The following is a 70,797-nucleotide window of genomic DNA, read 5'->3' on the forward strand; positions in this document are numbered from 1 at the left end:
TTTGGAGGTGGAGGACAAGATGAAAGAAGGCCTGAGGAAGAGCAGGAACAAGGCCAGGCTGGTGTTAATAAACTCTGCTGGACACAACCCCAGCTAGATAACCTCTACGATTCCAGTTCTAAGGTTCTAGGCTCTGGAAGGTGGCCTGGGTGGAAATGGAGGGAGAGAAAAGTCTCTGGTGGTAAAGGGCAAGTTCCTGGGATGAGGCATCGTAGTGGCAAGAGTCAGGGTCACTGCCTAGTCTTCCCCTGGAGATGGGCCCTTTAGGCTACAGAGGGGAGGGCTTAAGGGGAAGCTGTGGATAGACAGGCTAGAAAAAACCTGCATCCAAATGCCCAGATTTGTACACATGTGAGTGTGGACAACAGAATCCTGATCTGTTCACGGTAACGTGTGGGGAAGATGCAGAGACTCCAGTGTTCTCCCAGTCTTGTGCTGGGCAGAGAAAAGTGGAAGCAGTCGGTTGATATCCAGCCTTCTAGTTCTGAATCCTCTTTTGGGTGGCTGGTGAGGAGATGGAGGGAAGGGAGGGTGAGTAAGGGGAGTTTAGGGAAATCAACAGTGGCTGAGCAATGGGGCTAGGGGCTCTAGCCGTGGTCAGTGTTGTGCAGAAGTGGGATCTAGGAGTGGAATCTAGAGGCGGAACCTGGCTCGGTGACAAAGATGGAAATACAGCGAGGAAACTTTCTCTGCCAGATTGAAAAGGGCACATGGCCTTTATATCTAGGAACGAGGCGAGGTTAGAACTGTGTTTCCCTTACCGCTGGCTAGTCAGTGCCTGTGCAAACAGGACCTAACACATAGTAGGCACTCAATAAATAGCGCTCAACAAATGTTTCAGACCGTGCCTGCAGATGAGCTCCTCTTGGGGAGGCTGTGTATTTGCTGAATAAATGAATGAATGAATGAATGAGTGAATGAAAGATGAATGTGGGCAGAAGCCAAGAGAGAGGAAAACTGACCTCCATGGCATGAAAGAATGAGTGATTTCAGGAAGCGACAGGGTCTAAGGTGACCACGTGATTATGTCTTCAGGAGAGACAGCAGCAGTGAAACACCCCTGGTTGCCCTCAACCTCCCAACCATTTTCCACATACCCATTCTCTGTCCCTAATCTTGGAACCCAACCCGGCAAGCTCTGGGAAAGGTCGTGCTTGGAAACAATTAGAGATAAAGGTTGAACAGAGATAATCAGTTCTCTGGGCCCAGGGAGGATGTAGATCTTGGCAAACTATGGGTAGACATGGGTCAACAGGGAGACCAGGCCACTGCTCATTTCTTCCTGGATGAGACAATCAATTGGAAAAAAGATCAACGGGAGGGGTTGGTGGTATTTATCAGGCAATCGGGTAAGGAGCACGTACACAATTTAAGGAGTTCACCTCATTCTTTTTGAGAGCAGGGTAGAGAATAGGGCTAGGATTATTTGGGGCCAGAGCAGCTGTCTCCTGCTTAGTGCTTTGAAGTTGGTCCATTTCTAGAAAAAGTATGTGTGTGTGGGAGGGGAAGGGAGAGTGACATTTATCCCTCTGTTCAACCGAAAAGAAAAAAAGAAAACAAAGACAAACCCCCAAAACCAGAGCCCACTCACAGAGGCTGAGTTTGCTAAAGCTAAACCAAACGTCCCCAGATCCCAGATGGAAACCCCTGCCCCAATCCACTTCACCTGGAGGCACCCACCATGAAATTGCACTTGGTGATTGTCTCAAAAATCTACTTGTACTATTCATCTCAGTCCATCTGTCCTGCCTGAATTCTTGCTCTACAAACTTGGCTCAATGTATAAAAATTCCCATTGAAAATAATGAGAATTCGGTATCAAAGTGAAGTCCTAGAAAGAGGTGGGAGTGTCGAGTGGGGTGGGGTGGGGGAAGAGAAACCAAAAAAAATTTCACACAGAAAGTGCAGAGAGGTGGAGAGAAGGCTGAGTGACCAGGCTTAGTCCCCGACATCCGTGTCTCGGTCCCCAATGAGCCAGAGGACATGGAAGCTGAGTGCTAGGAGCCCAGTGCCGAGCAGGTCCCCCAGGGCTGTCAAGTACGGGATGGAGAAGTTGTCCGGGTCCAGGCCCCGGCCCCACATCCAGTGCACCATCCAGTCTGCGATGTACAGGAGAATCAGCACCTGGAGAAACAGAAGGGCCCAGCCTGCAGCCATCCCCTCTCTCCAGGGGGAGACAGAAGCCACGCGATCAACCCATTCATTGCATCACAAGGCTTGGCTATCCACAGTCCTTAAGCTGGGACAGCTCATCTCTCCGCCCCAGCAACCCCTCTATGTTCCTTCCCTCCACAGTGACCACCTTGAACAGATGACAGGAGTAATTCGAGTTCTTTGGGAAGGAAGATGCCCCTACTCCCTGGAGTCTCCCACATCAGCATTACATTCTGCTCCTAAATTTACCAAACAAGAGGCTTCCTAATCGACATCCTACTGCTTGCAGGAATTCAGCCCTCTTGCCTCTAATTCTGGGTCATCCTATCCTCAGGTCACTCCAGTTCTTGCCATGTTGGCCTCTTTGGGAGCCAGGCAGGGGGCTGGGGGTTGGAGTTTGATTTTCATACAGGGATTTGTCTTCAGAGCAGAGTGGAATAAGGACAGCGTTTGAGGCTGCTGCCGGCACAGCTGTCTGAGTAACAGTTGATTATCCCAAGCTGCCTTCCTCCTGACCCTTCCCATTCTGCTGTTGTGGGCTCAGAGAATGCAAGTTTATTTTAACATTAGTCCTAGCAAAACAGAATTAAGAATAAGTCGGCTAAATACAAAGCAGACAGTGCATACCAATTCAAAAGACGTTTTGGATTATCTGCTGCTTTGATTTATCTGTGCCCTTGCTTTTCTTCCATTACTACAGAAAATTAAGAATGATCTAGATTAGAATCTTGCTAGTGGGCCCAGGACCAGTAGCATCAACAACAGCTGGGAGCTTCTGAAAAATGCAGAATCTCAGGCCTCACGCTGGATCTCCTAAATCGGAATCTGCATTTTAACAAGATTCACACGCACTTTTAAGTTGGTGATGAACTCGGTCTAAAATATTCTGGTGGAGTGGGCTGGCCTGCATCTTTTATATAGTCTGCATGATTCCTGACATTTGGGGATCCCCAAATGACTGCATCTGTGTGAGAATGAAACGGTTTCTAATGGTAAAGCTCCAACACAGTCATTTGGGAGGTTTTACTCCTGACTGTACTTTGTAAATACTGTGGTATGCAAATTCTTCCCTGAGGGGCTCAGATGCTGGAACCAGGGCCACTGGGGGATCCAGAAGCCAGAAGTGATGCCTATTTTTAGGCAAACTTGGTTGCTCTCCTGTCTTCTCTCCAAGGAAGCCAGAGGTTACAGTTCCAGCACCTTCACGTTCCACCTTGCCCCACACACAGCTGCTTTGGACTCCTATGGCCCTGGCCCCAGCCCTGGGTGAGGGCCAGCCCCCCATAACTTCACACCCTTGCCAGCAGCTGCAGAAGCATCCCAAATAAAGAGCGTGGCCAGAAGGACTTCAGGACGTGTCCCACGAAGGGAATGGCAGCAGCTGTCCCCATATTCCAGCCTCCCGAGCAGGCCCTGGGACATATGGCTGGGAGGGGGCGGCGAGGGGATCAGGAAGAACCTTTAGAGGGGATCAAGTGCCATGCTCCCGCCCTGCACAGGCTAGAGAAGACAGCAGAGGTGAGAGTGTCCCCTAGCGTGTTCACAATGGGGAATGAAGCCGGGCTCATCCTTCCCGACGTGGCCAAGGGCTACCCTCCAGCCACAGACCCTCGGCACATACACCTTCCCTTTTCCCACCGAGTGTGCTTCACCCCAACTCACAATGGAACGTGGCAAGTTGGGTAACTGCTGCGGGGAAACTGCATGTGGCCCAGCCCTTGCTAAGATGTCCTAACACACAACATTTCTAAAGTTGGGGATGAGGGGTTGGAGTTATGGATAAGGGCTTACCAATAGGGGACCGGTTAAATGAAACTATGGCACGTCTATACAACAGAAGAGAATGCAGCCATAAAAATCAGGGTGTTCTGCTCTTCACATATGGGTGTGGAATGATCTCTAAGATAAATTGTTAAGTGAAAAAAGCAGGGTGTGGACAGCATGTATAGTGTGCTACATGTGTGTTAAAAAAAAAAGGAGGGAAATAAGAAAAATATGTATGTTTGCTTGCATAAATATAGAATAAACTTGAAGGATACATAAGAAACAGATATAGATAAACAACAAGGTCCTACTGTATAGCATAGGGAACTATATTCAATATCTTGTAATAAACCATAATGGAAAAGAATATATATATATATATATATATTCTTATATATATATATATATATATATATATATGTAAAACTGAGTCACTTTGCTGTACATCAGAAACTAACACAACACTGTAAATCAACTATACTTCAAAAAAAAAAAAAAGAAACAGATAACACCAATGGCCTGTGAGGAACAGAACTGGATGGCTGGAAAAAGGGGAGAAAAGACTTTTCACTGAGGTTTCACTATGAACCTTACACATTTTTTGAACTATGTGACTGTTATTACCTATTCGAAAAGCAAATCTGTAGAAATTGAAAATGTGATACTAAGGGTGAGTTTGGCTATAAAGGGGTTGCATGAGGGAGGCTTGTGGTGATGGAACTGTTCTGTATCTCGACTGTGGTGGTGGTTACATGAATGCACATGGGATAGAATTGCATAGAACCACACACACACACACACACACATACGAGTGCATGTAAAACTGGTGCAATCTGAATAGCTTTGTGCATTGTACCAACACTGATTTCCTGGTTTTGATGTTGTGCTATAATTATGCAAGATGTTACCACTGCAGGGAACTGGGTAGATCGGTACATGGGATCTCTCTACATTTCGGGGGGCAACTTCTTGAGAATATATAATTATTTCAAAACAAAAAGTTGAAAAAAAGGTAATACAAAGCCAGGGAGAAAGCATCCTAGTATTACAGAATGGCAAGGCTGGATGGGATCCAACAGATTATCTAGTGCAGTGGTTTTGACACGTTTTCAAGCTGTGAAACCCTTTATTCAAATGAAATCTCCCAAGGAACCCCAGCATGTGAACAGAGCCACATGGAGCTGTGTGGCCAGGCTAGTGGGGGTGGCACCTGCCTGAAGTCCACCACCTCCGGTCCACTCCTCTCAATTTACAAATGTATCATTGAGGCTCAGAGAAGTAAAACAACTGAGCAAAAGTCACACAGCATGGTAGTGACTTTGCTGGAACTACAGCCTGTTCTCCTGAGCCCCTGTCCAGTGTTTACTGGCCACACAGTCACAGACAAAGAGTTGGAAGACTCTTTCTGGGCCAAGCCTGGACCTCCCTTCCCATCCCTGCAGGGCAGCCCTGGCCCCCCGCCCCTGTGCCCCTGCCAGTCCGTACCTGGAGCAGTGCAGCTGTCATGTAGAAGATGATGAAGATGAGTGTGAGAGTGGTGTGCCCACCCTGCATACAGCTGATGGTGTAGAGGAACACCAGGTGTCCTGGGACCACGAGGAGAAAGAGGACCCGGGCCGAGCGAGAATTCACATCTGGGACCAGGGGAGAGATGGTGTGAGGAGGAGGAGGGGAGGAGGAGAACTGGCTCCAAGGGACCTTTCAAAGTCAGGAGGTGCCACACTACACTCCAGAGCAGCAGACAGCTGACTATCTCTCTGTCTCCATCCCATGGTCCCCATCCCTCAGGGTGTCCCAGGACAGGAGAGCCTTCCTGCCTGGGCTCTGCCCTCCAGAACAGCTGGTACATACAGCCCAACAGTGAAGGAGAACCTACATATGCAGGCCCCAGCTGTTTCTGAAGTGATGGAGTGAACCTAGGAGGTGGGGACTCTGGCATTACCGGGACTGAAGAAGGTGGTACAAGGGCTGGGGCAGCGGCGAGGGGCTTGCCCAGAGTTCTCGCCTGGCATCCCGTTCATGTGGAGGAAGGTGGAGATGCGGCTGGCCTGCACAGCCACCAGATTGCCCCCAACACCTGCGGAGACACATAAGACCTGAGACGTGGGGGTGGGGAGTGGGGAGGGCATGACCCATTCACCAGACCCCAGGAAAAGAGTGAGACGCTGAGAAGGAAGACAAAGACACCCTTCCTTCCAGGGAGTCTTCCAGGCTCCTCCCACCCTCCGTGCTATGGAGATGTGGCGGTCCCCCACACTCCTAACACGGCTGAGAGTGCAGGGGGGGACACAGGTGGATGTGCAGACTCAGGGAGCCTGCCTTCTCCATCAATGCAGAGTGTACACCTGCGGTCAGACATAGCCGAGGGGACAAGGCCCTGCCTGGCTCAGCCCCTCTCCAAAGCTCTGCGTGGTCCCAGGCATCCAATGCTCATGCGCTGGTTCCAGTAACCAGTTTCAAGTAGCAGTTCAAGTCGTGAACTATCCGAGCTGGACTCTCTTGCCTGCTAGAACCCTGACTGATACAAAGCCCCCCAAATCCTCTGATCCCGCCCTCTTCTTTCCCCTAGGCAGCTAATGCCGAGACCTCACCATTAATCACAGGTGTGAAGACAGCCATCCCTGCAAAGTTGGGGTCTGAGACAGTCTTGTCCAAGATGAGGCCTCCCACACTACACAGACACAAAGACAAGACACAAAGACCAGTGAAGGCTTCTGTTCCGGTCCCCGGGATGAGAGGTACAGGTCCATCTGGACGTGGGCAGCAAGGTGGCTCCCAGGAGCCCCTTGTCCTTCCAGTCCTCGCCTCCCCTTGCCAGACCAGCTGATGCTCCTGACATACACGCTGGCGCAGCACCCCGAGCAAGCTGGGGCAGGCAGCTGTCTCCTTTACCCACCTCCCAAGTTGGCTAGAGGAGCCGCCTGCTGTTCTGCCTGCTCAGTGTGATTTCCCCTCCTGGTAACAGTGCTGGGCTTTTCCTCAGGGAACCACCTCTCTCAAACTCAGTCACTGTGGTTCGAGTGACACTGCTCCAATGATGGCGAGGCCCCAGGCCCATCCAATCAGAGCAGCACATCCCTAAGGCCACAGTGACTGGTTCAGGGATAGCCACATGACTGGCTGACAGCCAATGACATTCTATAATGGGACTCTGCAGAATTGTTGACAGAAAGAATCCCTGCTGGAATTAGTAAGCGTAAGGAAGTGCAAACCTGAAGCTGCAGGCCAACACAGAGAAAAGCAGAGCTGAGACATGGAGAATACTGGGGCCCTAATGATATCATTTATGTCCCTGAATCCAGCTGTGCCTCTTTAGTTCTCTAAGCCAATGTGTTCTGCTTTCTAATGAAACCCAGTTCAGATGGCTTCTGTCACTTGCTACGGAAGGACATGTAACTGATCCACTGTTGAAGGCATTTCTAGGGTCTGTGCCACACTTCCTCTTTCCGGGGCTTAAAATCGAGTCTGTGGAAGGGAGGGGGGAGGGGGAGAGTGGGCATCAAGGGCCTGAGCCTACCTGCTGATGGCCATGGCAATGATGACAGGCTCCCAGCCTGAGTACAACACCTCCCTTGTGGCTGGGCTCCGTCGAGCCAGCACCACCCAGACAGGCAGCAGGGCCATGAAGAAGGCACACACCAGGGGGTAGATATATTGCCAGACATCTGAGAGAGGCAGAGATGGGAGGGAGGTGAGCAATGTAGCTCCCTGCTCCCAGCCTCCCCTTAGCTCAGCCTGCAAATGCCCCAACAGATCAACAGTAACACCACACTAAATGCCAGTAAATATATTACCTCATCTGATGCTCACTGTAAACCCGGGAGGGAGATGGGGCCAGCCTTTTCCATTTGTAGATAAGGAAACCAAGGTGAAACCTCCTCAGACATTGAACTTATTAGGGGCACAGACCAGATCTTAGGTTTCTTGCTTTGATTCCCCAGAAATCCCTATCTCCCCTCCTCTTCTTCATTTTGCAAGCAGATTCCAGCCTTCAGTTCCTTTCCTTTGCCCTTGCCCCCTTACCCCTCCAAGATAAGTAAGAATATACAGCACCAAGCATATTTCTCAAATACTTTCACCCCTGCTCCTGCTGCCTGCATGAATCTGAGATAAGTACTTAGCCTCATCTCTCTAAGGCAGGGAGTTATTACAAACTGTGCTCCAACCAAATAGTTAAGAACAAAGAAGAAATCCTTACACATGTGCAAACCCACTACCATCTCTCCCAATCCCACCCAGGAGTCCACCCTGGTCACACCCTTGATTGCCTCAGCCTCACCCTGCTCCAGGTAGAGTCCCCAGCTGATGCCTGAGAGCAGTGCCAAGGTGATGAGGTCTCCCAGGCTGGCAGCAATGGGCGTGGCCACATTGTCTGGGTTGATTCCAATCTTGCGAGAGCCAATGATGACTCCAATCATGATCATGCCTGGGGAGGAAGGAGAGGGGCCAGGCAGGGTAAGAAGAGATAATGGGGTATCAACCAACAAAAAGAGAGATTGAAGGTTTAGTTGACACCTCTGGGGCAGCCCTTCCTACTCCCCTGCCCCTCCCTTCCCTTCCTTACCCAGTACCAGGGAGGCAATGAAGGCCGTGGCCACGCTGCTGGCACAGAGCAGGAAGGCATGTGGGATACTGAAGTGGCCGTCAGGGATCCAGCCAAAGACGACGGCTGCGATGGACGCCAGGAAGCCCACCACCGTGGCCTGCACCTGAGGAGGGGAGTGGTAACTCGGAGAGCAGAGCGCGTCTTAGCTGAGGTCACTCAGCACTTAGCCAGACCTCTTCCTGCCCTCAGCAGCCCCAGGAGGCAGGCGGGGCTGGCCTGTCCAGTCCTCCCAGGCTGGAATGATGTCTTTGTTTATTTAGTTTCACACCAGACACCAGTACTGGGTAGTGCACCCTGCAGGAACCCAGGACATGTTACTGGCTGAATGAGTGTTCCTCTGGGGATTGGGGGAGGGTCAGTAGAGCCTGAGACTTCAGTCCAGACACAAGGCCTGGGACTCAATGGGGAAGACTCCCAGTTCGGAACCTGTGTGGCCTCATGGGGGGATGGGACAACAGCAGTCAAGGACCTTCAGCACTCCTGAGTCTCCTCCTGAGTCTGATCTGTGGGGACACAAGCCCTCTGCACCACTGGAAGCCAAGAACTGACACTGGAGATACTGGGGTTCCCCCCATTTTGGCTGTTTTCCTGGGAAACCTGGTTACCTCCTGGAGTCCCTTTGGGAGAAGCCAGCTCAGCAGGATGCTGGAGCTTTACTCAGGAGCCGGCAGGGGCTGACTTAAGCCTTTCAAATTCCTGACCAGGGAGGAAGCTTAGCCCCACCATCTCTGGTCCCTGCTCTCTTACCTGGATGAGGGCCATATTCCCAGTGATCATCCGCCAGAGCTCCTTGGGTGTGTCCATGTGCCCGATGTTGGCCTGGGAGAGGGAGGACAAGGGTCTGGAGCTCCAGGCTGGAAAAGGCCTGCAGCTCCATCCATTAGGACCTTGCCTGGATCAGCAGGCAGTGCATGTGACCTAAGACTCTGGGACCAGGACATGACCCCCAGGGAAAGTGAAGCAGGGTCGAGGGGCTGGGGTGAGAGGGAAGGAGCAGAAGAGCCTTGAGCTCCTGCCTCTGGCTGGGGATGGGAAGGGGGCTCCCAAGGCAGCCTCCTCTTCTCCCCTCCTCTCAGGACAGCCACTGAGCAGAGGCCGATTCCATGCTCTGCCCTGCTCACCTGGGCAGCTCATTCCCACATGGGTTAGAATGACCTGATCCTTCCCTGGCTCTGAAGCCAGCTTGCCATCTTAGGGAAGAAAGGTCAGCTGCTGGTGCAGGACGGAGGCCACGAGAGTGTCTGGGAAGGAGTGAGGTGGCATGGGAATAGGCCAGGAGGGCAAGTTGGGGAGGGCTAGGCTGGCTGCCACTTCTCTCTGCTGCCTTCTCCAGGCTCATGGCCATGCAGGGACACCGCTGCCACTTGGCTCCCCTGGCCTCCTGAGTTTTACTGCTTCCTGCCTCCCACCCCATGGGGCCTGTATCTGGTTCAGTCTCCGAACCATGACGGCCGATCTAAGAGTTTGGGGAGGTGGAAGTGATGAGCAGCCCCTCTTCATCTCTTCCCTTACAGAAGAGCAGCCTGCCATGGGGGAAGGGGAATGGGATGGGAGGGGGGCTGGGAAGGCCTGGCTCTGCTCCTGCCCAGCTGCAGAGTAGGGCTGGAGATCAGAGGAGGCCCCCATCTGTGCAGGTGGAGGGACCAGCATGATGCTCGCCTGTCAAAGCTGCACAAACAGTCACGAGGCGGGTTGCGAAGCAGGGGGTGGGGCAAGAGTCCAAGGATGGCTGGGACATCCAGAAACCGAGCCTGGGAACCACTCTGGGCAGGGAGCTCCTGCCCAGGAGCAGGACAACCAGCCTGGGGTCTCCCTACTCCTTTCCACCCCAGACCCACACTGCAGACCTGGGCAGTTAAGAAAGGCCTGTGGTGATCTCCTAGTCAGGCTCTGTGCTGCCCCAGACTCCTCTGTGTGCCCCATTCCTCCCAGCCAGGACACTCACTGCGGTGGAAAGCCTTGATGCCAGGGTCATTTCCAGGTTCCCCTTAAGCCCCAGCAGTGCAGGCACCAGGATGAAGACCTCTGTCACTTTCTGGAAGACTTCCCAGTGCTGCAAGGTGAAAACAGAACCCAGGCATTTCAGGGCCCCAAAGGGCTGGCTTCGAGGTTGAACGTGAAACTGAGTCCCCCTAAAAGCGAGTTCCTGTTCCAAGGTTATGATTAATGTCTTTATCCAAAACTTTAATCCCTTTCTTGTCCCTTCTGACCTCAATCCTGTGCTAAATGAACACCAATTAGCCAGAGTCAGATGACTAAGATTGCTGAGGTCAATCATAACGTAGTTAACGTACAGACTCAGGCTGTTTCTCTAGGTCAAAATGAGCCAACAGACCCTGGGTCATGGACCACCAGACCATAGACTCTTAAACAGTAGGCATCTTGAGTCCCAAAAGTACAGTTAAGAAATGTCACAAGATGATGATTAACCCCAGCTTCTTTGTTCTTCCCCTTTAAATCCCCCTCACTCAGAGACCAAGTGGGAGTGGATCTGAGGCTTTTCTCCCACTCCCTTGCTTGGTGCCCTGCAGTAAGCCTTTACTTTGCTGCAAACCTGCTGTCAGAGTTTGGCTTTTTGTGCCGTGGGCACACGAGCCCTTGTTCGGTTACAACTGGATAGTCTGGGAGCAGGGGCTTGAGGAGGAAATGGAATCAGCAGGGAGTGAGCACGTCAGACGCCTTTCCTCCAGGAACCCTGGAAGCAAACCAAGTCCATGGTACTCCAAACAACAAAGCCCCCGCTCCTGCCACCCAGAACAGGGGAGACGTAGAGGGTCCCTTCCAGTCAGGAGGCCCTAGCCCGTCTCTGCTTCTTCTGCCTGCTTTGTGGAGCTGGGGGAGAAGACGGCAGGGACCCACACAGCTGAGTCACCCTGGGGCTGGCTTACACCCCAGAACTCCTTTGCGATCTCCCTTCAAGTTGCCTTCAGTCTGGTTTCTCTGTGGCCTCAGCCTTGAGTGGTGTTGTCTCAGCTGTTGAGCACCGGGCTCCAGGGGGCTGGGGTTGAGGAGATTAGAGAGTTTGTTTGGTTTCTATCTATCTCCAAGGGCTCTGGGCCTCAGCCACAGCAGCTCTCCTTTAGAACAGGCTCTGAATTAAGACCGTGGCCCCCAAACCTCAGAGTGCTGGTCTGCAAGAGGTTTTTCATTCCTCCTCTGCATTCTCTCACCCTACAGACCTGCCCCAATCTCTCAGTTAGGAAAGGGAAGTGTACCCCTGCAAGGAAGAGCACTGGACTGGGAGGCAGGAGACACGGATTCCAGCCCTGAGACCATCAGGCCTGGCTCTCCTACCTATTTCTTCAGCTAACATCTTTTAAGTCTGCGCCATGTGCCAGGCTAAGGCTCTATGTGCATTTTCTCATTATATCCTATCAACAACCCAGTGAGGTAGGAGCTATTTTTATCCCACTTTGTAAATGAGGAAACTGAGGTTCAGAGAGCACTGCACTCCTTAGTGCTAAGAAGGAAAAATGTAGGAGCCAGGATTGGTTATTTGAAAGCTACTTTAGTTGCAGTTGAAAATGAGGCAAAGTGCTCTAATGAGCAAAGGCAGTGGACTGAGAGTCTTGGGTCTCCCACAAGAGACCACAAGGATGGGCCTCATGCTCTGTCCCCAGCATCCTCCCACAGAGACCAGCAGGGGGTACCTTAGACAAGTTATAAGGGCCTTGAGCTCTTGACTATAAAAGGTACACTTCAGGGACCAGATCAGATGGTCCCTAAAGGCAATTCCAGCACTGACAACTCTATAGTTAATGATGAGCAAGGCTGCAAATCAAACCCACAATAAGATATCACCTCATACTCATTAGGATGGCAGCTATTAAAAAACAAAACAAAATAGAAAATAACAAGTGTTGGTGAGGATGTGGAGAAACTGGAACACTTGTGCACTGTTGATGGAATGTAAAATCGTACAACCACTATGGAAAACAATATGGCAGTTCCTTAAAAAATTAAGAAGAGAACTACTATATGATCCAGCAATCTCACGTCTGGTATATACCCAAAATAACTTAAAGCAGGGTCTCAAAGAGATATCTGCACATCCATGTTCATAGCAACATTATTCACAATAGCCAAGAGGTAGAAGCAACCCAAGTGTCCACTGACAGATGAATGAATAAACAAAACATGGTCTATAACAAGGGAATATTATTCAGCCCTAAAAGGAAGGAAATCCTGTTACATGCAACAACATGGATGAACCTTAAGAACATTATATTAAGTGAAATAAGCCAGTCACAAAAAGACAAATATTATATGATTCCACTTATATGAGGTATCTAAAGTATTCAAATTCCTAGAAATAGAAGTAGCATGGTGGTTACCAGGGGCTAGGAGGAGGGGGAAAAGGGAAGTTAATGTTTAATGGGTGTAGAGTTTCAGTTTTGCAAGATAAAAAAGTTCTGGAGATCTGTTTTACAACAATGTGAACATACTTCACAGCATTGAACTGTACATTAAAAATGGTTAAGATGATACATTTTATGTGTTTGTTACCACAGTTAAAAAAAAAAAAAAAAAAAGAGGAGCATGGAAATCAGAGGGGGCTAAGGCCAGGATTAGAATCCAGGGGAGGCTGGACACTGGGGAGTCCTATAAAGGCAAGGACCTCTCTACTCTTGTCAGAGTTCTTTTTGTGGGTGTGTGTGGGGTGCTGATGGCAGGGGGAGTCCCTACCAGGACCCAGGGGAAGGGCTCATCTCACTAGGGCTGGAGCGTATCTGTACCTGAGCTCCTGGCCTAGCTCCTCACTGGTGGAAGGCGCAGGACTTTTTTAGGGAAGGCTCTTTCTGAAAACTAAGGATGGGAAAGAAACCCCCTGTCCCCCAGCCATAGTTGCTGAGCTTTCAGGCACCCACAGAAAGAGCCAGGAGGGATGCAAATCCCTTTTCATCCCTGGGCCCCCAAAGAGAAGGCAGCCCCAGTGAGCCCCGTCTACGCTGGAGGAACTCGGGGACTGTTGCTCTTGGACAAGGCCAGCACATAGCTCTGGGGCGCCAGCTCCCAGCAGGCAAGGCCTTGCTCAGCTCTGCCTCCTCCTCCCTCACCTCAACTGGACACGCAGCTCCAGAGACGAAGAATTCTCTCTGCTCCCTTCCCCGCCCCTCATAAGGGTGGCTGACCCATAAGGGTGGTTTGGAAGCTCCGCTCAGAGCCCAGCCTCCGTATCCCCTCCTCACTGCATAACACCTGCCCCTCCCAGCTTCCAAGCCGCAGGCTCTGTGAAAAGCTTCGATCTCCAGGTAGGCATATGTAAAATATGTGTACTTATTGGCAGAGTGAAGGAGCCCGGAAAGAAATACTCCAAGAGTATGCCAGCAATATTTTCTTAATTGTTTGTAAGGTATATTGTTTGTCTTTACGATTAAGAAAAAAAATGTATGAAGCTCAGCTAAGCCCCTCCAGCTGCCACTATAAATACTCCCAAATCCCTGCGTCTCCCAGCTCACACGCACCCTCTCCTTCAACTATACAAGGACCTAGAAGGGATAGGGTTTTAGCAGCGATGAGATTCGGGACAGACAGGCAAGAAGAGCCAGTGGCTGCAATGACAGCCCTATGCAGAGGTCTTCCCGGCTGGCCAGGATACAGCCTGGAACCTCACACCCCCTGCGCCCCTACCCAGCAATGCCCTGAGCTGGCACTCGGGTCAGGGTAGCCAATGTCTACACACATACTTTCTTCACCCACAAAAGCCTCTCAAAGACGCAGCTCAGGCAGGGGAGCCTCTGACATGTATGTACACACACACACACACACACACACACACACACACACACACACACACGGCTCTGGGAGAGGCCGGGAAGCAGGCTGCCCTGAGGTGAGGAGTGGGTAGAATGGGCAGGGGCCGACAGTGTCTCTCCTTCCTCCTTTGGCCTAATTCAGGCCCATCCTGTTCATCCTGGCTGGAAGTGCCTGCCCCCGAGGTCAGACCAGTCAGCCAAGCCTTCACCCACACCTTCCTGCTCTGCTGGGGGTGGAAAAGGGCACGTTCCAGGAAGCACTTGGCGGGAAGTGGGGACAGAACACATCGACACTGCTTCTCAGAAATGCAGCTCCTTTTCCCTTTCCTTCTCTGTCCGTGGATACAGGGGAGTGAGGGCTCACTGGTCCCTGATATTTTGGAGGTCAGGGATGAGACAGTTCCCTTCACACTTAAAAATAATTCCAATTCAGAGCAATCACCCTAAGTCTCGCACCTCAGTGGCCCTGCTGCTACTTCATCCTGATACTTCCATCTTGCCTCTTCTATCCCTCACCGCTTCTGGCCTCAAAGACAGACCCCTGCCTGCCTTTGAGTGTTCTGCCCTGAGCCTTCTTCCCCTCCAGGGAGACAGCAGCAGGGAAGAAAGTCACAGCCTGGAAAAGCTGGAGTCAAGGACATGAAGAAGACTAAGATCCTTAGCAGCTCTGAGAACCAGGCTGTGGGAGAACCTGGGAAGTTGGGCTGGAGTTTACCTTTCAGGGTGAGGACTGAGTCAGCTTAGATTAGAGTAAACCCAACCTTCACCTGAGGCTTTCCCCCACCACCTGCAGACATCCTCTAGGTGTCCAAGGAGGAGGGCCTCAGGGCAGCACCTGGGTACAGAGGGCTGTACAAAGTGTGATAAAAGGGGTGGACATGAGGAACCTGAGTGTCCCACCCAGGAATGCCAGCAGCCACGGGGGCAGGCCAGCCATGAGAGGAACGCCTCTTTCCCACTCCACTTCTCTAAGCCCATGCTTGCCATCCACTTTCATCTTTGTAGACTCTTCTGTATACGCAGCAGGAAAGAAAAGCCAGAGGAGGAGGTATTTCGGGGAGGGGGTGTCTCCTTTCCTTGGGATCCTCAGCAAGTGAGTAGTGAGTCAGGATAAGGAGCTGGGAGTCTCACCTGTTTTAACACAGCTGGGGATTCCAGTGAAGGCTGGCACACCACCTCCTGCCACCCCCATCCCTCAAAAGGCTGACAGAAGAGGGGAGTGAGATGCTCTGCAGCCGCCTAGGACCAAACCAGGAGGTGGGGCAGGGCATCTGCAGCATGGAGGCTCCCAGATCCCAACCCCCTTCAATTCCACCACTGGGCCCAGTCCTGCTTTCCTTCCCAAATGCTATGGGAACGTTCAGCCACGGTGGGGAAGTCGCAGCAGACTGCAGTCCACTTAAACTTTTCCTACTTTTGGCCAGTACGCCAGCCCCTTATCTCACTGCAGAGGCTGGTTCTACAGGCTGAGTGGAGAGGAGGGCAGATAAGAGGAGAGAGAAATGGGCCTGGGGAAGAGACTGGGGCTTCTGCAGCAGTGGAGAAAAAAGGGGGGGCCCTGGACCAAGGAGACATCTGCACCAACACGGCCTTCTGCTCAGCTGCTCTGGGACACTGGGGACACTCTACAGACAGCTCCTCCTGATGGCCCCAGCCTCTTAGGGCCCCAGATTCTGTCCCACTGAAGGTCATCTTAGCTTGTGAAGGGGGAATGCGGTGTGAATCCTTAGAAATTGTCCTGCTTTTCCTGAATCCGAGATTGTCAGACACCCCTTTCGCCCCCTTAGATATGGAATAAGAATCTCCCTGTGGTCCCTGACCTTTCTGCTCCCACCCCTGCCATGATATCACTGCAGCCATCTGCAGGGCCTGCTACAGACCAGCTGTGGCAGGAGGCTGGGGGAGGGGGACAAGGACAAACCAGCCATTGTCATCCATACCAACTGGACCTTAGCTTTGGGGTGAGCCTAGGTGCCACACTGAGGGCAAATGTTGGCCCTCTGTGGGCACATTGGTCAGGCTCCAAAGATTCCCTACCTGGGTTTCTCAATGTCTCAGGACCATGGGTGAGGGGTGGAGGCGGGCAAGATGTCAGAAGTCTTTTCCATCTCTAGAACTCTCTTCAGTGTGTGAGATGGGGGGAGGGAGGGGCCCTCTAAGAACTTTTGTTCTTGCTCATTTTAGAATGTAACTCCAGCTGTTCCAGACTCCAGTCTACCCTGTTCTTCGGGGAAAGACAAAGAGAGCAGACCCCTCCCAGAGTCTTTAACCAGTTGGCGAACCACGGCCACGGTGAAGGCCATAGAGGTTAATGGCATAAGTTCTGAGTCAGATGACCAGGGACAAGTTCCCTAATCCCTCTGAGCCACAGGTTCCCTATCTACACAATGGAGATGGTTATGGTTCCTACCTCATGGGCCCACAGAATAGTCCAACAGATGCTCCCCACTACCGTTCTTACTATCCAGAAAATAAAACCACCCCTTTCCAGGTCACCACCAGATCCTGGTTCTATACCCTTTGGAGGCACCAAACCAGAACAGGAAAACTCTTAAAATGAAAACCAAGGCCACAGGAAAGGGATGGAAGAGGTGGAGAACTGCTACCCTGGTCTCATTTCTCCTCCTCCCATTACCTCCACTCACTGCCCTAGGAGAAGGAGCAGCTACCAGGGGGAGGAATCCAAAGCCCGCCTTCCTAGCTCCTGACATGAGGAACAATCCCCAAGATAACAAGTTAGGGGAGAGAGCAGGAATGACATAAACACCATCCTCATTAGCAACCAAAGGTGCAGTGTTCTCCTAAGGACTCAAGTCAAAGTGGTCCAGGTAGACACCATTGAAAGAACCACCTAGAACCAACCACCCTGTTTCCTGGGACAAGGGCATGGTGAGACTTGCCAGCAGGACTCTCTGTATTACCACATGCATCGTTGGTAGGGTTGGATGGGAAAAGGGGAGGGGATGCTGAACTCCATGTCCTCCTGAGAGATTCCATGAGAGATTATATTTTGTCCCCATATATGTCACATATTTAGCACTTCTATGTCTCACCACACCAACACTGACCCCCCCCCCCCGAATCATGTATCAGACAGCATGTGCCCACCCCCATTCCCCAGCAAGATCCTGCCAAGGTTACAGGCAGGTTACAGGCAGACAAGCAACACAAAATGCCTTTAAGAACCTTCCCACTTAATTTGAGACCCTCTTGGCAGCTGGACAAATTCCTGCCCAGCAGGGGGATGAAGGGGAGACTTGAAACTGAGTTTTCTCCTATGGGCATCCTTGAAACCCCAAAGTAAAGGGAAAAGAAAGTACAAAGAGGAGACCTATCTAAATGTCTCCTACTGAGCTGGGCTCAGCAGAAATGCCCAGGAGGGATGGCAGGCAACAAACCTATTCTATCTCTCCTCTTCCAAGCCTGAGCTCTGGAACCAATTCTGCTTCTGTTAAGCAATACTGCCCTGACCACCTCCCTGGGACTACTGAGCTTCCTCAAGGCTTCTGTAGAAAGTAACTAGACGAAGAAGCCAAGGACGCGATCCAAAGGGAAAAGTACTCCAGGAAGCAGCAGCTGCTTCTGACAGGGAGGTGGAAGAAAAGCTCCAAGAGACAGTTTCCCAGGAGGAAAAGGTGGCTCCGGGCTCAGGGTCAAGAGCTGCCCTCCCCAGGTCCTACCTGTACGATGTCCAGCACCATGCCGGCAGCCACAGTCCCAAAGCCTGCCAGGAGGAAGGGAAACAGCACTTGCAGCCCGATGGAAAAGGAGGTCTCCTTGAGCGGGGAGGGTGGTGCGGGGCCACGGTCTGTGCTGACGTCATCACTTTCATTGCTCTGGCTCCCGTTCTCCAGCAGGGCATCCTCCTCCCGAACCCCCTTGGCATTGGCCCGAGACTCAATCACCACCACCTCTACCCCAGTCCCATCAGGCCCCAGGAACTCTGAGGTCCCGGCCAAGGGCTCTCGCCCGGGGCCATCTGAAGGGCAGGGTGAGGCAGTAGGGCCAGTCCCGTTCAGCTGGTGGACGTCCTTCGGCTCCGCCTTAGAGGACATGACGGGAAGGGAGGAGGAGAAGGGGGAACTCTTCTCTCTTTTTTTGCTTTCTCTCCCTTTCTAACTCGGGAAAGAACTTAGTCTTGGGGCGAACCCAGGCTTGGTCGCCGCGGGACCTCTTCCCACGGCTCTCCGCTCCTATCAGGCGCTGCAAAAACTGATCCACCAACAGGCAGCCCCATCAAGCACTGAAGCCACGAGCTGGAGGGGAGCAAGAAACTCCTCACCAGACTCTGCAGCTGGCCACTCGGGGTGCAGATGCCTGACCCAGCTGGCCAGCACTGTGCTTGGGGGAAGCTTCTCTGGCCTCTTAACTTCTTTGGTTCTCAGTGCAGGCTTCTCAGAGCAAGGGGCATCCAGAGTAGAAGAGCCCAGCTAAGTCTGGGGTGCCCTCTGAGGTGGCCCTTCTTTCATTAAAGTAGCTTGAGTTCAGATCTTTCAGAAGGCAGCCTCGGCCTGGGGCTGTGGCTCCTTCCCCCGCCTCTGGTTGGGCTCCTTCAGCTTCCCACAGCTCCTCGGGCTCTGCTGGTCCCAGGGCACTGTCTGCTGTCTCTCTCCTTTTTTCCAGAGATGCCCTTCCTTCCTGGAAAGACCTTGCACCTTCCCAAATCCCTGGTCCTGAAAGTCACAAGAATCTGTATGGAACACCTTATGTAGGAAGAAAGAAGACAAGAAAAAGAGAATGTTACGATACAGCAAAGGACAGCTCCTACTGGGAGAAGCCTCCCACAAGGCAGGCATAAAGAGTTTGCTATTTGCCTTCCTTTTTTCATTAAATCACCCATTCCTGCCCTGTGACATCTGGATGCCCAGAGGGCACTATCCCTGCCATGCTCCCAACAGGCAACCCACTGCCTCACAGGGGCCACCACTTTGGTCAACAGCAATGAGATGTGGCCAGCCTGGGATTAGAAAGGTGCTGTGCAGGAGACCCTGGCATTGCCTTCTCAGCGACCGGGGATGGGAAGGGATGTCCTGGGGGAGATTCCTTCTTGAATGCCCATTAAGAACCCAAGATTATTAAGGTGTGGTCTCCCAGTGGGGTCAGTTACAAATTCAGTCACAAGCTCCCTGTAGCCACCCTGCTGTAGAAAGTGATTGTTTACAGTCACACAGGGCAAATAAGCAGGGAGAATTTGATCACTGAGTGAAGGTCCCCAGACCCCTAAAAGCCCCAGCCCCTGAGGAAAAAAAAAAACAACAACTGGGAGGACTTCCTGGGCAATGGGGCAAGGCTGCCAGACCAAGGCCAAGAGCCAGAGGCCTACCCATTCCTGCCCTTGAGAGTCAACAGTGTTACAGAAAGCTCAGACACTGACTTGGATCCAGGCCTCTGTTCCTACTTCTCTCCCCCTGCTCTTGGCCTTGTGAGCTTGTCAGATAGGACAAGGGTGTTATCTCAGTTTGAAGGGAAAGACGGTAAAACTATTGGTTATTATGCACACATTTCAGTTCTCTAGGTTCACCCTGTTCCCCAGGGTTACTGAGAGTTGGATATAATGGAATTCTTAAAAAACAAAAACAAAAAACAAAAGCACCATCCAAATAAATAAGTAAATAAAACAAAGCAAAATAAAAAGCAAAGCAGCATAAGCCAAAATGCACTTGCTCCCAAATGCATGTCTCTTTAGCTGTAATGGCCCCACTTTTCTTGCCTAAAGCAATCCCCAGGCCTTGATCCCGCCCTATCCCAGCTCACCAGAATAGCTCTCACAAGTAAAAAATAAATTTAAAGAGAATTTCCCTAGGAAAGATGAATAGGTCCTTAAGTATTCCAAACACACACAATTAGTCAACTCCTGTTTGGGAAAGGGTGGATCAAACTCCAGTAACTGGCCCACGGGAACTGTTTTCTTTCTAGTCACTCACGTCACCAGGACTCCCTTTTCCAGTCTCCTGAAACACTGTCCTGTGGTCCTTTCAAAAACCCTCACTAGAGATCCAGGAGGAAACCTCTGAGCAAGAGAGAGTCCACTGTCCCTTGCCAGAAAAGTTTCTGAGTCTGCTAAAACTTGACCCTCCCTCCTCCTCCCGTCTTCCTGGCAGGTCACCTAACCTGAAAGGGGGGCTCGAAGGAAGAGAAGCCAGTCCCTCACCCCACTCCTTCCAGTAACGGAGACTTCAGATGGGCCTAAGGCCATGGGATGAAAGAAGCAAAAGTGACCCAGGATGCCCTGAGGAGGGGACAAAAAAGACCGTCTTAGTATCCCCAAACCCCGGGAGGGAGAGGTATCTGGGTGGCCCTACCGCCTCTCCCCGATTCAGACTCAGCAAATGCGCTGCGCTCCAGGTCTCCCGCCCTCGCCACCCACCCCCTAGACCCAACAGGACTGACCTGCCCCTCGCTGGGGAGGAAGGGGGGCGCCTGGCGTGTGGCAGCAGGGACCCGTGGTCTTGGGGGGTGCAGGTATCCCCCTCTTCTCATCACTCCTCCTCGGCAGTCCTCCTCGGCCTCCGGCGTGCCCCCTACACCCCCAGCCAAGGCGAGCGTCCAGCCGCGACACCCGGCTCGCTACATTTCGCCTCTGCGTTACTGCGAGGCCGCCGCTCCGCTTCCACGAAGGGGAGGTGGTCAGGGAGGGCAGGATATACCGCCTCGCTCCCGAGCGGGGGCTGGGGGACCCGGACGGGGGACCGTGGGGCCGAGCTCACTCGCCCCCAATCGCTTCTTGCCCGGGCACTTGGGCCCGACTGGTTGGCTGCTAGGGGCAAACGTGATCTGGGGCAGACTGGGTGGCACCCCTCCCATCAAAAATAGATTCTGGATGGACAACTGCAGCAGCCAATCGGGGGCGGGGGAGGGGGCGGGCTCAGACTCGGCCTGGCCCCTTTCCTTCGCTTCGAGCCCCGGAGGCGGGGCGCCAGCAAAACGCAGTGCGAGGAGTGACGGGAGCCCGAGGCTGCCTCGCGGGTCCCAGCGCCCATCCGCCGGCTGCCCGAGGTTCCCGCTCCAGGCGCCTTGCCACCTCCGTCGGGCCCGCCCCGCCGCGCTGGGACCTTCCCTCGCCCTTTAAAGCCGTGTGCGCCTGTGCACGTCTATCCCTGCATCTTGAATGTTTCTTTGAGCCGGGGAGACTGGGAAACCTCCCCGTGGAGCCAGCCAGCTCTGACCTCCGGGCCTCAAGCAGCCATCCTCGTGCTCTTAACCCCGCGCTTGGTTCTCGGAGAGAACCGTCCCTACCTTGTTCTTGGACACAGCTCCTCTCCTGCTGGCTAGTCTCCTCGCGCTTCCGCCAGATTCCGCATTCCTCCAAGCGCGTGGCTCAGCCTGATGGAACCGGCCTTAATAAAGTCCCAGCCTTGAAAGGGGCGGGAAGAGAGGTCAGACTCACCGCTGTGGTCCCACACGCAGCACCTGAGGTAGGGGCGGAGGGGAGCCTGGCTTCCTCTGACCCACTGATCCTGGTGGCAGCATGGGAAGAGATGTCTCCGTCCCGGCCTAAACGAAGTCCAACTTTCCCTGACGCACCTTATGGGATCAAAGAGGGGTGTTCCCATTTCGCCGTTTGCCACTTCCTCCCTGGGGTATCTCCACCTCTCTAACGCAAACTCAGTACAGGTTCTTTTGGGGATGTTTTTGTGCAGGGGGTGTGACCTCCCCCATAAAGGAACCGCCTCCCCCATAAAGGAACCGCCACCCCCAGGTTTTCCCCTCTTGTCAGTGGAACCTGTGACCAGTGGTTCCTTCCTGTCATTTTCCTCCCGGAAAGTGGCTAAGGGGTGCATTCGAGCATGACTCTAGACCCCTGGATGGGTTTTGGAGTAGAGGTGTGCCTGGGGAGAGAACACAGTGCTGGGTATGAAGCTTTTGGCTGCGCCTTCCTCTTTCCGAAGTACACACACACCCCAGCACACAACAGGAGCAGGTAGTTCCCTTGGGCAAGGATGGCAAACGTGTATAACCTAGCTCCTCACCTCCCACTCTGGTACTCAGGATTATTCCAGTTTAGCTGCTGGGACATTTGCATCAAGGCCCTGAAGTCTCACAGCACCTAGTAGAGGAAATGTCAGTGTCAAAATTGGGGTTCTAATTTTGGCTACAAACACTGAGTCTCTCCGCCTGGAGACAGAAGTAACTGCTAGACTAGGAAACACTGGGTTTCTTCCAAAAGGATCCGTTTTTCAATAGGTGGTGTAGGGATGGGTGGGGAATTAAGGTTGATGTATCTGGAGACTTTTCAATCAGGGGCTGGAAACAATTCCTGCTCCATTCAACAGTCTTCCCTGCTCCCTTTTCATCTTGCCGCAGCTAAGCCACCTGTATGTAAAATCTTGATCTGCCTTCTGTTCCCTTCCCACCTTCTTTTTTTTATCCCCCTGAAACAGTTTCCCCTTTCCTGTGAGTTTTTTTTAAATTGAAATATACCAGACCTATGGGAAAGTGCACAAATCCTAAGTGTGCAGATCAACAAATTACGACACAGTGAACATACCTGTATAATGGCCACCCAGATCAGGAATTCGACCATTACTGGTACCCCCAAAGCCCTCCTCATGTCTCCTCCCAGTCACCATGCCACCTTCCTTGTCAAATTAACCTCTATCTAATCCCATATGTTAGTTTTATCTGCTTTTGAACTTTATGTAAATGAAACCATTCAGTTGGTACTATTTTTTAAATTAATTAATTAATTAATTTTTGGCTGCGTTGGGTCTTCGTTGCTGCACACGGGCTTTCTCTAGTTGCGGTGAGCGGGGGCTGCTCTTCGTTGCGGTGCACGGACTTCTCATTGCGGTGGCTTCTCCTGTTGCGGAGCACGGGCTCTAGGTGCACAGGCTTCAGTAGTTGTGGCATGCGGGCTCAGTAGTTGTGGCACACGGGCTTGGTTGCTCCGCGGCATGTGGGATCTTCCCGGACCAGGGCTCGAACCCGTGTCTCCTGCATTGGCAGGCAGATTCTTAACCACTGCGCCACCAGGGAAGTCCCTCAGTTGGTACTATTTTGTGTCTGGCTTCTCTCACTCAGTATGATGTTTGTGAAATTCATGCATATTGTTGTGGTAGCAGTAGCTTATTTATTTTCATTGCTGCATGGTATGCCATTGCAGATGTTGATGAAAAAATTAATCAATAGTCAATCTAAGAAAGAAATAGAAAATTTTATTCAAGACAATCTGAGGATTATAACTCAGGAGACAGTTTTTCAGAAACCTCTGAGGACTGTTCTGCCCATTAAAGATCAAAGCACAGTTATATACATTTTTGAGACAAAGGTTTATACACCAAATGACATATTGACAGTTTACGCAATCCAGATCTGCAGTATAAAGTAAGTAGTGGGTCATCATGACCCCTTACAAGATTGAGAAGGAATGTTATCTCCTAAGGAGGTCTGGTTAATACAGATGCACAATACACACTAAAGGGGAAGGAGGAGGCCCAAGTGGGAGAGAAAATTTTTTTGTTTAAATTTTTCCTGTCTTGTAATAAAATATGAATTTTATTTCATCACCATTAAATGCATATACCACAATTTATTTTTCTATTATTCTGGTGGACATTTGGGTTGTTCTCAGTTTGGGATTGTTATCAATAATGCTGCTATAACAGTTTTGTTTCTGTCCTTTGGTACACTTGTGTTTCTATTTCTGTTGGATGTATACCTAGGAACAGACTTACTGGGTCATAGGATACGTTTATATGTTTAGTGTTAATAAATGCTACTAAATAATTTTCCAAAGTGCTCATGTTAGTTTACACTCCTGCTGGCAGTGTCTTAGAACTCCAGTTGCTCCACATCATGAACAACACTTTGTACTGTCAATCTACAAAGATTTTAAAATGTTAGCCATTCTGGTGGGTGTACAATGGTATCTCATTGTGGTTCAGATTTGCATTTCCTTGGTAACCAGTGAGATTAAGCACCTTTTCATATATTTATTTACTATTTGGATATCTGTTCAAGTACTTTGTCCATTTCTTTGTCCATTTTCTATTAGGCTTTCTGTCTTATTGCTTTATAGGATTTTTTTTAAAAAATTTATTTATTTATTTTTGGCTGTGTTGGGTCTTTGTTGCTGTGCGCAGGCTTTCTCTAGTTGCGGTGAGTGGGGGCTACTCTTCATTGCGGTGCGCGGGCTTCTCATTGCGGTGGCTTCTCTTGTTGTGGAGCATGGGCTCTAGGTGCATGGGCTTCAGTAGTTGTGGCTCAGGGGCTCTAGAGCACAGGCTCAGTAGCTGTGGCACATGGGCTTCGTTGCCCCGCGGCATGTGGGATCTTCTCGGACCAGGGCTCGAACCCATGTCCCCTGCATTGGCAGGCGGATTCTTAACCACTGTGCCACCAGGGAAGCCCTATAGGATTTCTTTATACATTTCAGATATGAGCTCTTTGTTGGTTACGGGTACTGCAAATATTTCTATGAGTATATAAATACAGAAGGCCCCAGTTTTGGGGTCTTCCGAAGCCTTAGGGCCACTGGGACAAGACTATGTATATTTTGATCACTAGTGTACTCCCAGCTCCTAGCACTTACTAGGTGCTAAATAAATATGTGGAATGAATGATGGATGAGATGGATGAGACTCATTCAGGTAGTCTGCCCTGTGTTGCGCTGATTCCTAGGGCCAAACACTGAAAGGGGATGGAGGGAGCAGATTTCCTTCCAGCACAGCCAGCTGTGACCTTGAGAAGGGGAAGACACCCAGCCCTTCCCTACTGAAAAAAGCAGAAATAGCTACAGTCTGTGAAGAGAGAAGCAGGTATGTAGGGAGCAGAGGTCACAGTTGAAAAGATAGGAACTACAAGCAGGTAGCAAGCCAGCCAGATACTTCAGAAGGAGAAACTCAGAGGTGGAGGGGGCGGTGGTGTCAAGGAGACAGTAAGGGTCTCTGAGCATCACAGTGGACCTTTGTATGACAAGAGCCTCCAAGGTCATGCAGGCACTACTCCTGCTTACTCTTTTTTTTCTTTTGGCCGAGCTGCTCGGCATGCGGGATCTTAGTTCCCCCACCAGGGATTGAACTGGGGCCCCCGGCAGTGAAAGCACTGAATCCTAACTACTGGACTGCCAGGGAATTCCCTCCTGCTTACTCTTTTTTTAAAATATCTTTATTGGGGTATAATTGCTTTCCTCCTTCTTACTCTTAAAGCTTGTTAGTTGAGAGAGCTCTTCTACACTTTTCCTTTCCAAAGGAGATGCCTTGAGACTGGTTGTGGGGTCTCATTCCTACCTCCCCAATAAGGAACTTTCTTCTTCAGATCTGGCTTTAACTTCGTTATGGCCTGTAATATCCATCGTGAAGATGAAAGACCACTGAGTCACTGCCAGCCCCTTCATCTCCAGGAAATCTTTCCCCAGGCCTGTTGTGTTCTCTCGCAGTGTTCTGTCACTGTCTTTCTCTCCACTGTCCTCTCCTTCTCCTCCTTCAGCTATAGCTGATACCAGGTCAGGTCAGAAGTCTGACCAACTCCCATTACTAAAGAAGAGAAATTGCCCCCTTGCAACACTGCAAAAAACTCACAGCATCCCCTCCCTCCAGAAGACAATGAGGCTAGAAGCTGCTCCAGAATTTTCTATATAGGATAAGCTTGGGGGCTTAGCAGTTTAGTCGGAGAGGGGTTGATGAAGTGTCATGAAATGGCACTTGTATAGCAGGCACAGAGTTTCACTTAGAATATGAGATTGTTGGCGGGGGTGGAGGATTCGGGGGAAGGAGGAGGTGTTGATCACTGGCCAGGGGCCAGTGGAGGAGCCTGTGAGGGAAGTACCTCCGTGGGCGGCCCTCTTCAGTCTTGCTTGGCACTTTCCTAATATATGGTTCATTTAGCTTCTATCCTGAGGTGAGGTCCCTTGGCCTTCTTTCAGGAACAGCTGCTATCTACCAACGGCTTCTCCGTGAACTACCTGGATGCTCATCCTGAAACATCATAAAGTTCCAGAGCCCTGTAAATCCTGGATCCCCTAACTAGCATGGTATAGTCACAAGACTAGCCTGACATGGCTGGAAAGTTTTCTGTCTTTTGTTTCTGCTGGGGAAGGGATGCCCCCTCCCATTTTTCCTTTTGCTATATCCCCTCCCCAGCTATCTCCCTCCCAGAGGTCAACTTCTTTCCTGCTGCCCTGAGCTAAGGTGATATCCCCTTCCGGCTTTATTCAGTTCTAGGAGGATGTAGTGATGGGGGTGGATGGGGAAGTGTGGCCATCTGTGCTCAAAGCTAGTTGCTCTCACCATCCCCTTTTCTTCTCTCTAACTGAGCTCTCCTTTCCCAAAGCCCCCTGGGTACTCTCCCTGGATTCCTTTAGGCTGGATGGTTCCAGGTATTTTGGAACTGCAGTTCTGAAATTACTGGGTGTAACTGGGAAGACTTAGCAGCAAGCAAGATAGTCTGGTGAGCTATAACTGGGGAGATGAAGTAATCTGTGAGAGAGGCAGAGTTGCAGAGTGGAATGTGCCACAGCTTTGCAATCACATGGGTTTGAATCCATGCTCAGTCACATATTAGGTATGTGACCTTGAGCAAACTCCTTTATGTCTCTGAGCCATTATCTAAAAAATGGAGACACTACTCTCTTTCTTAGAGATGCTGTGAAGATTAGTGATACCATAGCATTTGGAACATTTCCCACACACGGTAGGACTACTATGATTTCAACAAAGAGGAAGAGCCACAAACAAGAATTAGGCATCTGGAAGGGGCAGCTCAGGCTCTCTCTGGAACTCACACTGAGGTCTAGACTTCACAGAGTGTGAGGGCACTCCTAACTGCAAAGTGTTAAAGGTGGACCATCTCTGTCACATGGACGTGGGTGGGGAGATAGTCTGGGGGGCAGCGCCCCTGCAGTAACTTATCGGCCAAAGATGAGTCAGCTTGATCTTTCCAGAGACAGGATGCAAGAAGATCATATTTTGCAAACCAGATTATCTAGTTTCAAAATGCCCTCTGTGTTTACTGCCCTTTGATTGTCCGCTAGCCCAGGGTTTCCTAAACAGGCTTGGCCATAGGAATCTCCTGTGGGCACTTCTTTTAAAATATAGATTTCCAGGCTTCTCTCCTGGAAATTCTGTTTCCAAAGATCTGGTGCCAGGCCAGGAAATCCACCCTTTTAATTAGTGCACGAGATGACTCCCATGATCTGACCAGTTTGGGGAACAGTGCCCCAACCCTGTGGTTCTCAGTCAAGGCTACATATTAGAACAATATGCCTTTGTCATAGGAGGAAACACTGAACACTTGGAAGGCTCTGGAAGTCTTCAGAGACATGGAGATGCTTCAGTTGAATCTTCCTGTGGGGATTTACATATTGACTCATTTACTCCTAATAATTACTCTATGAAGTAGGCTGTTGTAGCATAACAGCTCAAAACCAACTCAGTGGATTGGAGAAAAGTAGGTGTATTCAAGAGTTAGAGTCTGTCATACAGAGTGAAGTAAGCCAGAAAGAGAAAAACAAATACAGTATGCTAACACATATATATGGAATCTAAGGAAAAAAAAAAAAAAGGTCATGAAGAACCTAGTGGCAAGACGGGAATAAAGACGCAGACCTACTAGAGAATGGACTTGAGGATATGGGGAGGGGGAGGGGTAAGATGTGACAGGGTGAGAGAGTGGCATGGACATATATACACTACCAAATGTAAAATAGATAGCTAGTGGGAAGCAGCCACATAGCACAGGGAGATCAGCTCGGTGCTTTGTGACCACCTAGAGGGGTGGGATAGGGAGGGTGGGAGGGAGGGAGACGCAAGAGGGAAGAGGTATGGGAACATATGTATATGTATAACTGATTCACTTTGTTATAAAGCAGAAACTAACACACCATTGTAAAGCAATTATACTCCAATAAAGATGTTAAAAAAAAAAGTTATTTAGGTTAGTGGGTTAGTGATTAGGGAAACGCAAATCAAAACCACAAGGGAGGGCTTCCCTGGTTGCGCAGTGGTTAAGAATCCACCTGCCATTGCAGGGGACATGGGTTCGAGCCCTGGGCTGGGAAGATCCCGCATGCCGCAGAGCAGCTAAGCCCGTGCGCCACAACTACTGAGCCTGCGTGCCTAGAGCCGGTGCTCTGCAACAAGAGACGCCACCGCAATGAGAAGCCCACGCACCGCAACAAAGAGTAGCCCTCGCTTGCCGTAACTAGAGAAAGCCCATGCACAGCAACGAAGACCCAACACAGCCAAATAAATAAATTTAAAAAAAACAAACAAAAAACCCACAAGGGATACCACTTCACAGTCACTAGGTTGCTCATATAAAAAAGAAGAGCAAAAACCAGAAAATATAACAAGTGTTGGTGAGGATGTGGAGAAATTGGAACCCTTGTCCGTTTGCTGGTGGGAATGTAAAATGGGGCAGCTGCTGTGGAAATAGTTCCATGTTTCCTCGAAAAGCTTAACGCAGAATTACCATATCACCCAGCAATTCCACTCCTAAGTATATGCCCAGAAGAATTGAAAACAGAGGAGAAAAGCATTCTAGTTAGAGGAAACAGAGTGAAATGACAGGTAGGCAAGGGAGACTGTGGCATTTTCAGGAACACCAGAGTTTTCAACGTGTGGCTGCACGCATGTAGAGAAGTGGAGGGTGAAAGACGAAATGTAGTCTTTAATGATTAAGTTACACAACTTAAGACGTATTGTTTGATGTGTTGGTTTTGTTTTCCCAACTAGGCTACAAAGTCCTTGAACATAGAGACTTTATGTTTTAAAATTTATATTAATTTTTAATGCCTTTTCTGACACCGTCTACTTTTTTAAAGACTATTTTCTTTTTGGCCACACCGCGTGGCTTGTGGGATCTTAGTTCCCTGACCTAGGATCCAACCTGGGCCCACGGCAGTGAAAGCACCGAGTCCTAACCACTGGACCACCAGGGAATTCCCTAAAGATTATTATTATTATTATTATTATTATTTTTAAATGGGTTTCAGCATTTACTCTTTTTTTAAAAAATTTATTTATTTATTTATGGCCGTGTTGGGTCTTAGTTTCTGTGTGAGGGCTTTCTCTAGCTGCGGCAAGCGGGGGCCACTCTTCATTGCGGTGCACGGGCCTCTCACTATCGCAGCCTCTCTTGTTGTGGAGCACAGGCTCCAGACGTGCAGGCTCAGTAGTAGTTGTGGCACACGGGCCCACTTGCTCCGCGGCATGTGGGATCTTCCCAGACCAGGGCTCGAACCCACGTTCCCTGCATTGGCAGGCAGGCTCTCAACCATTGCGCCACCAGGGAAGCCCCCTAAAGATTATTTTTTAAGAGCAGTTTTAAGTTTACAATAAAGTTGAGAGAATGGTACAGAGATTTTCCATCTACCCCTTGTCCCCATATGTGCATAGCCTCCCCTATTATCAATACCACTCATTAGAGTGGTACATTTTTTCACCAAGGATGAACCAACGCCGACTTCATAATCGCCCAAAGTCCATAGTTTACCTTAGGGTTCACTCTTGGTGTTGTACATCCTACGGGTTTGGACAAATGTATAATGATATATCTCTCTCACTATACTATCATACAGAGTATTTTCACTGCCCTAAAAATCCTCTGTGCTCTACCTATTCATTTCTTTTTAGCACTAAATAATATACCATTGGCTGGATGTACCATAGTTATTTATCCATTCATCTACTGAAAGATATCTTGGTTGCTTCCAAGTTTTGGCAATTATGAATAAAGCTGTTGTAAACATACATGTGCAGGTTTTTGTGTAGATATAATTTTCCAACGCCTTTGGGTAAATATCAAGGAACACGATTGTTGGGTCACATGGTAAGAGTTTGTTTAGTTTCGTGAGAAACTGCCAAACTGTCTTCCAAAGTGACTACTATTTTGTATTTCCACCAGCAATGAAAGAGAGTTCTGTTGCACCACATCCCAATACCATTTGATGTCGTCAGTGTTCTGGATTTTGGCCTACAATTATAATAGGTGTCTAGTGGTACCTCACTGTTTCAATTTGTATCTCCCTGATAACGTATGATGTGGAGCATCTTTTCACCTGCTTATTTGCCATCTGTGGATCTTTGGTGAGGTGTCTGTTAAGGTCTTTGGCCCATTTTTTAATCGGGTTGTTTGGGTTCTTATTGTTCAGTTTTAAGAGTTCTTTGTATGTTTTGGATAACAGTCCCTTATCAGACGTGTCTTTTAACATGTTAATTTAAATTTACAAATTTGGTTCTTCTTCCTTGATCAGACCCTTATATATTGAGTATCATTTATTCTTGTAGTGTTAATTTATGGTGCTATGTTGATGACTCCCAAATATCTTTGTCTTAGACTTTTCTTCTTAGCTCTGGACTTGGGTGCCTCAACACTTTCCACTTGTCATACCCAAAATGGAGCTCGTCATCTCCTAGATACCTACTCCTTCTTCAGTCTTCCCCTTCTCAGTAAATGTAATCACTCTCCTATTTGCTCAAGTCGGCTGGCTGGGAGTCATGGTTGACTCCTTCCTCTATTTCTCCATCTCCCTACCATCCATCAATCACCAAGTGCCATCCATTGGCTCCACCTCCTAAAGACTTCTTTTGGATTGATTTTTTTTTTTAAATTGAGGTAAAATTCACATAACATAAAATCAATCATTTAAAAGCAAACAATTCACTTGTTAATGGATAAAGAGCAAGGTCCTACTGTAAAGCACAGAGAACTATATTCAGTATCCTATGATAAACCATAATGGAAAAGAATATTTAAAAAAAGAATGTATATATAACTGAATCACTTTGTTGTACTGCAGAAATTAACACAACATTGTAAATCAACTATACTTCAATAAATAAAATAAAAGCATACAATTCACCAACATAGAAAACAAACTTATGATTACCAAAGGGGAAGGGGGGAGATAAATTAGGAATTTGGGTTTAAAAGATACACACTACTATATATAAAATAAATAAACAACGAGTATAGCAGAGGGAACTATATTCAATATCTTGTAATAACCTATAACGGAAAAGAATCTGAAAAAAAAAAAGAATAACCTAAAATGAAAGAAAAATGTTTCACGTGTACACTTTTCTGTACACGTGAAACATTTTAAGTCAAGTATACTTCAATTTAAAAAAATACGATCCATTAGCATTTAGTACATTTACAACATTGTGCAACTATTACCTCTATTTAGTTACATTTTCATCACACCAAAAGGAAACCACTTAATCATTAATCACTCCCCCCTCCCCCTAGCTCCTGGCAATCACTAGCCTGATTTCTGTCTCTATGGATTTTCCTATTTTGGACGTTTCATAAAAATGGAACCATGTAATATGTGACCTTTTGTGTCTGGCTTCTTTCTCTCAGCATAGTGAGTTCAAGGTTCATCCATGTTGAAGCATGTGTCATTGCTTTTCATGGCCGACTAATAGTCCACAGTATGGATACAATGTATTTTGTTTATCCATTCACCTGTTGATGGACATTTGGTTTGTTTCCACCTTTTGGCTATCGTGAATAGTACTGCTAGGAGTACAAACTTTTGTTTGAATACCTGTTTTCAGTTCTTTTGAGTGTATGCTTAGGAGTGGAATTGCTGGGTGATATGGTAATTCTATGTTTAACTTTTGGAGGAAACAATAAACTGTTTTCCACAAAGGCGGCACCATTTTGCATTCCCGCCAGCAAAGGCGCCAGGGTTCCAATTGCCCCACACCCTCACCAACACTTGTTGTTTTCCTCTTTTTTAATTATGGCTAACCTAGTAGATGTGAAGGGGTATCCCTTGTGGTTTTGATTTGCATTTCCCTAATGACTAACCTAAATAACTTTTTAATACACCTACCTTTCTCCAATCCACTGACTAGATTTTTCAACTGTTACATTGCAACAGCCTACTTCCTAGGGTAATTATTAGTATTAAATGATTATACACACACAAATCTATCTATATCTAGATATCTAGATATAGATATAGATAGATATAATTATTTAGAACAGTGCCTGGAATAGAGTAATCACTGTGTAAGTGTTAGAAAGAAGGAATAAAAGGAAGAAAAGAAGGATGGAAAGATGGAAGGAAGGAAAAATAACCTCTTAACTATTCTTTCCTTTCCCATTGTCCCTAAGTCAAGTTCCAAAATTCCTATCCTAACTTACAAGGCCCAAACAGGCCTCCTTTCAGTTTCCTGAAGGCAGCAGGCTCTCATTTGCACACTCTATTCTGTCTGGTACATCTTCCCCACAACCCCCACCCCCCACCGCCCCATTCTCCCCAATTCTTTGCCTTGTTAACTCTTATTCAATCTTGAAGTCTTTGCTTATTCATGACCTCCTTACCACAGAGGCCTTCCTGATTTCCCCGACTGGGCACCATGGGGTATATAAAATAAGACCTTATCTCTTAGATCTGGGCAAGAGAGCTCCTTGCCCTGGGCTTCATGCTTTAGAAGGTACCATCGATTACAGCCACAAAAGAACTAAATCTATTAAAAACCTAGGGGTGTTTCTGTCACTTGGGATTCAGCACTCAGTGCTGGCACAGAGCACCTGTCACCCTAAACGCAGGGAGGAATTCAGCTGTCAAAGTGCTTACCTAAGGGAAAAGAAAATTGACTTGTCAAGTCCTTTGTCTCAGATAGCATGATGGTAATAGATTTCTGCATGACATGTTATTTCCCAGGAGTGCTGAGCGACCACTTTCTTGCTCCTCTTTGAGTCCCAATTTCTGGTTTTGGAGGAACTCATGAATTAGTGTAATATTTGCAACATTGCACATGGTGGCTGAGGAACATTTTGTAGTATTAAATAATTTATAGCATTCTTACATTTGTAGGTCTAGATGTCACATATATGAAATGATACTTATCCTTTTTATTGATAGCCTCATGGACACTGGACACAGAAATTGCAAATAGTTTCATTGTTATTAAAATATTTAATTAGGTTTAAAATTTGCAAAAATTAATGAAGTGTCCGACTCTTCAGTAGGAACTTTGTCTCACATATTTCCTCTGGAAGAAAAGAATACTGGGTCTAGAATGGTCAAGTTTTCAGCAACTCGGGTTCAAAATCAAGGGACTTCAGCCAAAATTTACTCCTTTCCTTTCCCACTCTCTTTGCTTATGAATATTTTGTCTTCCTTCCAACCTTAGGGAGGTATGAGTGAGAAGCTTGAGCTAAGTCCTTGATGGGGGTGTGCGGTGTACTTGTGATTATCTGCTGGATCTCTTTCAAGGTGGATTTGGGGAGTGGCAGATGGATGAAGGTAGGGGTGGAGGAAGGTCCCAGATTCATTGTCCCATCCTGCCCAGAATCTTAGGGCTCACGTTGTTCTGGCCAGCACTTTCAGCTGCTCTTTCCAGAAAACTTCAGGGGACACAGGGCTGGAATTTCTGTGTTCTCAGAGCCAGGATTTGGAGCAGTTCCCTCTCAAGTATTTCCTTTCCACTCCGGGGGCTCAGAAGACTATTGTTTCTGATGCTCGAAGAGAGTGGTGAGACCAGAAAGGGACAGGGTTCCCTGCTCACTCTTCTCCCAGTTATCCCACAGATCATTAGAGACCTGGCTGTCCCCATACTCAAGAAGGGGGAAGAGCTGAACCCAGAAGCAGAGGGTGGGTGTGTAAGGAATGCTGCCAGACGGACGGAGAGGTGTGAATAGGGAGCGGTCAGCCAGGGGAACAGAGAGCTTGAGCTAAGAACCAAATCCAACAGTAGAACAGCCTTTGTCCTTGAGATCTCCCTGGGTCAGAATGAATGAGCCAGACACCACAGGTTCTTGGGGCAGGCAGTGTGGTGTGACTGAAAAAGCACTGGACTTGGGGATTTTTGAGCTGCATTTGAATTCTAAGGCTGCCCATTAAGAACTGTGTAATCTGGGCAAATGACTTCGCCGAGCCTCAGTTTCCTCTTCAGTACTATTAGCACAGGCTTTGGATGCAGACAGACTCTGCCCCTAACACCTGCACGACAAATTACTTAACCTCTGAGCCTCAGTTGCCTCATCTGTTAAAAACAGTGGCAATAACACCTTTGGAGTGATTGTCAGTATTAAATAAGATAATCAATGGGGAGTAGATTTCATCCGTCACATAGGATCATGGAATAACAATGAGCTTGGGGCCAGGTGACATGGGTTTGAATCTGCCTCCAGCTAGTTGCGTAACTTCTCTGAGAACCAGCTCCCCCTCTGTAAGAAAAACGACGCCTTCTTCACGGGGGTTCTTATGATGCGGCTCCGAGGAGATAAGGTGTTGTGAAAGCACTTTGTACAGCTCTGCACAAATGTGAAGAATCCTTTTTGTTCTTCAGCTCACCCTCTAACAAAGGCTGAATAAGTATTGAATTGGCCAAAAAAGGGAGGGCAAGGGAAGGAATGTGAATCTTAGGGGGAGTAGCAGAAAACCTCAAATAATTCCTGCACTGTGTTTCTAACACTTTCCATTAGGCCCCAGCTCCTAAGAACAGCTCACATCCACAGGCGGGCAGGAGGCGCCGGGGATTGTGGAGAGGGAAAAGGAGCCCACTGTCATGAAACCCCAGGAAGGCATGGAAGGTCCTTGTCTGGAGAGGAAAATAAGAGGGAGTCTCTCAGGTCTCAGCTCCCTCTGTGTCTCCCTCCATGACCTTGACTCCCTTGTGATCCACAAAGCACAGCTCGCAGCCTTGAGCCAAGAAATGCTGCCTTTCAATGCCCCCCACCTGACAGCTACTGAGCAGATTCCAATATGCTCAGGCTTAGATCCCAGAGAAAAAAGACAGGAGCTCTGCAGTCCCCTAAGGGAGGGCAGCTCGCCCCTCCCCCTTCCCCACCAGCCAGAGCAGAGCCCCTCCAGGCAGTCCCCCCACCCCATGCCCTCCACTTCCCTTTGATAAGTCTGAATTAGGACATGATGCCAGCGTCCTGCTGGTCCTGGGCTTCAGAGAGAGGCTGCCCTTCTCTTGGGAGCTCAGCCCGTGGGATGTGCATGGGAAATGTTTCCACAGATTAGTGCCTCCTGGGGTGGGACAGCAGCAGCAGGTGGCAGGAACAGGGCAGGGGAGGGAGCAAAGCCCAGGGAGCCCTTGGGAGGAGCCCAAGGACAGAGGCTTTCTTCTCCAGGCTCCAGCCTCCAGAACCAGGAGGTCTGGGGTTCCTCCAAAGCCCCCTGCCTCCGTTTTACCCCCCCAGCTGATGCGGCATAGACCATTTTATTTGACCAATTGTTGTGGCAATTATGGGAGTATCATAGTTTGACTAAGTCTTGCTCCAGGTGTAGAATAAATGGGAGAATAAGGGGAGGGTTGCAGGGGCAGGAGAGGAGAGATGAAGAGCCAGCTAAACAATCCAAGAAGACGGGGCGGGGGGTGGGGGAGGAAAGGAAATTACAGCAAGAAGAAATATATATAAGCCATGGAAAAGGCAGCCCAACAAGCTGCCCTAAATTAACACTTGTAGAAGGTCAAATCTGGTTGATATTTTTCAAATCTGCATTTGTTCAGTCAGGACTTAACAAGGAGCAGTTAAATCACCAGCGTGAGACAGACAAGCCAGATACCTTCTAAGACAGGGACAAGAAGGCAGTAAATGCCGGTCAGCTGAGGGATGGAGTTGCCGGGAGGAAGGGAGAAGCCAGGTTCCTGCTGGCCTTCCCCTTCTCCCTGGCCTTGTTCTTGAGTGTTGAGTGAGTTTAGGAGTGAGCAAGGCAGGTGGGTGAGGTCATTATAATGTGACTTTGACCCAAAGTTTCATCAACACTGGCTTCCCCCTTGGGTTAGGCCTGGCCCAGCATCAGCCATCCCTAATCCAGCTGGCTCCCCGGCCTCACAGTTCGTGCAGGTGAGGAACTGGCCTTGGGTCTGCGTCAGCGTTCTGGATGAACTCGAAGATGAATTTCACCTGGGTCTCGTAGGCTTGGACTGAGATTTTCTCATTGATTCCGTGGATGCTGAGGGAAAGAGATTTGGGGGGAGAGTCCATTGCTCTAGTACAAGTGCCCCCACCCTACATCCCCTGAAGCCATTGGCCTTTGACCCTCCAGGGGTAGGAAGTGGGCAAGGTGGGAGCAGCCCTTTGTAGGAAGCGAGGTTTCATATGACATGTCGGTCATCTCTCCAGGATCCGTGTCCATGGAGAAGAACAGTGGGGGCAGATAATAATAAACTCCTGGGGACTGCAAATCATCTCCTGCTCTGGAATCCATTTGATAATTTCTCCTCTGAGGGAAAGTTACCTTTTAATTCTAAGGCCAGAATTCCAGCTAGACTTATCTCTAAGCCAGCCACCCCCCACCCCACATTACTAGGGGCACAAGTGGATAGAGGGGAACTGCCCAGGGTACCTATGGGTTCTCTACTTCACCTAGAACTTCACCTCCAGATCCGATGCCCACAACCTGCCTCAACACAACACAACACAACGCAACCACACATGTAACCTCAAAGATGAAAGGAAATAAAGAATAGCTACCTTCCCCTACCCCCGTTAAAAAACGAACACCCCCACCCTGCCATGAAATCTGTTCTTAAGCTCATATTGAAACACTTTTGTTTTATTGGCAACTGACATGATAAGGAAATCGGAGCTGGATATGGTAAGGAGCAGAGAGGTAAATGGCAATCATCCCCCCATACCCCAGGACTAAAAATTTGCTGAAGAACCTGCAAAGTAGTAATTCACATGCAGTAGTTGAAATTAGTGCGTAGGTCTCAGACTCCTGCAGTGTGTTTTCTTTTAAGAATTCAAAGCACAAGCCCACCTTTGACCTCAAATGTGTCTGCATTTCACTGACTGGAAATTGAGAACTCTGGAGTCCCCCCTCTTGGGGGAGAAAATGAGATCCAGAGGGGAAGCACTCTCTCAAAGGGAGGAAGAGGTGGGATTAGCGCTCAAGGGTCCTAATTCTTCCAGGTTCTCTCCAGTCATCTGATTATCTCCATCCCTGAAAACAGTCACCAATTCCCACACATTCTGGGGAGTGGCAAGACTCTGGCGCTCAGGAAAATTGGCCAGTTGGGTTCCACAATATCTTTATTTTAGTTTGTGCAAACCCTGAGTTTCTCCCATTCTGTGGACTGTCAGGAGAACGGCGTGGGAAAGGGACAGGTCAGATGTATCTCCTCTCTCCACCAAGCTGTCCAAACCTGTTCCACTCACTCACCTGCTGAAGCTCTGAGGCTGCAGGTAGATGGGGTTGAACCGGTAGATGCCAGTGGTAAGGTTCGTATAGTGTCTGCTGTCTGTGTTGCCAATACAAGTACCTAGAAAGGAAGAATCAAGAGGAATGGGGCTTTATGTGAGCAGCCAAGCCAAGGAAGTGGTGGCAGGTGGGCTACCTGGGAAATTGGGACCCCTGTGTCAACACAGAAGATGTCTGGCCCTTCCTTGGAAGGCTGAGGCTATGAATTTTTGTCCTTCAGGCTACCCATTCTCAAAACCTTTCTAAAACACCACTTCAGCCAGGAACATGGGCTATCTTCCCAAAGGCATTAATGAGACATCCCTTGAATGGTCCAAAGTGCCCTGTCTCTGTGATGACCATGGAGGCCAACAGCATCATTTCATACCCATAGCCAGGTTACTCTAGAAATCTAGATATCCAGAAATCTAAGTACATCTTCCTTATTGCCTGAGTTTTCTCGTATATCACCCAGGTCAGAAATAAACACTCTCTGGGGGAATTTTACTGCTATAAAATGTAATCTTCTTCAAGTAGAACATAATTTCCTGCTATTCTTGTCCTCTGAAGGATGACTCTGTCTTCCTAGAGTCAAACTTCAGGTTTGGAAAGTCCCAGGATACTCTCTAGTGTCCCACTCTCCTGAAGGTAGCAGGTCACCCCATTCCCCAGTAGGAGTGTTCTTTGAAAAAAGACCCCCTGGAACATCAGTTAAAGTGTGGTGGGATGATCTGGGATGGTAATATGTGTTTTGTTCTACTTTCCACTCCTGGTTTTAAATGTATAATCAGCCCCTTCACAATTCCTGGCTTTGGGGATTTCTGCCAGTTGATGCCTGCCTATCTTTATTCTGTAAAAGCCCAACTCTGTCGATGGGATTATGGCAGGTGCCCCAGAAAGGAGAGGGTAAGGTAGGGAGCCTTTGAGGGCCAAGAGAGGAGAATCTGGGAGTGTGCAAGCCAGGGTTCCTAGATGGTGGGGACCCAGGCCCTGCTCTGTGGCAGGAGTCCAAGCAGGTGGCAAATCTCAGAGGGTACATTCAGGGTGTGTTCTTGGGTCTAGAGTCAAAGATCTCACCCCCCAGACAGGCCAGGGAATCAGAGGAAATCTGCAACCTGAAGTGACCCTGTGGCCAGGACAATGGATGTCTCAGAGGCAACCACAAGGACCGATGACCACAGACTAAGGGACCCTGATGCTATGCTGTCGCGTAAGACCCCAAGGGCCTGACTCAAGGTGGTGGTGGCGGTTCTTGGAAGCTTCAGTAATGTCTGAGGTTGAATTTCTGAGGAGTGGGTCAGATTTAAGTTGATTAAAAAAACAAGGCTGCTCTTTTTCCCCACACCCGAGGAGCTTATGGGTGCAGAATTTCACTGTAATCTCTTTAAGGGCCCATGCCTAGCACAGGGGCAGGTCCTAAGCATTAATATTAGCTTAGAAAATGAGAGAATCCATGATTAAAGCTAGAAAAAAGGAAAGTGAACACAGGTCTTCACATCAGAGCATCTCTTCCTCACATCACAGACCACAGATTCTCAAACTGTGGTCAGTCATCATTCCGGTGTCAGAATCCCCTGGGGTATTTGTTAAAAAGGCAGATTCCAGGGTCCTCTCCAGAGCTGGTTAACCTGAATCTTTGGGAGTGGGTCCAGGTAATCTGCATTTTAGTAATTCCTTAGGTGATCCTCTTCTCCTCTTAAATTTGAGAACCACTGTCTATACAGCATAGACTTGGAAGGTACGCCAGAAGACTGGGAAAGGGGTGTAGAGGTGCTGCTACCGGGAGAGGTGAAGGGGGTTTATTCAGATGGTACAGCCAGGAGGAGTTTCTGGGCTGCGGATTTTGAGCTCTGTTGCTGAACTGCTATCCTAGAATGGATCAGAACCAGATGGGGAACCTGGCCCCCTCTGTGGCTCCTCCAGAGGAGGGGGAATCGGAGCTGATCCTCTCCTCCATGCCAGACTGGCTGGCCTAGGTTAAGCAAGGACCCAGGCTTGGCTGACCTAATTTATTGTTTCTGATCCTTTCCTGTTTGCTTTTTCACTTCTACTGAGAGGGGAAAATACAGTTCCAGTCCCATCAGGAGAGGAAGCAGCCAGCTGTTTCCAGGCTGAACAGCTGGGGTGGGGGTGGGGCAGTGGATATTAGACAGGATACAGTTCCAGCCCCCCCTCCCCCCAGCCACAGCTGATGAAGTCATTACCTGGGGCAACAATGTTGACTTCCGGGAAGACAGACTGTATGGTCTGGCGGAGCAGCTGGTAGCCCAAGGCCTGATCATCAGAGGGGCTGACAGGCAGGGGGTCAAAGGCATTCAACACGTGGAACTGGATCCGGTCATCAGCCACAATGTCCTTGGCTAGTTTTAGGACCTTGAGGGAGGAAACAAAGGGAGTTCGATTTATTAATCTGCTATCCAAGTACCGTATGAATTTAAACAGTCTTGATTTCTCCCCAGCAAGGCAGAGCCCTGGAGTTTACAGAGGAGACTCATTTTGGCACTGGGACCTCAATTTCAGCCGACTGGTTGTAGGAGATAGAAGGGCTGGTCTTCCTGGAAATCTACAGCATGGTAGATTTAGGTTAAATATTTGGGAGGTTGCCTTACAGCCAAGAGGCAGGTGGGGGATTGGAAAATCAGGAAATTGGGTCCTTTCCCTTGGGTTGAGAACCACGGGCTGGGTGAAAATGTAGAAGAGACAGCACAGTGGAAATCTCAACCATCTTGAGACAGGGGGATAGATGTGATGACCTCACTTCAGCCTGGGAGAGTCTCCGACAGGTGGTGACAGGGTCATATACTTTCTTTCTTTCTTCTCTCTGGACATCCCTGCTTCCTCTTTGCAACCAACTGCACTGGAGCCAGGAAGATGAGCTCAACAGACAAGAAGTCAGGAGTTGGGGGACCGGTATTAAAGTTTTCTCTCTGTGCCTCCTTTCCTCAGGAAGGAACCTGAGGAAGCTTCTAGAAAATTCAGTCTGAAATGACTAGAGCTGAACTCAGCAAAAGTCCTGGTCCCAGGCAGGATGTAGACAGACCCTGAGGATTGGGTCACGTGGAGCCATGTGGGAATGGACCAGGCAGCTGACTTAGGGTGGCCCCCCAAGCCCACTCAGCCACCCAGGGAAAAGCCCCAGCACTAGTCTCAACCCATCTGATCAGCAGTTGTTTTAGAACTGTCTCTGCCCTAGAAAGGGGGAGTGTCTGTCTCATAATTGGGGGGCATTATCTCAAGAGGACCACTTTTAGGTCAGTGTCCCCTAGAAGCATGCTATGAGCTGAGTCTGGGAAGAAAATGAGGGTTCCTACTTCCGGCTTAGAAACCACCATTTAAACCAAACCAAATGCCCTGCTGTTGGATTAGGGGTAGGAGACAACTCACTTGTCAGAGCTTATTTTCACTCTAGCACTTATGTCCCTAATACTCTGCTACAGGAATTAATATATAGTCTGGATATATTCTTGACCCACTGGAAGGTTCCTGAAGTCATCCGCGGAAGTGTCTGCTGCTCCCTGTGCCAACTTACTTAAAGGTTCCTGCCTCCAGAAATTGAAGACGGCACACAGAATGGACCACTCTCAATGAGCACAAGAGCCCAGGTTTCCCACCAGCTGTTAGGATAGGTCCTGACCCAAACACCTCATTTCTATATTTCCAGTACAAAGAACATAAAAGGCATGCAATGAACGTTGGATACACACATTTTAAAAGATGTGAACCAATAAAAATAATAATAATGGGAGTTGTCTCATTAAGGAGCTTGCCCAAGGTTTATCCAGTTAGTATTGCTGGGCTGGGTATCCGAACGTGGTCTGACTTCACAGGGATGATGCTTTACTGCTTCCAAAGTACCTACAGGTTGAGGTGGTGTGGAGTAGAGCCAGAAAGAGGGTGGTGTTCATTTAAGATGGATTCCTTTGTGGTATGAATTTTGAGCCAGAATTTGAAGGAAGGATACGAAACTGATGGAGAAGAGGCAAGAGGCAGTCTGAGCGTGGAGAGGGGCATGTACAAAAACTGAGGAGTAACACCAAACTGTGTGCCACAGACAGCCACTTATTGCTGTGTGATGTTTGGCAAGCTCCTTAACCTCTGTGTCTCAGCTTGCTCGTCTGTTAACAGAAGGATAATAGTAGCACCTACCTGGTAAGGTGGTTGTTACCACTACTGGAATATATGTAACGTGCTTAGGCTGGTTCCTGGCACTCAATGTATGTTAGCTGTTATTTGCCTGTTTAGAATGGAGGGACCACCCTGGGCAATAATCAGAGGCACAAGGATGGGACTAAGAGGAGGGACTCATCAAAGGTAAGAGGGACCTCAAAGGTCACTGTAGAGCACATTGATCCCTCATTTCTCTGAGCTCTTTTCTATTTTATGCGAAGCTGTATTTTCCTCTCAAGTGAATGATAAATTCGTTGAAGGCAAGGACAATGTGTACTTAAAATTAGTAAGGTCTTTAGAGTTAGCAAGACCAGCTTCTATCCTACTGAAAGGCTGTTCAATAGAACGTCTATGACAGGCTGTCACCAGCTTGTCCTTGAATATTTCCAGTGGCGGAAAGCTCACCGTCATGTGTTTTAATATATTCCACCTTTGAACAACCCTGTTATGAATGTCTTCCTAATAATGAACTGAGATATGGCTTCCTGTAGCATCTAACCTCCCCCCACCTCTTTTTATTTATTTTTAAAATATTCTGTATAGTCCACAGGATAAAATAGTACAAGACACATCAGCAGGATTTCACCTCTGTTGAGATTAGAGGCCTGTGCTCTGGCTGCCTGAATGCTGTCCCCAGGCCTTTGCTCCTTCTTGGGTTTCAGTGTAAATGCCCCCTGAAAGAGGACTGACCACTGTATTAAAGCTGCTCACTGTTCCACTCCTACCTCACGACTGCTTTGTGACACATCATCCTATGATTTTCTTTGTGGTACCTACTTCTTCTACTTGTTCATTTATTTGATTACTTGCTTATTGCTGTCTCTACCCACTAGCACCTAAGCCCCTTTAGAATGGGAATGTTGGCTTGTTCACCATTTTCCCAACTGCTTGGAAGAATGTCTAGCCCATAGTGGTCACTCAATAAACACTTGGTGAATGAATAAATGAAGGAAGAAAGGAATTTTCTGTAAAACACTCTAGATAGGTGGATATCCAGCCTCTGAGAAGCTCATTACCATCCAAGGTGCCATACTCCAAAACTCTCCTTTAAGTGGGGGCTCCCTGAAGCATCTCCCAGTGGCCTTATTTCTACTCCCTGAGGCCCATGCAGAACAAACTTTCTACATGGTAGGCTGTTACATTTCTGAAGGCTCTTGTTCCTCACAGATGGGTGCCGGAGACCTATCTACATTCACGACATGGGAGAGACCAGCTAAAGATGGAGGAAGAGGGCTCTGGGAGCCATTTATGTTTCCATCGGATCCAGCGCAAGGCTCTGCACCCTCGGCCCTCAGACCAGCAGGGAGTGTCCCTGATGCATGGAATCGGGGCACGAGGGAGAGGAATGACCAGGACAAAGAGGTGCTGTGTGCTTTCGGGATAACAGGGGCTTTGCATTCCTCCCTGGGGCAGGTGAGCAGGATGGGCCTGAGGATTCCGGAGATTTCACGAGATAGGCTGGGAAGGAAGGCCACTGTGGCAGGGGACTGGAGAGGAGGGAAGAGTGCCAGAACCTGGGGAGATGAAAGCCCCAGCTGGTGGAAAACAGCCCGTGGAAAGGGCATGGAGTTGGAATGAGGATGGAAAAAAACTGGTGGAAAGAAGCTCAGTTAGGGGAATTCAGTGATTTCCTGGTCCCATGAGCCCCCAGGGAGAGGACAAAGGTTGGCACTGGATGAAAAGCAGCAGAGCCCAGGGCTTACACTGTCCCAGCTCCCTGCCAATGCTGGGTGACTCTGGGCAGGCTGTCAACTCATCCCCCCAACCCCTGCAATGAGGAGTGTGCCTCCCACCCTGTGTGAGGACACACAACATCCTCCATACGGAAGGCCCCAGGGACAAAGGACCACAGAAGGCTAAATGTGGCGGACCCTCGATGACCTGACCCTTACCTTGCTTAATCCTGAAACATATTATTCATCTGACAGTTGTTAGGTTGCCTTTTTTGATCCTTTTCAGAAGGATCAGATTTACCTTCTAAATTCTTTTTAGCTCAACCTGATGTTTAAATAAGCTAGCCTTTCCTACAGATGTCAAACATTCTGTGTATTTCTTTTCACCTTTTAGCTTTCAGTTCAAATATCACATCCTTAGGGAAGCCTTGCCTGACCCCACAGACAAGGTCTGGTTCCTTGTTATATTCTGTGATAGCACCTGGCCCCCTTTCCTCATAGCACTCATCATGGTTTGCAATTACACATTCATTTTTATAATTTTAAAATTGATGTTCATAGCAGAACATTGCAAGGTGCTGTCCGCAACCCTCTTCTCTCCAAACTTCACACACCCTTCCCATGGGATTTTATTGGCTATTGAGGTTTCAATTAATAATACTCCAGCCTCTATCTCTAGTTCATTCTTTCTCTAGATCTGAGGTATTTATACTTGCCCATTAATATATTAGAAGCTTCTCAAATTTCTAAACCCTTATATTTCTCTGTGAACTCGCTCTTCTTCCTGAATTCCCAATCTTGGTTAAAGGCATCAGCACCTGGCCAACTACCCAGGTTTAAAACCGTGGGGCCGTCCTGCCTTTCACTCACCCCACATCCATTACACACAGCACCCTGCTGAACCCAACTCTCACACCCACCTCTGGTGGGTACCTTCTTCACCCCATGACCACAGCCTTAGTTCAAACCTCTATACCCACTGCCTGAGATGTTGCAACAGCTTAACTGTTTCTTCTTACTCCAGGGCTTCCTCAGCATCACCGCTAGCACTGTCTCCCTAAAAGAGAATCTGAGTCTATCACAGCCCTATTTGAAGACCTCTGACAGTTCCCTTTTGTCCGCAGATTAGAGTCCAAACTCCTTGGCATGGCATACAAGGCCTTGATCCCCAAACTATAGCTCCATTTTCATCTTCCATTACTTCTCCCCCAAGTTATCCAACTCTTTAGACTTTATTTTAGCTGTACTCTGAATGTCTTACTTCTAGCAAAGTCCTATTTGTCTTTAAGTCCCAGTTCAAATTTCTAGTGATCACAAAAGACTTTCTTGATCCCCAGAGGTAGCACCAGCCCCCTTCTTTGCACTGGTCCTGTGGTAATTTGTTCATCCCTATTTGTTATAATCCTAGTATAGTGTAGTGGCTAAAAGCACAGACTCCGGAACTAGTGCTGGATGTATAATCCTGGGCATGTTTTTTACCTCCTCTGTTGATCTGTGCCTCTGTTTTCCCTGTTAAATGAGGATAATACATTTCCTACTTCATAGAGTGGTTGTAGGGATTAAATGAGTATGTGTCTACCTGAGAACAGTGCCAAGAGCACAGAAAGTTCACTGTCTGTGTTTGCTACTATTGTTATCATTTCCTATTTGTCACTTATTATTATCATTCATCTCCCACCCCTAGACTCCAAGCTCCCCCAAGCCAGAAATCTCCTATCTCCCAGCCAAGCACCTGGCACATAGGAAGCCTTTGAAAAATCATTGAACAAATGAGAGCCTGGGCCAGCCCTGGGATTGCAGCTCCACCCCAGTCCCGACAGACACATCTCACTGATGCTGACTCAGTTGTCAGGAACACATGGTACATACCTCCTGGACTGTCTGTGCAGGATGAATTCGGAAGTTGATGGTGGCCTGGGCCACAGGGGGGATGACATTCACCTAGAGAGAGAACCACAAATACTGGCTGAGCCGACCTCAAGTCCCCCGCACCTGACCCCTCCCAGGAAGTGCCAACTACCACCTGCAGGGGGAGAGGAAGCTGATTTGATTGAAAAATCCAAGGCTTAAGTTTTTCAGTCAGCCCCTGTCTTCTCTGGGCCCTTGACATGTGTTCAACGCTAGAGGTGCGTCTCTGCTCCAGGCCAGACTTTCATGCTTCTTGGTCTTGGAGGGGGTCACAGAGAGATGCTCAGAGCAAGACTGCTTTGTCTGGGACTGCATGGACACCTCTGCTTTGGCCCCATGCAGTGCCACTGGCAGTCTTCTGTGTGTGCTCTTTCCCAGGGCACCCAGGACATTTCTGCAGCGGTCAGCATTAGTCCTTACTCAGGATAGGGCACCCAGAGCATCTGAGGCCCCATCATGGCCCTGAGGGGGGTGATCATGGTAATGGTGGTGGCAATGGTGATGGTGATTTCCCACATCCAATTGCAAAATTTGACTCTGTTCTCTGTTTGACCAGGAAAAACCCAAGACTAATTGGAGAAGAGAGTTAAGCTATGGAGGGAATTTTTCCCAAGAGGCCATGAGAGAAGAGATTCCCCAATTGCGTTATCTTTCTTTGAACTGGTATGGTGCAAAAAAGCACCAGACTAGGGACAGGAGAACTGGCTGTTATAAATTAGCCATGTGATTTTGAATAATGACAACCTCTTTGTGCCTCTGTCTTTCAACTGGCAATTGGGGCAATAATCCTCTGTTAGGAGGACCAAATGGAATAACAAATGTGAAAGTATTCTGGACAGATAAAAACACCATTCAAATGCAAGGACACAGTACTGTTATTTTGGTGAACTCTCTAGGCAGCTGGTGAAGCCAGCTCGGGCCTGGCTGACACGCCAGACACTCCAGTCAGTTACGTCAGGAGTGAATTCTGAGACACCATTCACTTACACTCAACCCGGGCTGCACAGTACCAGGGCTCCACAAGGCCACACTGTATTCTAGGTGAATGGTGTTCCTTGAAGTTGTGCTGGTGGTACTGGTAGAAACTGGAATGGTCTAACTCCTTTCCAGATTTCAGAAAGGCCTCAGCCCAGGCGAGCTAGCGTGGCTAGTTCAAACAGACAAGCCCCTTACTGGCTGGTCCAACTGGAAGTAGACCAATTTGCTGAAAAGTAGTTCTTGGAAAAAAAATTATCAAAGTATTGGTTCACCTGAAACTTATTTCTATAAAATGTAAACCTTGGGAGTTCCCTGGTGGTCCAGTGGTTAGGACTCCACGCTCTCACTGCTGAGGGCCGGGGTTTGATCCCTGGTCGGGGAACTAGGATCCCACAAGCCTCGCTGCATGGCCAAAAAAAAAAGTAAACCTCATAGAATTTACGTTTGCAAAGGCCACCCAATATTTACTGTATTTTGGGGAATGACAGTGTATGTATTTTAAGTGTTATGTATATCACAAATGTTATAGATTTTTTTTTTTTAAATTAAGTTATAGATTTTTAAAATGGCAGGTGAGTTTCTCTCATTCAATTCAGGGTAACGCTAGGGGAAAATATATTCATCATTCATTAAATCTGTGAGGTGAATAAATCTTTCAAAATATGAGGAAGAATAACAAAAAGGTGGTAGGGAGGTTGGGAATCTTTAGCCTACGTGACCAAAATGCTAAATTAATATATTACATGTTGAATGAGTATAGGTCACAAGAATTAATTCCCAAATAATGCCTCTTCACACCAGTGTAATGGTTGTTTTTTGAAGGGGTACAGACCCAGAGAACCTGAGGGGGGCCCCTGAAATGCACATATATGAAACTTGGCCAGTAATTTCACGGAGTTTATAGACATCAGCTAGAACCCTTGCTCCTGAGGCTTACCCATCTGATGACACAGGACAGTTCAGCACTGGGCCTTCCTACTATTCAAATTGTAACCAGAGAAGGAAGGAGAAGCCAGGAGATAAAGCCAAGGGATGGAGGGATGTGTGGGAGGAACCAGGTGGTGTTACCTTGACCCCTGCGTTGAACATGGTGAGTGCCGTGGTGGTCCTGACTAGCGCATTGGTTATGTAATTCCTCTCCATCAACCTAAAGCAGAAGGGCTAAGGTAAGACATTGTACAATGGAAAGAAAGAATGGGTTGTTGGATTACCCCCTTTCCCGAACCTTGGAGATCTTTAAGACCAGGAGGGATGTCCTATGTACGAATTAAATGTAGTGTCTGGTGGCTGAGGGATGGTTAGCCAGGCCCAGTTAAGCCAAAGAGAGGGGACTGGGAAGTGGGTAGGTTTGGGGTGGGGGATATGAGGGACAGAAAGATAAAACTTTACCTGCTTACAAAGGGCTGAAATAGCCACAGGTTGCTCAAGACTATGTTGGCAGGGAAGGGGAACTGAAAGGGAAAGCAGCAGGTCAGCAGGATTTCAGAGGGGTCAGCATAACAGGCTCACTGTTCTGGGGCCTGGGTCTCTCCCTACTCTAGATCTGCCTTGAGGGCACTTGGCAGTAGCCTCAAGGATGAGTGGGAACCAGCTCCCTCAGGGTGCCCGATGTTAGGTCTCAGGTTCTCAGCCTGAGCACCAACAGCCCCAAAGAACAAGCTGGATCCCTGCATCTTGGGCTCAGCCACAGGCTGGGAACAGGTGAGAATGGGCAGAGCACTGGTCAGCAGTAGGGCTCCTTTATTACTCGAAAGGCAACTTCTCTGCCACCCTTTCTTCCTCTTCCACAGCTGACAAGGGGTCTGCGAGACTCCTTCTCACACCTCATTTGCCAGCTGCTGCAATGCCATCTTCAATGGCCCGCCTCCAAACATGTTTGGCATTGGTGTCTGCTCCAGTCTGGAAGAGAAATGGAGCTCTCAAGACTCACCCAACTCAGTCTAAGACCAGCGGTCTGAAGAGAAGGAGAGAGATAGAGATAGGATGTTTCAACAGGCCTGGCCAGGAGGTCTCCCACTCACCTCCCCATCACCTCCACCAATCCAACCGTTCCAAGATCTCAAAGCACAAGCAGGGCTACCTCTGCTCCACCAGCAGGAGGTGTCCCTGTCTACCAAGCCCAAGGTAGGCACCCCCACTCGTTGCACCTACCACACTGCAGCAAAATTGTCAGTCTCTTCCGCTAACTGTTGAGTTCCTAGAGGAAAGGGACTGTCTGTATGCCCATCACTGGGCACAAAGTCTTGAACATGGTAGATAGTTAAATATTTAACTGAATGAATATAATTCTTCTTCCTACTCTGCAAGAAAACCGGCCAGAGGTAAGCTCTGCTGTTACAGACCCTGCTCTCCTCACCCACAGTCAGCAGCCTTTATTTACCTTAGTTATCTTGCCAGGGCAGGTGGAGAATTTAGACAGTTCTTTTCCAGCTTGTGAGCTCTAACTTCAGGCCTGGACTTTGGACTATTCCAGCTACCTAACCTAGCTTTTGTCTGCTGGCCCTTACTTGCCATAATGGATAGATCCTCTTCTGACATCTAACCCACTGTCCTTCCTGCAGCCCCCATGGTGGCTTCTCAGCCCAGCTTCAGGACAAGAAGCTTAGCTTCCTCAAACTCAAAGTGGGAAAGTGCCAGGTCTTCCAGCCTGAGCCTGGCAAGGGAGCAGGGCCAGGAATTGCTTACCGGCTGACAGCAGCTGCGAGGATGCCAATGCTTGTTTCCTTTGGAGGAGCTGAAGAATGGCCTGGAGTCATGTTTACTTGCAGCATAAGGTTAATTGCACCCTTCTCGGAGACTGAAACCCTGTAGGAGAGGGTCAGAGAGGGCCCTCCTGACCTCCTCCCACCCTGAATGATCCCATAGGCCCCAGGCCCATCTGTGCAGTGTCTGGTGGGCCAGGAGGTCAGCTTCATGCTGCTTAACAAAATTTACTCTAGAGGAGGAAGGGAAAGGGAAGCCCAGACCTGGTCGAAGATCGGGGTGATTAAAGCAAGAGGAGTAAAATAAAGAGTTGTTTCAGCATGGCCTAGAGACACCAGGCTGAGGTCAACTCTAATGGGGTGAGAACGCCTTCCAAGCTGGGGGGCTGGGGTGCTTTACTCACATGGCAAAGGGCTTCTGGAGGTTGGGAATGAAACCATCCAAGATGAAGCTCCCCTCATCCACAATGAAGGCTAGCTGGATGCCCCTTGCCTGTAGCAGGGCTGAGATCTTCTGAGCCCCATTTACCCCTGATACCTGCAGACATTGAACCCAGAGCCACAGTCCTTCTCAGCCAGACCTCCAGAGGTAGCTCACAGAGACCCATCCAGCATAGCTGGGGGCCCCAGAGCCTCCCCACCCAGGCTCCTTCCTGGGGGGCAGGGCCCTCGACAATCCTGCCTCACAGAATCCTGGAGTGTCAGAGATGGAAGGGCCCAATGCCCCTCACTTCACAAGTGAAGAAACTGGGACCCAGAGTATGAAGTGATTTGCCCAGGGTCAAAGTAAGTGGCATCACTGGAAATAAAACACATTCGTTGATCTCCCTGTTATTTCTCTTCCCATCACACCAGTCCTTCTCTAGGTGTAGTTGATGGATTACGTGCCTGCCTCAGGTATTACCAGGGAGTTTGTTAAAAATTCAGATCTATGCATATCACTAAGTGAAAGAAGCCAATCTGAAAAGACTATATACTGTATAATTCCAACTATATAACATTCTAGAAAAGACAAAATTATAGAGACAGTAAAAAGATCAGTGGTTGCCAGGGTTTGGGGGAAGGAGAGAGGGATGAATTGGCAGAACACAGAGGCTTCTTAGGGCAGTGAAAATATGTATGACACCATAATGATACCATATATGTTATTATACATTTGTCCAAACCCATAGAATGTACAACACCAAGAGTGAACCCTAATGTAAACTATAGCTTTGGGTGATTATGATGTGTAGGTTCATCATTTGTAACTAATGTACCACTCTGGTGGGGGATGTTGATATTGGCGGAGGCTGTGCATTCGTGCAAATAAGGGAAACCTCTGAATCTTCTCATTTCTGTTGTGAACCTAAACCTGCTCTTAAGAAAAAAAGTTTTTAAAAAACAACAAATTCGGGGGCTTCCCTGGTGGTGCAGTGGTTGAGAGTCCGCCTGCCAATGCAGGGGACACGGGTTCGAGCCCTGGTCTGGGAAGATCCCACATGCCGCGGAGCGGCTGGGCCCGTGAGCCGCAATTGCTGAGCCTGCGCGTCTGGAGCCTGTGCTCCGCAACAAGAGAGGCCGCGATAGTGAAAGGCCCGCGCACCGCGATGAAGGGTGGCCCCCGCTTGCCACAACTAGAGAAAGCCCTCCCACAGAAACGAAGATCCAGCACAGCCATAAATAAATACAAAATTAAAAAAAAAAACAACAACAAATTCGGATCTATGGCACAGAGCCCAGGCATCTGCATTTTGGTCAAAGTCCTTAGATATTTCTGGCGACAGATACACAGAGAAGTTGGCAAATTACCACGCCATATCCTGGAGACAGTGCAGCCGGGGAGCAAACCAGACCAGGGTGAAGCATACTCCCTCCCCCAACAGGGGACCCAGAGATAGGTATAGGATGAGGGGGTTCTACCTCCTCATCATGGCCCAGAGCAATGAAGAAAGATCTTCGGGGGATGTAGTTTCTGATCAGCAGAAGCTCCAAGGCCTGCAGGATTGCCTGGGGGACAGAAGGACAATGGAAGAGGAGAAAGGCTTATTCTCTAAGGTGTGGCACCAACACACATCAGAGACATTTGGCTGCTGGCAATAGGGCTGATGGGACTAGGATGTGATAGACTCTCTTTGGAGAGAACAAATTAAAATGGTCCCAGGGGATGGGATGTAGGGAAGCAGAGCTCTGCATGAAACTTATACCACCTGGAGAAAAGCATAAATTTATCAATGTCAGAGCTGAAAGGGTACCTGGGGATCATCTACTCTAATCCCTATTTCACACTTGAGAAATCGGGGCCCAGGGAAGTGACAAACTGATGACTGGAACCGAGGTATCCTGAAGCCAAGGTTCTTTCTACCATAGCCTCCTGCCTCCCAGGGCTTAGCCAAGCACCCCCCTCCTGGGTTAATCTTTAGGACTCCAAGGCAGAGGGAACACAGCGTTTCAAGACCATAAGAGAGTTCTTGTTGTCCAGTGTGCCTCGACCATAGATGAAGCCATCACTCTCCAACCCAGAGAACGGGGGCACGTCCCAGCCTTCGTCAGGGGCAGGCACCACATCAATGTGAGCGAGGAGCATGTAGGGCTGCAGGCTGGGGTCCGAGCCTTGGACAGTGAACAGGTGGCTGTACTCTCCCACAGCTTCATGCCGGATAAAGCTGGTTTTGAACACAGTAGGAAAGACTAGAAACAAAGAGATGAAAAGCAATGAGAGAAAGCCAGATTCAACAGTTGCCTTTGGTTTTCCTACCATTTGATTCTCCCTGCTTTTTTTTTTTCCTTTAAAACATGCAGCCTCCTTTAGGAAGCCTTCTGGTACAAAGCCAGTCTGATTTCTGATTTGCCCAATCTCTGAAATACCTCTTCCCTATATTATAATGTGCTATTACTGTATAATAACCTGAATATCAAGACCCCACCATTATGACAGATAAGAGCTCAAGATCTGGCTTGGTCTGACCTCTAATGTTGTCACAAATACACGTTACAGGATGACGGAGACGAAGACTATGTTAAATTCTAAATATAATAGGCCCCAGTTTCCAAATTACTTGGAACCAAACATGACCACTATATATATATATTAAAAAATCAGAGATATTTTTCTTTTACAAAACAATACTTTTAATGTTTGTGTTATATGGAGATAAAAGATTATTCTGTCTAGCATATGGCCACAATTTTGTGTGCAGGTGTGGGTGTTCCCAGGGTCAACTATTCCGGTTACAGATAAGTATTAACACAGGTGGCCTTAGAAACATGGGAGAAAGAACTTTGATCTCCCTCTGGGCTGTGTTGGAAGAATCCATATATACCTCTGTGGATACCTAAAAACAAACAAACAAACAAACAAACAAACAAAAATGAAGAATATGCTATTTTCTTGTCAGCCAGCTTATCTAGTCTACTGTTACTGTTCATTTCTTTCCTGATTTTTATCTCCTATTTAGTGAAGACTTTCAGCCTGTTGGATTGATCCCAGATCCACCCGTCCCCAGAGTGTTAGAGAGGGGGCTACTTGCCATGCCTTTGCCAGCCCCTCCCACCTGGGACTTGAGGGGGGCTGTTTTTTATTTGATTTAGGAAAGTGGCCTCACTACTTTCCATGAGCTTTTTCTATGGGGAGGGGGAGCTCCAAGTCTCCTTTTTTCTGTTGACCCATATTTCTTTAGCTCATGGGCAGTGGGGAAGAGGGAGAGGACTGATGTGATAGTTCAAAGCTGTTGACTGCCTAGAAGCTCAGAAATGTGTTAGTAATGAATCTGGAGTAGGGCTTGGGTAGGTGGAATGTGTGCATGTGTGGGCTGTAGGTATGTGTATGGAGGTAGGGGTGGGAGGAGCATGGAGCTTAGATCTGGAAACTATGGGAGAAGGAATTCCTAGTCCTACCTTTTGATTAGATTATATTTATTGACTGACATATTTAGGGCAAAGATTGGGAGAGTTCAAACTCCAACCCAACAGCTATGTGCCTTGGTTCTTCAAAGGGCAAATCTATAGTCTCTACTCTGTGTCCACTCTAACTCCTGGACTCTCCCTTCTATCGCTCCCCACTATGTACAAACTTTGGTCAAAAGAGGCCCATTCAAATTAGGTTGCCCTTGGCCAGTCACAAATTAAACTTCTTTATCACTTTGTAAAAGCACTGTGTCTCCAGCGCTACCTCTCCTACCCCTTTTGCACAGTTTGTGGCTGACCTTTATGAATGTATTCTCCAAACTCAGCCAGGGCTGTCGTGTTGAGCTCCTCGGGGCTGAAAGACACTGTTGGAATCTGGATGGCACCTATCAGAGTCAGAGATGGAAGATGATAACAACCATTGATTTTTCCACAGCCCTCTGTACATAAAAAGCTCTCTTGCATTCATTATCTTATTGTGGAGGGCAAAACAATCCTTTGAGGTAGGCACTGTTGTTTTCCCTTATTCGAAACTGAGGAAACAAGCTTACAGGCATTAGGTGAGCTGCTCAAGGTTGTCCAGAAACAAGCAGTAGAACTGGGATTTAAACTCAAGTTGTTGAATTTATTTAGGCTACTATGGTTCTTAAAGGAAAATAAAGTCCAAGATGGGATGGGGTGGGGGAGGTCAGACAGGAGTAGATTTTATATCCTGACCCTAAGTGGGAAGCTGCTATAAATTGCTTCTAAGGTCTCACTCTGCCTCTGAAGCCACCATCCCTTCAATGAATCTAAGGAGCCCGCTGTCCTGGGTCCCTACAAGAATGAAGCTTTGTGTACTTTTCTGTACAGAGAGTAGGCTTATTCCTCATAGACTGGCTCATCCAGAGTCTCACTGTTCTCTCAGCCAAGGCCAGCTTTTTGGGCACATGATGCCTGGGAAGGGGTGGATTTAGAAGCTCCCAAACAAGCTCTTCAGTCATAAACAATCTCATCCACTCTACCCGGAAGTCTCAGTTGCTGAATTGCCACTAGGTTGATCCCTTGGTGAAGGCTTTACATTCTTAAAGAGTTCCACTATCAAATGCAAACAGCGGGGGTTGGGGGGGAGGAGGGGCGCAGAAACACATGGATCATGAAATTATTTGATTAGATGGCTGTCTGAAAACACTGGGAACAAATGCACCCAGGGCAGCTTGAGGTCAAGGGAGGGCCTCTGACTTCTGTACTCAGTTTCGCTAAGAATCAACCCTGCGTCATAGCCTACCACATAGGTGGGGAAGCCAAGGTTCAGAAAGACTAAACAAACTGCCTGCATGAGATTGAGAGGCAGACTCAAGATCTGAACTCAGGTGTTTTGTCCCCTGCTCAGCGTTCTAAGCCATGTTGCTATGAGGCCCCTTTTTTTGGTTCTAATCTAGCTTTTGCTTTCTTTTGTGCAGGGAGACTCTGGTGAGCTGCTGCCCAATGCCCTTCAGAGAACTATTTATACTATGATGCTTTGGGAAAGCCCTGCTCTGCCTCCCAGGCCTATCGCTCCAGCACAAACACAATTTATATTTAACACCGAGGGTTAGCTTTTGCATCTGCCGGCACATGTTTATGTAGGCAGTTTCTTTTAATCCATTACTTAATGGAAGGGAAAAGACTGGCGTTAAGCCCAATGGTGAGGAAGGATCTCATTATACCACAGGATCTAGCACTCAACAGAAACTTTCTTTTCTCCTGGAAAACGCAGATTGGGAAGGTAAATAAATTTTTAGCCTTGGTTTGCGGTCTAGGGGAGAGATGTCCTTTAGGAGAAGAAATTAGGAACATCTCACACGCCGGCAACACTCCCACACCTCTTTTTGGAGCCATCTAGAAACTACAGGCACTAGATGTTGTCACCCAGTGCTTACTCCGAGGTGTGGGGTGCTGGGGAAGATCATTTAACTGACCTAAACTTCAATTTCCCTCATCTGTAGATAAGATTCAGATCATTTAGTCTTAAGTGATTTAACAAGTGAAAACTCTCAAAGGTTAAAAGCTGTTGTTTTTTTTTTTTTTTACTCATTACACATTTATTGTACATTTTCACAATCTGGATTTGCCACAGAATTGGGGGCATGGGGTGAGGGAAGGGGGGGCAGGGGATACTGGGATAATATGGGGGGTCTAGAACACAGCACCCTCACCCCCAGCATCTCTCCCTACCCTTTCACACCACAGCTTAGATCTCCCTGCTCCCCCTCCACACAGAAACCTCGAGTGTGGGGGGAAGAGTTTTGGGGGTCCCCTCCAGTGTCAGGTTAAGGGACTGCACCCTCAGACCCCTAAAATTGTGCCATTTAAAAAGACATTAGACCCTTCCTTTATCACTTCACCTAAGGAGGAGACCTGGAGAGGGGCAAGAATCCCCATCTTCCAGCAAGTTCTACATTGGCAGTGACCAGTACCCCCAGCCTGAATTCAAGGGGGCAGTCAGAGGAGCTGGGCAGTGATGGGGCAACACCCCCCAAATGAGGGAGGAGGGTATTCAGTCCAACCTCCAGCAGGGGTGGGGCCAGAGATTTCAGGCAGGAATTGGGGGGATTCTTTGCCCTGCCCCGTCCTCCCCAAGGCAGTGATGACCGCCCGACACACTGGCAGCCACCTCTTCCAAAAGAGATCAGATTGTGGCCAAGCCCCATGCTCCAGGCAAGCGGAGGTGGGGGTGGGGTAGGGTGGATAAGGGCAAAGGTGAAGCTTCCAGGGTAGGAAGGGAACGCTGGAGTCCCCAGAAGCCAGGTCTAGGAGAAGAATGGGCTCCCCAAGCCGGGCACGAGGTGCCGTGAATGGGACCAGGGCTCGGCGGTGGGGTGTTGCGGAGCTCGAGCTCGAGTAGCCGACCTCTGTGGCAGGAGAAGGGAGTCGCGGGTTGGCCCGAGGAGACAGCGACCTATATATGAGAATAAGTGGTGAAGGGGACCAAGGTTCACCTTTCAGAGCCTCCTTCATTGCGACGCGCTCCTCTTGGCTGAACTGAGAAGGGATTCGCGGCGCCTTCCGATGCTCCTTGCCCCGCAGGCCCTTCGATCTGGAGACGGTGGCGATACCTAGCAGCAGCACAGCCGCCAGGGCCAGCAGGCAAACGTACGGCCGAGCCATGTTTCTCTCAATGCCTCGGTGCCAGTCGGCGGGCTGGAGTTTGGACCTAAACAGCCAGCCCGCGATCTTCGCCCTGTCACTGCTCTAATTCCCGCAACTGCCTTAGTCCCACCCCATTCCCAGGGCTGGCCAATCATCCCATGCCTGAAGATGCAGGACAACCAATCCACGGGATGGCCACGCCCCAGGCCCGCAAGGCCTTTTGGGGGTTGTGGTTTCTCGCCCTGTAGCTCGCAGCGGCAGAGCAGAGATGAAGTAGGGTTCCAGGCAAATTAGTGCAAGGTCTTGCCTGCACTTGATCTTCTGCTTTGAGATACTCGTCAATCCCTTTCTAGATGACAACAGACCAGATAAAAGGGGGAAAAGGCAACTAAATGAACAAAGTTTATCAGATCTTTGTCTACTTCTCACTTCCTCTGAAGCTTAGGGCTTGACTACCATTCCCTTAGATTCCATTGAGGAAGCTCTGCAACCCCGGGCTTGATTTCATTTGAATTGGAACAATATTGCTCTGTCTATAGACATTGTTTTGAAGTATATTAGATGAGAGTGTTTGCTTCTGTTTAGGAATTCGCTGAAAGTGTTTTTGATATCAATGTTAACACTGCATTTTTGCAACTCTAGGCAAATACATTAAGACTGAAGGACTTTTTATTTTATTTTTTTAAACATCTTTATTAGAGTATAATTGGTTTACAATGGTGTGTTAGTTTCTGCTTTATAACGAAGTGAATCAGTTATACATATACATATGTCCCCATATCTCTTCCCTCTTGCATCTCCCTCCCTCCCACCCTCCCTATCCACCCCTCTAGGTGGTCACAAAGCACCGAGCTGATCTCCCTGTGCTATGCGGCTGCTTCCCACTAGCTATCTATTTTATGTTTGGTAGTGTATATATGTCCATGCCACTCTCTCACTTTGTCCAAGCTTACCCTTCCCCCTCCCGTATCCTCAAGTCCATTCTCTAGTAGGTCTGCATCTTTATTCCCATCTTGCCGCTAGGTTCCTCTGACCATTTTGTTTTGTTTTTTTAGATTCCATATATATGTGTTAGCATACGGTATTTGTTTTTCTCTTTCTGACTTACTTCACTCAGTATGACAGTCTCTATGTCCATCCACCTACTGCAAATAACTCAGTTTCGTTCCTTTTTATGGCTGAGTAATATTCCATTGTATATATGTGCCACATCTTCTTTATCCATTCATCTGTTGATGGACACTTAGGTTGCTTCCATGTCCTGGCTATTGTAAATAGAGCTGCAATGAACATTTTGGTACATGACTCTTTTTGAATTATGGTTTTCTCAGGGTATATGCCCAATAGTGGGATTGCTGGGTCGTATGGTAGTTCTATTTTTAGTTTTTTAAGGAACGTCCATACTGTTCTCCATAGTGGCTGTATCAATTTACATTCCCACCAACAGTGCAAGAGGGTTCCCTTTTCTCCACACCCTCTCCAGCATTTATTGTTTGTAGATTTTTTGATGATGGCAATTCTGACTGGTGTGAGATGATATCTCATTGTAGTTTTGATTTGCATTTCTCTAATGATTAATGATGTTGAGCATTCTTTCATGTGTTTGTTGGCAATCTGTATATCTTCTTTGGAGAAATGTTTATTTAGGTCTTCTGCCCATTTTTTTTTGATATTGAGCTGCATGAGCTGTTTGCATATTTTGGAGATTAATCCTTTGTCAGTTGCTTCATTTGCAAATATTTTCTCCCATTCTGAGGGTCGTCTTGTTTATGGTTTCCTTTGCTGTGCAAAAGATGTTAAGTTTCATTAGGTCCCATTTGTTTATTTTTGTTTTTATTTCCATTTCTCTAGGAGGTAGGTCAAAAAGGATCTTGCTGTGATTTATGTCATAGAGTGTTCTGCCTATGTTTTTCTCTAAGAGTTTGATGGTGTTTGGCCTTACATTTAGGTCTTTAATCCATTTTGAGTTTATTTTTGTGTATGGTGTGAGGAGTGTTCTAATTTCATTCTTTTACATGTAGCTGTCCAGTTTTCCCAGCAGCACTTTTTGGAGAGGCTGTCTTTTTCTCCACTGTATATTCTTGCCTCCTTTATCAAAGATAAGGTGACCATATCTGCATGGGTTTGTCTCTGGGCTTTCTATCCTGTTCCATTGATCTATACTACTGTTTCTGTGCCAGTACCATACTGCCTTGATTACTGTAGCTTTGTAGTATAGTCTGAAGTCAGGGAGCCTGATTCCTCCAGCTCCGTTTTTCTTTCTCAAGATTGCTTTGGCTATTCGGGGTCTTTTGTGTTTCCATACAAATTGTGAAATTTTTTGTTCTAGTTCTGTGAAAAATGCCAGTGGTAGTTTGATAGGGATTGCATTGAATCTGTAGATTGCTTTGGGTAGTAGAGTCATTTTCACAATGTTGATTCTTCCAATCCAAGAACATGGTATATCTCTCCATCTATTTGTATCAGAAGACTGAAGGATGTTTTAGAAAGATTATGTATTAGTAATTTCAGTGTATCCAATAAACTGAAATTTGATAGCTTTCAGAGTAGAGGGTCATTTTGAAAGAAAAGTATCTCTTAGGATGTAGAGATATAAAATTAGATTTCCTGGAGCCATAAGAAACCTTTCCTTCCAGATCCCTTGATGCAATTTAATATGGTACCAGTCTCACATTTTAGAATTCTCTAAAAAAATTCACAGGCACTATACAGCCATTAGGGCCATTTAGCTAGTTATGACCAAAGATGCAAATTCACACTCCTGGTGTTTGCCAAAGCTCAGAGAGGGAGTGCTTTGCTCCAACCCCTTCACTTATCCTAACTGAAAAAACAAAAAACTAAAAAACCCTGCAATCAAGTACTTATTTTTCAATAGCAATTTAAAAACAATATTATGTTTTCATAGAGTTAGAACAAAAAATTTTATAATTTGTATGGAAACACAAAAGACCCTGAATCGCCAAAGCAACATTGAAAAAGAAAAACAGAGCTGGAGGAAGCAGGCTTCCTGACTGGAGACTATACTACAAAGCTACAGTAATCAAGACAGTATGGTACTGGCACAAAAACAGAAATATAGATCAATGGAAGAGGATAGAAAGCCCAGAGATAAACCCAGGCACCTATGGTCACCTAATCTATGACAAAGGAGGCAAGAATATACAATGGAGAAAAGACAGTCTCTTCAATAAGTGGTGCTGGGAACACTGGACAGCTACATGTAAATGAATGAAATTAGAACGCTCCCTCACACCATACACAAAAATAAACTCAAAATGGATTAAAGACCTAAATGTAAGGCTGGATACTGTAAAACTTTTAGAAGAAAACATAGGCAGAACACTCTTTGACATAAATTGCAGCAAGATCTTTTTTGACCCACCTCCTAGAGAAATGAAAATAAAAATAAAAATAAACAAATGGGATCTAATTAAACTTAAGAGATTTTGCACAGCAAAGGAAACAATAAACAAAACAAAAAAGACATACCTCTGAATGGGAGAAAATATTTGCAAATGAAGCAACTGACAAGGGAATAGTCTCCAAAATATACAAACAGCTCATGCAGCTCAATATCAAAAAAAAAATAACCCAATTAAAAAATGGGTTGAAGACCTAAATAGACATTTCTCCAAAGAAGATATACAGATGGCCAAAAAGCACATGAAAATGTGCTCAACATCACTAATTATTAGAAAAATGCAAATCAAAGCTACAGTGAGGTATCACCTCACACCAGTTAGAATGACCATCATCAAAAAATCTACAAACAGGGCTTCCCTGGTGGCGCAGTGGTTGAGAATCTGCCTGCCAATGCAGGGGACACGGGTTCGAGCCCTGGTCTGGGAGGATCCCACATGCCGCGGAGCAACTAGGCCCGTGAGCCACAATTACTGAGCCTGCGCGTCTGGAGCCTGTGCTCCGCAACAAGAGAGGCCGCGACAGTGAGAGGCCTGCGCACCGCGATGAAGAGTGGCCCCCCCCACTCGCCGCAACTAGAGAAAGCCCTTGCACAGAAACGAAGACCCAACACAGCCAAAAATAAATAAAAAAAAAAAAAAAAAAAAAAAGATAAAAAGTTTAAAAAAAAAATCTACAAACAGTAAATGCTGGAGAGGGTGTGGAGACAAGGGAACTCTTCTATACTGTTGGTGGGAATGTAAATTGGTACAGCCACTATGGAGAACAGTATGGAGGTTCCTTAAAAAAACTGAAAATAGAGCTACCATATGATCCAGCAATCCCACTCCTGAGCATATACCTGGAGAAAACCATAATTTGAGAAGATTCATGCACCCCAGTGTTCACTGCAGCTCTATTTACAATAGCCAGGACATGGAAGCAACCTAAGTGTCCATTGACAGAGGAATGGATAAAGAAGATGTGGTACATATATACAATGGAATATTACTCAGCCATAAAAAAGAAAAAAATAATGCCATTTGCAGCAACATGGATGGACCTAGAGATTGTCATACTGAGTGAACTAAGTCAGACACAGAAAGACAAATATCGTATGATATCACTTATATGTGGAATCTAAAAAAAAGGGTACAAATGAACTTATTTACAAAACAGAAGTAGAGTCACAGATGTAGAAAACACACTTATGATTACCAGGGGATAAAGGGGGTGGGATAAATTGGGAGATTGGGACTGACATATACACACTACTAATAAGTAAAATAGATAAACTAATAAGAACCTGCTGTAAAGCACAGGGAATTCTACTCAATACTCTGTAATGGCCTATATGGGAAAAGAATCTAAAAAAAAAAGAGTGGATATATGTATATGTATAACTGATTCACTTAGGTGTATGCCTGAAACTAACACAACATTGTAAATCAACTATATTCCAATAAAAAATTTTTTTAAATTCAGGATCAAAGATAAAATAAATAAAAACAATATTATGAAAACTTCACACATGTAGAGAGATGTAAAAATAATATAATGAACATTTCTGTATTCACTACCCAGCTTAAGATCTAGAATATTAAAAATAGAGTTGAAATGATTTTTAAAAGTGTATATTAACAGAATTTTTAATACAAAGCAGTTTAATTCCTACCAAACTTAATTTTTTTTTTTTTTTTTTTGGCCATGCCCCATGGCTTGCAGGATCTCAGTTCCCTGACCAGGGATTGAACCCTGGGCCACGACAGTGAAAGCCCAGAATCCTAACCACTAGGCCACCAGGGCGCTCCCCCAAACTTAAAATTTTTAACTGTAAAATTAATATCCATTTATGCCCCTGTGAACTATTTGGAAAACACAGGAAAGTATAAACAAAAAAAAAATCATGTGCCATCCCAATACCCAGAGATATTCACTCATCATATTTTGATGTTATTCAATCTTTTTTCTATGCGCACAAATACTCACATATGAAAGGTGTATCTGTTTTGAAATGAAACAGATGCATACTATACGCAAAGTTCTATATTCTGCTTCTTTCTTTTAGCATTATCATAAGTATTCCCCTGTCCTTAAATATTCTTTATATTCTCCTATCATGTAATATTTGATACTAACTGAATATATTCAGTGACTATGTAAAGCAAATAAAAACATAAAAAATTGTGACCCCCCCCACAAATGATTAATAGCATTGAAGATGTGTGTGTCCTAGTGCCTCTATCCCTCAATTCCTGCCCAAGTTAACCACTATCTGAAATTGTGTATGTCTATGTGTGTGCTTTAAATAGTTCTACCACATATGTGTGATGCCTAACATATATGTATAAGAGAGGAGAGTTTGATTTTGCTTGCTTTTATAAAAATGACAGCATGCTATACATAGTCCTGTGCAATTTGCTTTTTTCACTCAAAATTTTGTGAGATTTATTCATACTGTTATATCTAGCTGAAGTCTATTCACATTCCCTGTGCATGATATTGCATTCTGTGAGTATATAAACATTTATTGTGCATGTCTCCTGGGCCACAGGTGAAAGCCACAGGTGAAAGAGACTCTCTGGTGTATACCTTTAAAAAAAAAAATTTTAATTAATTAGTTTTTGGCTGCGTTGGGTCTTCATTGCTACGTGTGGGCTTCCTCTAGTTGTGGCCAGCGGGGGCTACTCTTCGTTGCGGTGCGCAGACTTCTCATTGCCGTGGCTTCTCTTGTTGCGGAGCACGGGCTCTAGTCATGTGGGCTTCAGTAGTTGTAGCATGTGGGCTCAGTAGTTGTGGCTCGTGGGCTCTAGAGTGCAGGCTCAGTAGTTGTGGTGCACAGGCTTAGTGGCTCCATGGCATGTGGGATTTTCCTGGACCAGGGATCGAACCTGTGTCCCCTGTATTGGCAAGCGTATTCTTAACCACTGCGCCACCAGGGAAGTCCCATCCCTGGTGTATATCTTGAAGTGGAAATGTTGGTTTGTACTGTATGTGAGTGTTCAACTTTATAAGACAATGCTGAATCATTTTCCAAAACAATTGAACCAGTTTATGTTCCCATCAGTGAGCTGTGCATAGTATGTTAAGTTCCTGTTGCTCCACTTTCTCACCAGCACTCGGCATTTCAGATGTCTTAATTTTGCCTATTTTGTGGCTGGAAAATGATATAGCATTGTGGTATTAATTTTTTCCCAGTTTAAGTATCTGTTCCTATGCTTACTTGCTATTCGTGTTTTCCCAGTAAAATGACTGTTCTTTTGCCCACTTTTGTTTTGAGTTGTTTGTCTTCTTATTGACTTTTAGGAGTATCTAAATATTGTGGATAGTAATATTTTATTGGTTATATTTATGTTGCAAATATTTGTCTCCATTTGTATCTTGTATTTTCTCTTTCTTTGTTTTTTTGATGAAGTTTAATTTTAATGTAGGTGAATTTATCAATCTTTTGTGTTCTTGCTTAATGTCTTTTTCTATTTCAAGATCATAAATATATTTTGATATGCTATCTTTTTTAAAACATCTTTATTGGAGTATAATTGCTTTACGTGTTGTGTTAGTTTCTGCTGTATAACAAAATGAATCAGCTATATGCATACATATATCCCAATATCCCCTCCCTCTTGCATCTCCCTCCCACCCTCCCTATCCCACCCCTCTAGGTTGTCACAAAGCACTGAGCTGATCTCCCTGTGCCATGCAGCTGCTTCTCACTAGCTGTTTTACATTTGTTAGTGTATACAGGTCAATGCTATTCTCTCACTTCGTCCCAGCTTACCCTTCCCCCTCCCCGTGTTCTCAAGTCCATTCTCTATGTCTGTGTCTTTATTCCTGTCCTGCCCCTAGGTTCATCAGAACCAGTTGTTTTTTTTTTTAGATTCCATATATATGTGTTAGCATACGGCATTTGTTTTTCTCTTTGTGACTTATTTCACTCTGTATGACAGACTCTTAGGTCCATCCACCTCACTACAAATAACTCAGTTTAGTTTCTTTTATGGCTGAGTAATATTCCATTGTATATATGTGTCACATCTTCTTTATCCATTCACCTGCTGATGGACACTTAGGTTGCTTCCATGTCCTGGCTATTGTAAATAGTGCTGCAATGAACACTGTTGTGCATGACTCTTTTTGAATTATGGTTTTCTCAGGGTATATGCCCAGGAGTGGGATTGCTGGGTCATATGGTAGTTCTAGTTTTAGTTTTTTAAGGAACCTCCATACTGTTCTCCATAGTGGCTGTACCAATTTACATTCCCAGCAACAGTGCAAGAAGGTTTCCTTTTCTCCAAAACCTCTCCAGCATTTGTTGTTTGTAGATTTTTTGATGATGGCCATTCTGACTCGTGTGAGGTGATACCTCATTGTAGTTTTAATTTGCATTTCTCTAATGATTAGTGATGTTGAGCATCTTTTCAGGTGTTTGTTGGCAATCTGTATATCTTCTATAGAGAAATGTCTATTTAGGTCTTCTGCCCATATTTGGATTGTGTTGTTTGTTTTTTTGATATTGAGCTGCATGAGCTGCTTGTATATTTTGGAGATTAATCCTTTGTCGGTTGCTTCGTTTGCAAATATTTTCTCCCATTCTGAGGGTTGTCTTTTTGTCTTGTTTATGGTTTCCTTTGCTGTGCAAAAGCTTTTAAGTTTCGTTAGGTCCCATTTGTTTATTTATTTTTTTTATTTCCATTTCTCTAGGAGGTAGGTCAAAAAGGATCTTGCTGTGATTTATGTCATAGTGTTCTGCCTATGTTTTCCTCTAAGTGTTTTATAGTGTCTGTCCTTACATTTAGGTCTTTAATCCATTTTGAGTTTATTTTTGTGTATGATGTTAGGGAATGTTCTAATTTCATTCTTTTACATGTAGCTGTCCAGTTTTCCCAGCACCACTTATTGAAGAGGCTGTCTTTTCTCCATTGTATATTCTTGCCTCCTTTATCAAAGACAAGGTGACCATATGTGCATGGGTTTATCTCTGGGCTTTCTATCCTGTTCCATTGGTCTATATTTCTGTTTTTGTGCCAGTACCAGGATATGCTATCTTTTTTTAAAAAATTAATTAATTTTTGGCTGTGTTGGGTCTTCGTTGCTGTGCGTGGGCTTTCTCTAGTTGCGGTGAGTGGGTGCTACTCTTTCGTTGCAGTGCGCAGGCTTCTCATTGCAGTGGCTTCTCTTGTTGCGGAGCACGGGCTCTAGGCATGTGGGCTTCAGTAGTTGTGGCACATGGGCTCAGTAGTTGTGGCTCACGGGCTCTAGAGTGCAGGCTCAGTAGTTGTGGCACACAGGCTTCGTTGCTCCGTGGCCTGTGAGATCTTCCTGGACCAGGGCTTGAACATTTGTCCCCTGCATTGGCAGATGGATTCTTAACCACTGCACCACCAGGGAAGCCCAATGCTATCTTTTTAAAGTTTTAAACTTTTGCCTTTTACATCAAAGATCTTAATCCATCTGGAATTGGATTTTCTGTAAATGGTATGAGGTCAGGTCAAATTTTATTTTTTTCCAACTAGATAACCAATTTTCCCAGTACCATCCATTAAATAGCCTGTCCTTTCCTCAGTGATCTGCAAGGACAACTCTCTCATTTATTAAGTTTTCATGTATGAATGAAAACTGGGCTCTCTATTTTGTTCCATTGGTTGCTTTGTTTATTGCTATGCTAATATGACTGTCTTAATTACTATAACTTTAAAATACATCTCAAAGTCAAGTAGAGCATGTTTCTCCTTTAGCCTGTTAATGTAATGAATTGCATTAATAAGTTTAAAAAATGTAAACTGCCCTGACATTCCTGGGATAAACTCAACTTGGATAAACCCATTGCTGCATCTTCCTTTAGGATTTTTGCAATTCTGTTTATAAGTTTGATTGTCCTGTAATTTTTCTGTTTTGGATTTGATATCAAGTGTATAGTAGAAATCTAATTAGAGAATACTGTAGAGATTTCTAGCTGCCCCAATATTCTTTTCCCCTTTCTAAGTAATAAGAACCCTGAGTTTGAGCTCAACACATTGATACCCAGCTAAAAGAATAAATTTCCCAGACCCTTGCAGCCAGGTTTGCCATGTGACTGAATGTGGAGAATGAAGGATAAGCAGATACCTTCTGCTTAAAATTCTTCCTCCATTCTTATATGTGATGGCTGCAGCTCTAGCAGCCATGTTGGACCATGATGATCTGCTTTTTGGGGGTGGGGAGGGAAGGAGGGAGGGGGAGGGGGGGAGAGAGAGAGAGAGAGAAAGAGAGAGAGAGAGAGAGAAGAAGAGGAGGGAAGGGGAAGGAAAGGGAAATTTCTACCACATTTAAACTACTAAAGGATTGACCTTCCTCCCCACCCCGCCTTTTTTTTGCATTCTCTGGAAGAGTGTGTCTGTAAAGTAGGACCAAAAACCTAAGACATTTTTCTAATAATTCTAAAAAATAAAGTAATTTGGACCTGGTATTTTCTCTGTGGAAAGATTTTAAACTGCTGATTTTACTTAATGGTTATAGGATTTTTAAGGCTTTCTACTGTTTTCTTGATTCCATTTTGGTATATTATATTTGCTAACAATTTATTCATTTTGTCTAAGTTTTCAACTTTATACTAGCTAAGAGTTTAAGCTCTGGAGCCAGATTGCCTGGGTTAAATTCCTAGGCACTCCACATTCATAGAGTTGTGCTGAGTGATCTTGGGAAACTTACTTAAAATTTTGAGCCTCAGTTTGCTCATCTGTAAAATGGGGATAATAACAGTATGTACCTCTTAGAATTGTTAGGAAGATTAAATGAGTTAATACATGTAAAGGGCTTGGAAGAGTACCTAGCATATAGTAATCATTCAATGGATGTTAGCTATTCTATTATTACTATCTCCTTTCTTTTGTTTTCTTTGAGTTTGTTTTTTTTTCCAACTACCATAGTTGAATATTTGGCTCATTAATTTTTGTCTTTTTTCTTTTCTAACAAAAGCATTTTAGGGCTATAAATTTACTTTGAAGCATACTTCCCTATGTACCACAAGTTTTGATATGTAGTATTTTCATTATTGTTTAGGTCTAAGTGTTTTAAAGTTTCCATATAATTTCTTCTTTGACTATGAGTTTTTCAGAAGTGTTTTTTGTTTTTTTTTTTTTAAAGATTGATTGATTGATTGATTGATTGCTATTTTGGGTCTTCGTTTCTGTGCTAGGGCTTTCTCTAGTTGCGGCAAGCGGGGGCCACTCTTCATTGCGGTGCGTGGGCCTCTCACTATCGTGGCCTCTCTTGTTGCGGAGCACAGGCTCCAGACACGCAGGCTCAGCAGTTGTGGCTCCTGGGCCTAGCCGCTCCACGGCATGTGGGATCCTCCCAGACCAGGGCTTGAACCCGCATCCCCTGCATTAACAGGCAGACTCTCAACCACTGCGCCACCAGGGAAGCCCCCAGAAGTGTTTTTAAAAACTTTTTAAATGCCTATTTTTTTGTTCAAGTTATTTTTTGTAACTGATTTTTAACTTCAATGCATTATGTCACAAAATGTGGAATGACACCTATGCTTTGAAATTTTTTGAGAATTGCTTTAGGACCTAGTGTATGATCAATTTGTGTAAATATTTCACGTGTACTTAAGAAGTGTAAATTTTAATTGTTGTGTGTACAATTCCATCTGTGTTTATTAAATCAAGTTTGTTTATTTTATTGCTTAACTCTTTCATACCTTACTTTTAAAAATTCTGTATGACTTAATGAGACAGTATATTGAAATCTTCCATTTTGTTGGTGGATTTGTCATTTTTTCAGTTTTAAAAAAATCAATTTTGCTTTATTTATTTTGAGACTTTTATTTGGTACATTCAGGTTTAGAATTGTTGAAAATTTTATCATGACATAGTGGTTTTTTATGCTTCATAATCTCTTTGTCTTAAAACCAATTTGTCTGCTAATAATATAGCTATTTCATTCTTTTGGTTAATATTTATCTTGTATATATTTTTTTTTCCATTTTTGTGTCCTTATGTTTTATTTTATTTATTTATTTATTTTTTAGTTTATATTTTTCATTTTTTTTAAAAAAAATTAATTAATTTATTTATTTATTTAGTTTTGGCTGTGTTGGGTCTTCGTTTCTGTGCGAGGGCTTTCTCTAGTTGTGGCAAGCGGGGGCCACTCTTCATCACGGTGCGCGGGCCTCTCACTATCGCAGCCTCTCTTGTTGCGGAGCACAGGCTCCAGACACGCAGGCTCAGTAGTTGTGGCTCACGGGCCTAGTTGCTCCGTGGCATGTGGGATCTTCCCAGACCAGGGCTCGAACCCATGTCCGCTGTATTGGCAGGCAGATTCTCAGCCACTGCGCCACCAGGGAAGCCCTATATTTTTCATTTTAAAAACATTTTTGGTCACACTGCATGACATGTGGGATCTTAGTTCCCCGAGCGGGGATCAAACCTGTGCCCCTTGCATTGGAAGCATGGAGTCTTAACCACTGGACTGCCAGGGAATCCCTGTCCTTATGTTTTAGAAGGACCTCTGAATTTAAATTTTAATCTAATCAGACAATTTCTTTTACTAATGAGATTAGTTTAGTTACATTTTTTCTGTGATTTCTTCTGTATTTGGACTTATTTCTATCATCTTCCTATTAGCACTACCTTTTCTATTCTTCTCTCTCCCCACATATTGCCTTTTTAAACAATTAATTAAACTTTCATTGTGTGGGTTTTTTTCTTATTCTATTCTCCTCTGCCCCACTGGTTTGGAAATTATATTCTTTGTTGTCTTATGATTTACTATTGAAAATTTAGTACTCATATTTAATAAATTTGAATTTAATATTGTAACCCTTTTCCTCTGAAAAATGTGAAGACATTTGAACGCTTTAACTCTGGTCTCTTCTCTATATGCTATTGTTGTTCATTATTTTAGTTTTTATTTATTTTTTTATTTTAGTTTTTATATTAATTTTTTTAAATGCCACAAATTAGTTATTATTATTATATAGAGACAGTTTCTTTATATTTACCAGTATGTTTACCAGTTTCCTTGTTTAATCTTTCTTCTTGAATCTCAGACCTTACTTCTGGAATAATTTTTCTCTTTCCCAATGTTCATCCTTTTGAAGCTACTTTACTGAAAATCTGATGACAGTCAACTCTCTCAATTATTGCCTATCTGAAAATATCTTTATTTCATCCTCATTCTTGCAAGATAATTTTCTTTTTTTAAAAAATTAATTAATTAATTAATTTATGGCTGTGTTGGGTCTTCGTTTCTGTGTGAGGGCTTTCTTCTATTTGTGGCAAGCGAGGGCCACTCTTCATCGCTGTGCGTGGGCCTCTCACTATCGCGGCCTCTCTTGTTGCAGAGCACAGGCTCCAGACGCGCAGGCTCAGTAATTGTGGCTCACGGGCCCAGTTGCTCCGCGGCATGTGGGATCTTCCCAGACCAGGGCTCGAACCCGTGTGCCCTGCATTGGCAGGCAGACTCTCAACCACTGTGCCACCAGGGAAGCCCCAAGATAATTTTCTTGAGCAAACAATTTTAAGTTGATGTTTGTTTTCTCTTAGCACTTTGAAGACATTAGTTCACTGTCTTCTGGCTTCCATTTTTCCTGTTGAGAAGTTGACTGACAATGTAATTATTGATCTTTTGTAGTGAACTGTTTTCTCTCTGTCTCCTTTCAAGGACTCCTCTTTGTTTTTAGTGTTCTTAAGTTTCACTACAAGGTGTCTAGATGTCAAATTTCTTTTTTTTTTAAAGTGTACAATTCAATGGTTTTAATATGTTCACAGAGTTGTGCAACCATTAACACAGTCAATTTTAGAACATTGTCATCACCTCAAAAAGAAACCCTGTACCCTTTAGCCATCATCCCTAATTCCCCCCATGTTACTCTCCCTAGACCTAAGCAATCACTAATCTACTTTCTGTCTCTGTATATCAATACTTGCCTATTCTGGACATTCATATAAATGGAATCATATAATATGTGGTCTTTTGTGTCTGGCTTCTTTCACTTATATTTTTCAAGGTTCATCTATATTATAGCATGTATCAGTACTTCATTCCTTTTTATGACTGAATAATATTCCATTGTATGTATATACCACATTTCATTTATTCATCCTTTCATACATTGGTGGACATTTGGATTTCCACATTTTGACTATTATGAATAATCCTGGTATAAACCTTCATGTACAAGATTTTGTGTGGACCTATGTTTTAATTTCTCTTGGATATACACCTAGGAGTGGAATTGATGGGTCATATGGTAACTCTATGCTTAATCATTTGATATATTTCCATACTGTTTTCCAAAGTGGCTGTACCATTTTGCATTCCCACCAGCAATGTATGAGGATTCTGATGTCCCCACATCCTTGTCAATACTTATTATCTGACTTTTTGATCCTAGTCATCCTAGTGGATGTGAAGTGGTACCTCACTGTGGCTTTTTTTTTTTTAATTTTTAAAAATTGAAGTAGAGGGGCTTCCCTGGTGGCGCAGTGGTTGAGAATCTGCCTGCTAATGCAGGGGACATGGGTTCGAGCCCTGGTCTGGGAAGATCCCACATGCCGCGGAGCAACTGGGCCCGTGAGCCACAACTACTGAGCCTGCGCGTCTGGAGCCTGTGCTCGGCAACAAGAGAGGCCGCGATGGTGAGAGGCCCGCGCACCGCGATGAAGAGTGGCCCCCGCTTGCCGCAACTAGAGAAAGCCCTCGCACAGAAATGAAGACCCAACACAACCAAAAATAAATAAATAAATAAATAAATAAATAAATAAATAAATAAAAATTGAAGTAGAGTTGATTTACAATGTTGTGCCAATCTCTGCTGTATAGGAAAGTGACTCAGTTATACACACATATAAACAAAAAGGTCTTACTGTATAGCCCAGGGAACTATACTCAATCTCCTGGGATAAACCATAATGGAAAAGAATATTAAAAAAAGAATGTGTATATGTGTGTAACTCATTGTGGTTTTGATTTGCATTTCCCAGGTGACAAATGATGTTGATGCTATTTACATGTGCTTATTGGCTATTTGAATATCTTTCTTGGAGAAAAGTCTATTTGGATATTTTGCCCATTTTAAAATTGGGTTATTTGTATTTTTATTTTTGAGTTGCAAGGGTTCTTTATATATTCTAGATACCAGATGTATGATTTGCAAATATTTTATCCCATTCTGTGGGTTGTCTTTTTATTTTCTTGATGGTGTCCTTTGAAGCACAAAAGTTTTAAATTGTGATGAGTCCAATGTACCTGTGTTTTCTTTTCTTGCTCATGCATTTGGTGTCATATCTAAGAATTTTTTTTGCCAAATCCTAGGTCATGAAAATTTACCTCTGTGTTTTCTTCTAATATCTTATATCTATATTCTTCTAATAGCTATTTCTTGAATAGGTATTTCTTCATATGTTGTTTGCCCTTAGGACCATATCTAGAGGCTTAAATCAAAAAAAAAATTGTTACCAGTTTCACTGGGGAGCTGATCAGTGTAGCTCCTCACACAGTCATGTCAGATGTTGATTGTTCTACATCCTTTTGTGACAAAAGTCTTAAAATGATAAAATACATTTTCCAGTACTAAAGCCAGAATCATGTTTAATGAGAAAAAAGCAGAAACTTT

General features: G+C 46.4%; 2 protein-coding genes across 3 annotated transcripts; both read right to left on the reverse strand.

The window, feature by feature from the left end:
- Nucleotides 1-1,311: 1,311 nt before the first annotated feature.
- Nucleotides 1,312-21,715, reverse strand: SLC41A1 (solute carrier family 41 member 1). Of its 2 annotated transcripts, none has more exons than XM_059940400.1 (11): nt 21,517-21,715; nt 17,961-18,983; nt 10,470-10,577; nt 9,272-9,343; nt 8,483-8,627; nt 8,198-8,344; nt 7,436-7,583; nt 6,510-6,589; nt 5,861-5,995; nt 5,404-5,552; nt 1,312-2,124 (listed from the first exon to the last, which is right to left on the reverse strand). In XM_059940400.1, the coding sequence occupies exons 2-11, from the start codon at nt 18,333-18,335 to the stop codon at nt 1,939-1,941; spliced, it is 1,545 nt and encodes a 514-aa protein (XP_059796383.1). In that variant the 5' UTR covers nt 18,336-18,983; nt 21,517-21,715; the 3' UTR covers nt 1,312-1,938. The 2 variants fall into 2 exon arrangements, with proteins under 2 accessions (XP_059796383.1, XP_059796373.1); XM_059940390.1 differs by lacking the exon at nt 21,517-21,715 and adding an exon at nt 20,671-21,078.
- Nucleotides 21,716-35,090: 13,375 nt separating this feature from the next.
- PM20D1 (peptidase M20 domain containing 1) lies at nt 35,091-55,900 on the reverse strand. The gene is made up of 13 exons (XM_059904849.1): nt 55,649-55,900; nt 52,988-53,074; nt 51,241-51,473; nt 50,706-50,792; nt 49,208-49,341; nt 48,787-48,906; nt 47,925-48,000; nt 47,491-47,552; nt 47,170-47,248; nt 45,085-45,156; nt 39,580-39,748; nt 37,358-37,457; nt 35,091-36,145 (listed from the first exon to the last, which is right to left on the reverse strand). The coding sequence occupies exons 1-13, from the start codon at nt 55,815-55,817 to the stop codon at nt 36,022-36,024; spliced, it is 1,512 nt and encodes a 503-aa protein (XP_059760832.1). The 5' UTR covers nt 55,818-55,900; the 3' UTR covers nt 35,091-36,021.
- Between the last annotated feature and the right edge of the window lie 14,897 nt (nt 55,901-70,797).

This window comes from Balaenoptera ricei, chromosome 1 (assembly GCF_028023285.1).
Source record: "Balaenoptera ricei isolate mBalRic1 chromosome 1, mBalRic1.hap2, whole genome shotgun sequence".
Taxonomy (NCBI): Eukaryota; Metazoa; Chordata; class Mammalia; order Artiodactyla; family Balaenopteridae; genus Balaenoptera; species Balaenoptera ricei.

Excerpts from the sequence above, each read along its gene's own strand:
- SLC41A1 (XM_059940400.1), bottom strand. The coding sequence starts at position 18,335 with ATGTCCTCTAAGGCGGAGCCGAAGGACGTCCACCAGCTGAACGGGACT. Across the intron at positions 9,344-10,469 it reads CATCAAGGCTTTCCACCGCA|GCCAACATCGGGCACATGGA; the intron begins GTGAGTGTCCTG and ends TCCCTCTCCCAG. Across the intron at positions 5,553-5,860 it reads TACCACCTTCTTCAGTCCCG|ATGTGAATTCTCGCTCGGCC; the intron begins GTAATGCCAGAG and ends CCCTGGTCCCAG.
- PM20D1 (XM_059904849.1), bottom strand. The coding sequence starts at position 55,817 with ATGGCTCGGCCGTACGTTTGCCTGCTGGCCCTGGCGGCTGTGCTGCTG. Across the intron at positions 48,907-49,207 it reads CTCCAGAAGCCCTTTGCCAT|GGTTTCAGTCTCCGAGAAGG; the intron begins GTGAGTAAAGCA and ends CCTCTCCTACAG. Across the intron at positions 47,553-47,924 it reads TGCAGCAGCTGGCAAATGAG|TTCCCCTTCCCTGCCAACAT; the intron begins GTGTGAGAAGGA and ends TTTCCCTTTCAG.